The sequence below is a fragment of the Myxine glutinosa genome, chromosome 13 (assembly GCF_964187855.1).
Source record: "Myxine glutinosa chromosome 13, kmMyxGlut1.1, whole genome shotgun sequence".
In the NCBI taxonomy this organism is placed as follows: domain Eukaryota; kingdom Metazoa; phylum Chordata; class Myxini; order Myxiniformes; family Myxinidae; genus Myxine; species Myxine glutinosa.
Window position 1 is genome coordinate 39,331,032 of NC_136273.1, and position 60,948 is coordinate 39,391,979.

At 49.3% G+C, this 60,948-nt stretch overlaps 1 protein-coding gene across 4 annotated transcripts; it reads left to right on the forward strand.

Annotated features, from left to right (window-relative positions):
* Window positions 1-14,057: 14,057 nt before the first annotated feature.
* Window positions 14,058-60,709, forward strand: SELENON (selenoprotein N). 4 transcript variants are annotated; one of them, XM_068134284.2, is made up of 12 exons: window positions 14,058-14,303; window positions 14,909-15,026; window positions 18,032-18,159; window positions 27,418-27,630; window positions 29,405-29,529; window positions 29,695-29,832; window positions 31,720-31,801; window positions 32,284-32,466; window positions 32,662-32,767; window positions 32,916-33,028; window positions 51,281-51,379; window positions 58,888-60,709. In XM_068134284.2, the coding sequence occupies exons 1-12, from the start codon at window positions 14,124-14,126 to the stop codon at window positions 59,059-59,061; spliced, it is 1,659 nt and encodes a 552-aa protein (XP_067990385.2). In that variant the 5' UTR covers window positions 14,058-14,123; the 3' UTR covers window positions 59,062-60,709. The 4 variants fall into 4 exon arrangements, with proteins under 4 accessions (XP_067990385.2, XP_067990386.2, XP_067990387.2 ...); XM_068134285.2 differs by lacking the exons at window positions 51,281-51,379; window positions 58,888-60,709 and adding an exon at window positions 35,327-36,024; XM_068134286.2 differs by lacking the exons at window positions 51,281-51,379; window positions 58,888-60,709 and adding an exon at window positions 34,625-34,900.
* Window positions 60,710-60,948: the final 239 nt, after the last annotated feature.

Genomic DNA, 60,948 nt, shown 5'->3' on the forward strand with positions numbered 1-60,948 from the left:
ATTTCATGTCTAATCCCTTAAAATTATTGTCTAATCCCTTAAAATTATTGTCTAATCCCTCACTGGTACCCCTCGCTTCGTCCCTCATTACCCCCATTTGGCCCTCCAATCGCTCACCCTGAGCATCCATCCGGTTCCCCATTACCCCCAATTGCTCACTCTGAGCATCCATCCGGTTCCCCATTACCCCCAATTGCTCACTCTGCTGGGCCATAAGGGCCTTCATTTGTATAAAAAAAGGTTCAAATCCATTGGCATCTCCGGTTCGACTACCGCGACCATGGGCGTGGCTAAATGTGGCGCTGCTGTAATCACTTGCGCTAGAGCGCCATTTTGTGCACCCGCTACTTCGTGCGTGACGGCGCTATTTTGCGAACCTGCTGCCCTCACTGCTTCGCTCTCCTCTTGTCCCTCAATTTGGTCCTGGATCGACCCTACCTCACTCTCCTTTACCGGACCCCAGCTGTCTTGATCCGCCATAGCGCGACTTTCAAAATTCGGTTTTTTATTTTATTTTCGTAAAACAAATTCAAATTTCGCCGTTATAATTTCGCGCGGGAAACGCGCTCCGAATCGATTCTACTTGTTACAAATTTGGGCCTAATAACGCGCGGGAAACGCGCTCCGAATCGATTCTACTTGTTACAAATTTGGGCCTAATAAATTTAGTCCCGGGTTCGAATTCCACTCCTCGACACCAATTGTTACAGACGTGGCTTGGATGTTATTCACCGAGCGGTTTTGGGATGACCACGGCTGCACAAGATTATACTCGATATTATACCCGAACGTTGACTAGTCGCGCGATGCTAGGTCAATGAAGGAACAGACACACGGCTGGGATTAAAATGACGACACCAGGGATACGGTTCTCAAGACCTCCGGAGGAGATTATATTCGTTACGGAAGGTCAGATTACAGGGACGAGAGGGACAGCAAAGGAAGATAGGCACTTAGACACAATCTTATACTATTCCCAACAGACGACAGATAAACGGGACAAAGCTGACTCACACGGGGATTGATGGAAAGGACAGCGGGTATCGATGGCTCAAGGTGCACTCTTGGCTCAAGGACAGGGTCGACCCGGTCCGCTCCAGAGATGCGGAAGGTTGCACAGCGCTCGAGGTCGCGTCTTTTCGTCTCAAGCTGGGGGCGCATCTCACGTCACATCCGGCGCGGGGCCACGTATATCCGGCGGGGAGTGACACGCCCTCGGCTCGTTAGCTCCGCCTCGTGGAATCGGCACGTTGCTTCTCATTGGGTGCGTGCGGGGGGGTTACCGGCTCCGCCCTTGACGAGGAGCTGACAAGGAGCCCCTTTGTGGTAACCCCGTGGAGCGCATGGTCTGGAGCGCGTTGTCTGGAGCGCATTGTCGATGGCGGCTAACCGAGCCGGTGGGAGGACGCACACTCCCCCCCGCGCAGCGCCGTGCCCCTCTGTTGTTGTAGACGGGGAAGAAGATGGGAGGAGGTATGGGAAAGGTCCTAAACTCACTACTGGTGCCATATAATCACATTCTGGTGCAACGAAGAGTCATAATTAATGGAAACGAGGCCTTAACTGACATAGACTAAGAATAACTAGCAAGATGTCCGAAAGTGGTCTACGTGTGGTGCGGTGGACCTGGGCACGACATTTAATGGGGGAAAAAGGGGAAGGTCGGCTCTACTGATTGTTGTTTACAGACAATGGGACTAGGGAATGGGGGATTGGGGATAGTTGGGGAGTATTGGGGAAAATAGGGGAATATTTACAAGCGGATATGGAGGCCAAATTCCATATTCGCAACAATACGTTTAAGGACGCTGGATGGAGGATGGAGTGCAGGAGAGTTTAGGGAATGTAGAAAAAAGGCACTATAGGAGATGGATATTTTTTTTGGGATGAATTGATTTGGTGAGCAAGTCGAAAGCAGCCTTTTAAAGAAGAAGAAGAAAAAGGTGTTATAAAATATGATGGAATACATAACTTGAGGGGAAAGTGTAAACATTGAAGGTTAATAACAGTGAAAACTATCTGGGGAAATGGGGGAGAAACACGTGGTCGAAGAACGAACGAACGAATAAGAATTAATAAACGAATGAGAACAGAGAAGGAAATGTTTTTTTTTTTTGTTTGTTTTTTTTGAGTTGCGATTTACACAAGGAAGTAGGCTATGGGTGAAAAGACTGGGAATACAGAGAACGAAAGTTATTGGATCACAAACGACGGACCGCTGAGAGAAAAACAAAGCCTCAAGGTTGTACAGTGCACACTGTACAAGGCCTCAAGACACGACACGAATTAACACGATTTTCAATACAGGTATGAAAGATTTGCACCGAAAAATCTTCGTCGGGACACAATATACGTACAACACCATAAATAAATACAGTTTTAACGAAAATACAAATGGGAACAATCACTTAACTTCGATTTCAAATCGTTCGCGACGCGGCAAAGGCCTTGCTCGCGACACGGCAAACAGACGATCAATTTATGAAAGATAAACACCGAGAAACGACCAAAGTTGCACACAATAACTTCACACACCGAAAGATAAATACAGTTTCGACAAAATACAATTGTGAACAGACTTAACTTCGAAAAACGTGGAGACCGTGTGGAGCTTCGAAAATCCCTCCCACCGTCTCCGAGATCTCGCGAGACCTCGAACCTTGCCTGTGGAGACACCTTGGACTCTGTATCCACTGGTACACCGCGACCCAAAGGGATCACCTCGGACTCTGTATCCACTGGTACACCGCCACCCAAAGGGATCACCTCGAACTCTGTATCCACTGGTACACCGCCACCCAAAGGGATCACCTCGGACTCTGTATCCACTGGTACACCGCCTCCCAAAGGGATCACCTCGAACTCTGTATCCACTGGTACACCGCCACCCAAAGGGATCACCTCGGACTCTGTATCCACTGGTACACAGCCACCCAAAGGGATCACCTCGGACTCTGTATCCACTGGTACACCGCGATGCTCAATGCGTGAGAGAAAAGCACCCGACCGGTTGAATCTTTGAAGATGTTTTTTTTCACGTTGACACATGTTCTATTTTCACGATGACACACGTTCTATTTTCACGTTGACACGTTCTATTTTCACGTTGACACATGTTCTATTTTCACGTTGACACACGTTCTATTTTCATGGTGACACGTGTTCTATTTTCACGTTGACACATGTTCTATTTTCACGTTGACACACGTTCTATTTTCACGGTGACACATGTTCTATTTTCACGTTGACACATGTTCTATTTTCACGTTGACACACGTTCTATTTTCACGTTGACACATGTTCTATTTTCACGTTGACACACGTTCTATTTTCACGGTGACACACGTTCTATTTTCACGTTGACACACGTTCTATTTTCACGGTGACACACGTTCTATTTTCACGGTGACACATGTTCTATTTTCACGGTGACACATGTTCTATTTTCACGTTGACACATGTTCTATTTTCATGGTGACACATGTTCTATTTTCACGGTGACACACGTTCTATTTTCACGGTGACACGTGTTCTATTTTCACGTTGACACATGTTCTATTTTCACGTTGACACACGTTCTATTTTCACGGTGACACATGTTCTATTTTCACGTTGACACACGTTCTATTTTCACGGTGACACATGTTCTATTTTCACGTTGACACATGTTCTATTTTCACGTTGACACATGTTCTATTTTCACGTTGACACACGTTCTATTTTCACGGTGACACATGTTCTATTTTCACGTTGACACACGTTCTATTTTCACGGTGACACATGTTCTATTTTCACGTTGACACATGTTCTATTTTCACGTTGACACACGTTCTATTTTCACGTTGACACACGTTCTATTTTCACGGTGACACATGTTCTATTTTCACGTTGACACATGTTCTATTTTCACGGTGACACATGTTCTATTTTCACGTTGACACACGTTCTATTTTCACGGTGACACATGTTCTATTTCCACGTTGACACATGTTCTATTTTCACGTTGACACATGTTCTATTTTCACTTATTTTCATTATTTTCATAATCGTTTGCACACATATTTTCACATGTTTTGGAAATGTTGCTTTTGAAATGTCAATTTTGGAAATCTAGCACGTATTGCTCTTGGTAATTTTGGACTTAAAGGGGAGGATGTCATGTATGAAACTGCAAATATTCACCGTTGTATCCCTACACCATGACCGCGTTGTATCCCTACGCCCCAGCTCGGATGGCGCTACAGTAAATCGGACCTGTATCGGGAGAGTCAATAAACGTGTGCTACAATCGATCGTAGTTTGTCGAGATACCTTACAGTACCCATGCTGCAATTGGTTCCTGCTATGGATAGGTACCAAGCGAGCCGGACCCGGACATATGGGTAGAGCTAGCAATACTGCAGACCGTTGATTGGTCAATCACAATCGTCACAGAATCGTCACGCTATGTTCAGACCCAACTGTCCCAGTAGTAAGGGAAACATATGAAAATCTGTTAACTAAATTGTTACCAAAAAATTTCTTCACCAATATGTTTGTAAAGGTGTGTAATAACATGTGTTAAAATGTTGAAAGTCAACTCCGGTGGGAAACCCAGAAAAAAAGCTGTTGAATTCGGGTACCGAAACATTATTTTCGAGAATTTTTATTTTTTTAAATCGGCCCTTAAGTAACTTATGAGGGGTCAAATAAGGGTTTTTCATGATTCTGTGTTGATTGTTAACATTTATATTTCACCACAGACACTCCTTTGTGGAAAAATAATTTCTAAATATATCTCATTTTCTACTTTGCAGGACATGGAGTCTAGCAATATGGATGAAGACGTTACTCCACCTGTGCTCAATTGCTTCATCTGTGCACGCTCGGATACACCAGCTGAAAGGCTCATACAGGCAACTCCAAAGGGATACTCAACTTTATTGAAACAAGCAGAAACTGTCGAAAATGTTACTGTTGTGGAACGTATGAAGGAGGCTCAAAAGGAAGGAAAACTGAGGTACCACCAGAAGTGTAAAAATGATCTGTACAACAACTTTGTTGCAACCACCAAGAAGTCAGCTCAAGCATCAAAGGCAGAGAAAGAGTCATCAAAGTTGAAGAGAAGACGCACTACTTGTGAGTTCAGTTCATCAACTGGCTGCAGTTCTAGAAGATCACAGTCAGTTGACCTCCTGTATAAGGATGTATGTATGCATTCTTTGCAACCAACCAGCCCAGCTCTACAAAAATAATCCAGCACAAGCTAGAAAGAAATACAGAGTGCCAGATAATTTGACTGCAGATACACTGAAGGCAAGCTTGCTGAAGACAGCACGGAGTCGCGGGGATGACTGGGGCACTGAAGTCACTGGACGCCTGGAAGGGATCAACGACTTGGTAGCAGAAGAAACACTGTACCATTTGCGATGCAAACTTATGTTTGCGAGAGGTGACAGTTTGTCCAAGACTGATGAGGAAGGAAAAAGGAAGAGAGGACAGAGGAGTATTGATGAGGAGCGAGAGGCAGTTTTTATTGAATTCTGCGAATGGTTAGACTCAGAATTAGAGCATGGGGTAATGAACATGGACCAAGTCCATGAAAAGCTGCACGAGTTTGATCAGTCACCAGAGAAGAGCCTTTCTTATTCAAAGCATTGGCTAAAGATAAAACATCTAGAGAAATACGAAGACACCTTGTATTTCACAACACAGGAAAGAAGGGCAGATGTACTCTGTCTCAAAGATGGCACCGACAATATTCTGCGAGGGCATCATGCTAATCTTGACCATGGAGATGAGAAGACTCAGATCATAAAGACGGCACTCAAGTTCATATCCAATGATATTGCCTTGATTGATTTAGGTCCAAAGTCATACCCCACCACACACAGTATGACTGACATCGATAGTCAGCTGACACTTGTTCCTGCAAGGCTGGTACTGCGATTTTCAAGTACATTTACCATGGACGAGATACTACATTGGGTGAAATTCGGTACAACATGTTCTCAAGGAAGGCAGCGGCAGGAGTGATCAAACCAGAGACTCTACCTCCAACAGAGGGTGCAGCCGCACAACATTCACTCCGTGCCTACCTGCAGACCCGGGACTGGATCCTTCTACAGAGCATGTCTCTGAACCCCAGTGACTATGGATGGACAATAGGTGTGCATGGGTATGAGCCAGTTCCAACACTGGACCCCACGGCTCCTGAGGAGCTATTGCAGTTCACGAGCTGTAATTGTCATGGAGATTGCAGCAACCGGCGATGCAGCTGCAAGAAGAATGGGGTCACGTGCATCTCGGCCTGTGGAGTCTGTAATGGCATTACATGCAGAAACTGCAGTCATGATGTTGTTGAGTCTGAAGAAGACATAGACAATGACTGTTGAAACTTCTGACATTGTGAATGAGAAATAACTCTTGAGTATTATATATGTATGTGAAATAAAAGCTACTTTGTGTGTAAATGTAAAAGTGAAAATATAAATGTTAACAATCAACTCAGAATCATGAAAAACCCTTATTTGACCGCTCATAAGTTACTTAAGGGCCGATTAAAAAAAATAAAAATTCTCGAAAATAATTTTTCGGTACCCGAATTCAACAGCTTTTTTTCTGGGTTTCCCACAGGAGTTGAACTTCAACATTTTAACACATGTTATTACACACCTTTACAAACATATTGGTGAAGAAATTTTTTGGTAACAATTTAGTTAACAGATTTGTGAAATATCTCATAAAATGCCCTTACTACAGTGTCCCATGCTTTTAGCTGTTTTTAGCCTCGTTCTAGCGTCTTTCAGCTTCTTCTCAAACACGTCCTTCTCAAACACGTCATCTCTCTCTTTTTGCATGTCGCTAAAAAAAAACTCATGTTCAGATAAAACCAAAACCCGACGAAGAAGTAAAACACAGCTTCAAGTTCCTCCATAGTTGCGGAGCTGTTTACAGTTTAGTGTCGCATTAGAAATGACGTCACCACTGCGGTCGCGTTTCTTTTTCGTCATTTCAGGTAAAACCCCCCTCACACCGGCCTTACGGGGTCGTTACGACGTTTACGGCGGCGTTGCGGCGAAAAAATCGTGCACAACCGGGAGCATTCCTTGTGGCACCTGAGACATCCTCAACGCTTCCTGGAGCATTCGTATGGATCCTTAAGCGTCCAGGAGGGGCCGTAATTTCTTACGAGAGTTTTGGTCCAGACCAAAACTCTCGTAAGAAAATTACGGCAGTGCTACGGAAATCTAGACCGCAACTCTTCCTCAACGCCTCCTCAACGCTTTCGCAACTGCCGTAACACCACCGTAAGACTCCGTAAGGCCATCTTAACCATCCGCAAGGATTCTCCCTCTCCCGGTACACTACGGCTGCGTCACGATTCCTTAAGGAAGCCCAAGGTCCCTTACGTTTCCTTACGTTTCCTTACGATTCCTTACGGCGCCGTTAGGGTGGCGTTGTGGTGCTTTGCGGACCTATAAAAACCCTGCGATTCCGACATTCCGATCGCTGCTTTTGACGAGTCAACATCTCTGTATCTACATTTATTTAAATTTGTGTTTGCATTTTCATGCAGTAAATATGGCACTGTGGCGGACACAAAAGCCCACTGGCGTGGTGACATCATTCCGCGCACCAAGTGGGTGAGGGCCACGCCCGAGGGGTAGGCGTGGCCTGAGGATATACACGGGGTGCGCAGCCCAGAGCGGGCTAGTGTTACAGTGAGCTCCTGAAATAAAGACGCTTATAAGTTACCGCTTGTCCGCTTCCTCCTTGCTCGCAAGCAGCGCGCGTAACGCCGCGCTTTACTGGTGACCCCCTCGACGTTGGATCTGCCGGAGCGATCCTTCCACACGCGACGCCATTGCCATGGCCAACTTCATCAAACTTCCCGAATTTTGGGAGGCTCAGGCCGAAGTCTGGTTCGTCCAGGCCGAAGCCCAATTTCAGCTTCGGCGCCTCACCGGCGATGACACGCGCTATTGCCACGTCGTCGCCTCCCTCGGGCGCGGCACGGCCGCTCGAGTTGTGTCCGTCCTTCGCCACCCACCGGACGGCCACAAGTACGAGGCACTCAAGCGGCTACTCCTAGCCACGTTCGGCCTCACGGACGACGCACGGGCCGACCGCCTCCTGGATCTCCCCGAGCTCGGTGACATGCGCCCGTCGGTCCGAATGGACCATATGCTGTCACTGTTGGGCGACGAAGCCCCCGGTTCTCTATTCCGGGCGCTTTTCCGTCGCCAACTTCCAGCGCAGGTTCGCCTCGCGTTGGCCGGGACCGGGCTAACGGAACCCCGAGCATTGGCAGCCGAGGCGGACAAGTACTTCGCCGCTTCGGACACGCGGGCGAGAGTCGGCGTGGCCGTCACGGCCCTCGTGGCTGATGCTGCTGATGCTGCTGATGCTGCTGATCCACAGCATCAGCTTATACAGCATACGCAGCATGCTGATACGCACCTCGTGACCGCCGCCACGCCCCGCCCACCGCCGCGGCGAAAACCGCCACCGCGGGGAAACCCGCCAACTCCACCGGCCTGGCGGAGCCAGCCGCGCTCCTCCAGCTCCACCACCTGGTGCTGGTTCCACGCCAAGTTCGGCCACAAAGCTCGGCAGTGTCATCCGCCATGCTCCTTCAACAGGTCGGGAAACGCCCGGGCCGGCGCTCAATAGTGGCGATGAGCACCGGCCGTTCGAGCAGCCTGCTGTTCATAACGGACACCTTCTCCGGGCGCCGTTACCTGTGCGACACGGGAGCGCAGGTGAGTGTCGTTCCTGCCGGCACGTCAGACAAGCATGCCGCGGGTGGGGGCCCCGCGCTGCTTGCCGTGAACGGGATGCCCATCCGTACGTACGGAAAACGCTGCCTCTCTCTGCGGTTCGGAGGGCAGGTTTTCCGATGGACGTTCGTCACCGCCGACGTGCCCATGGCACTGCTTGGCGCAGACTTCCTGTGCGCTAATGGGCTCCTGGTCGACGTCAAGCGCAGACGTCTTGTCCAGGCCGAGATGTTCAGCTCGCTCGCTTGTGCGTTGCCCAGCTCGTCGAGCAGCTCAATGAGCGGCTTGCCAAGCGGCTTGCCGAACGGTTCGGTTCCGGCCACGTTGGTCTGTACGCTTCCGGCAGCGGAAGCATTCACCCGCCTCCTCGCCGGCTTCCCAGCCCTCACGCGGCCCACCTTCTCGGCGGGGGCCGTCAAGCATGGGGTGGCCCATCACATCCCCACCGTCGGGCCACCGGTCTACGCCCGGGCACGCCGCCTCAAGCCGACGAAGCTGGCGGTGGCAAAAGCGGATATGCTACCCTGGAGCGACTCGGCATCGTTCGGCGCTCAGAGAGCGCTTGGGCGTCGCCGCTGCACATCGTGCCGAAGCCCGGCGGGGGATGGCGACCGTGCGGGGACTATCGCCGTCTCAATGACGCCACGACTCCCGACCGCTACCCCGTCCCCCACATTCAGGACTTTTCCGCCCGTTTGGCAGGCATGTCCTTCTTCTCGAAGGTGGACCTCATACGCGGCTACCATCAGGTCCCCGTCAGGCCAGAGGACGTCCCGAAGACGGCGGTCATCACGCCATTCGGACTCTTCGAGTTCCTGCGCATGCCCTTCGGTCTGAAGATTGCGGCTCAGGCGTTCCAGCGACTGATGGACAGCGTCCTGCGCGACTTGGATTTTGTCTATGTCTACCTGGACGATATCCTCGTCGCCAGCGCGTCCCGCGAAGAGCACCTACGCCACCTCCGCACGCTCTTCGAACGCCTGGGCCAGCATGGCCTGATTGTGAACCCCGCAAAGTGCCGGTTCGGCGCCGCCATTATCGATTTTCTGGGGCACCGTGTCACCAGGCACGGAGCCGTCCCCCTGCCGGCCAAGGTGGAGGCGTCGAAGGGGTGTCCGCGCCCCCGCACGATCAGAGGGCTGCAGGAGTTCCTGGGCATGGTGAACTTTTACCATCGGTTCCTGCCCCGTATCGCCCAGCTCCTGCGCCCCCTGCACGAAGCTCTCCGAGGTAAGCCGGGCAAAGGTGACGTTACCTGGACCGAGCAGATGGACACGGCGTTCACGGGCGCGAAGCTCGCCTTGGCTAACGCCACCATGCTCACGCACCCGGCGCCCGATGCACCGATCGCCCTCACCACCGATGCCTCGGACTACGCGGTGGGCGCGGTGCACGAGCAATGGGTGCGTGGAGCTTGGCAACCGCTGGCGTTCTTTAGCCGGCAGCTTTGCCCGCCCGAACGCCGTTACAGTACCTTCGACCGCGAGTTGCTCGGGCTTCACTTGGCGGTCAGGCACTTCCGCCATCTGCTCGAAGGCCATGCGTTCACGGCCTTCGTCGACCACAAGCCGCTGATCTTCGCGATGGGCAAGGTCACCGAGCCGTGGTCGGCCCGGCAGCAGCGTCACCTCTCGGCCGTGTCTGAGTACACGACGGACATCCAGCACGTCGCAGGGAAGGACAACCCGGTGGCGGATTGCCTTTCCCGGGCCGTCGCCCACGCAGTCCACCTCGGCATCGACTATGCCCGGATGGCAGCGGACCAGGCCGCTGACCCCGACGTCCAGGCCTTGCGGACCGCCGTCACGGGCCTCCGCGCCACCGAGGTGCCGTTCGTCGGCGCGGGCGCGGCCCTCTTGTGCGACGTCTCCCTCGGGCGTCCTCGCCCCCATCGTGCCCGCGGGCTGGCAGCGCCAGGTGTTTGACGCCATCCACGGCCTGTCCCACCCGGGCGCGAGGGCCTCCCAAAGGCTGATCGCCGACAAGTTAGTCTGGCATGGCCCCCAGAAGGCCGTCCGCGGCTGGGCCAGGACGTGCCTCGCGTGCCAGCGCGCCAAGGTGCACCGGCACACCCAGGCCCCGGTGGCCCCGTTCATGGTGCCGGAACGCCGGTTTGACCACGTCCACGTGGACCTGGTGGGACCTCTGCCCCCCTCGTGGGGTTTCACCCACGTCCTCACCATGGTGGACCGCACCACCCGGTGGCCGGAGGCCGTGCCCTTGGCGTCGACAACGGCGGCCAATGTCGCGCAGGCTTTCATCGCCACCTGGGTCGCCCGGTTCGGTGCCCCCTCAGACATCTCGTCCGACCGCGGCCCCCAGTTCACCTCGGAGCTCTGGGGGGCGGTCGCGCAGGGGCTCGGGGTCCGGCTGCACCGAACCACGGCCTACCACCCCCAGGCTAACGGCCTGTGTGAGCGATTTCACCGCTCATTGAAGGCCGCGCTCCGGGCCACCCTCCGCGACGGTGGCTGGGTCGACAGGCTCCCCTGGGTCCTGCTGGGCCTCCGGACGGCACCCAAGGAGGACCTGCGCGCATCCGCGGCGGAGTTGGTCTTCGGGCAACCGCTGCGGGTGCCGGGCGAGTTCCTCCCCGACTCCACGGCACCATGGTCCGCGGCACAGCAGCGCTCCGCTCTGCAAGAGACCGCCCAGAGGTTCGCCCCGGTGCCAACGGCATGCCACGGGCACCCACCGACGCACGTCGCCCCGGAGCTTCGCACGGCGGAGTACGTCTTCGTCCGCCACGATGCCCACCGGACACCACTGCGGCCCCCGTACGACGGGCCTTTCCGCGTGCTGGAGACCGGGTCGAAGCACTTCACCCTGGACATCGGCGGTACTCCCGACTGCGTTTCGGTAGACCACCTCAAGCCGGCCCACCTCGACGTGGACCATCCACCGCCAGTGGCCCGACCCCCACGTCAGGGCCGCCCCCCTGCGGGCGGACCCCCGGCACCGCCCAGCCCCGCCGCCACGCCGCCCCCCGGTCCTGCACCCATCCCAGGGGCAGCCAGGGGCATCCCACCCGACATCCTTGCACCCCGGACGCCGCCGATCGCCAGGGGGCGCTTCGGCCGGGTCATTTGTCTGCCCCGCAAACTGGCCCTCCAGGTGCGCGGGAATTCTGGGGGGGCGCGTGTGGCGGACACAAAAGCCCACTGGCGTGGTGACATCATTCCGCGCACCAAGTGGGCGAGGGCCACGCCCGAGGGGTAGGCGTGGCCTGAGGATATACACGGGGCGCGCAGCCCAGAGCGGGCTAGTGTTACAGTGAGCTCCTGAAATAAAGACGCTTATAAGTTTCCGCTTGTCCGCTTCCTCCTTGCTCGCAAGCAGCGCGCGTAACGCCGCGCTTTAGCACCAATGAAATCTCAGAAGGCCAAGGTGAAGGGGTCAGGCAAGGGCCAGCGTGGAAGGAAGGGCCAGGCACCCCCCCCCCCCCCCAAAGAGGAGTCAGAGCACTCCGACACACAGGAGACCCCTGCGACCCAGCCAGAGGGGACTGACACCCCAGCCCAGGATGCCCCAGCCCAGGAGGCCCAAGCAGAGGAGGCCGAAGCAGAGGAGCCAAAGGGAGGCAAGAGGTCAAAGAAGGCTGCCCTGGTACTGAGAGAGGAGCAGGAAGAAGACCTGATCGATTGGGTCAAGGCCCACCCACTCATGTACAACAAGGGTTTGTCAGACTACAAACTAAAGGTCAAGAAAGCTGCTCTGTGGAAGGAGAAGGCAGCTGAACTTGACACTGAAGGTGAGTGCATATTTTTTTTTCTTGTTCTTCCTCTTTCCTTTCCAACCACCAACAGTAGCAGAAGCAGCAGCAGCAGCAGCAGCAGTGAATCATCATTTCATTATATTTATACAATTACTTTCAGGGACAGTACAGTATAGTACTGAAACATGTGTGTAATCTTTCACTTTCTTCTGTAATGTTTTTTTTGCATATTTTTTGAATAAAATGTTAATATTTTCAATTGTTCTTTTTTCAGTTGGCCTGCTCATGACATGGTATTCATCCATCCCGGACGCTTAAGGATCCATACGAATGCCCCCAGGAAGCGTTGATGATGTCCCAGGTGCCACAAGGAATGCTCCCGGTTGTGCACGATTTTTTCGCCGCAAAGCCGCCGTAAACGTCGTAACGACCCCGTAAGGCCGGTGTGAGGGGGGTTTAAATCCTCTCCCGGGTGTTCAGGATTTTGCTCAAAAAATCGCAACGCTGCCGTAGAAAGAACATCCGTGGACGTCCGTAAAAACCATTTTTTGGTGTGAGGTACCCTTTACTCCGCCTGTTTTCACGGTTCTGTTGTGCGATGGAAAAACGACACAGGGATTACCGTACAGTGCAATGGAAAAGCGCCATTAGTATTTATTATTGATTCAGAAAACGGGGCCATGTCTTCACAAACAAAATCAGTGCTATATAGGAGTTCCATTTATGATGCTTGTTTGTGGTGATGGTGGAAATTTGTGAAGGAGGATGTGAGTGGCTTGTGTGTGGTGGTGGTGTTGGAAATTTGTGGAGTAGGATGTGAGTGGCTTGTGTGTGGTGGTGACTGGTGGAAATTTGTGGAGGAGGTGTTTGTGGTGGTGATGGTGGAAATTTGTGGAGGAAGATGTGAGTGGATTGTGTGTGGTGGTGGTGTTGGAAATTTGTGGAGTAGGATGTGAGTGGCTTGTGTGTGGTGGTGACTGGTGATGGTGGAAATGTGTGGGGGAGGGTGTGAGTGGCTTGTATGTGGTGGTGATGGTGGAAATTTGTGGAGGAGGTGTTTGTGGTGGTGATGGTGGAAATTTGTGGAGGAGGATGTGAGTGGATTGTGTGTGGTGGTGGTGTTGGAAATTTGTGGAGGAGGATGTGATAGGAGATATCCTGCTCGCAGACAAACAGGGATGAAAACAACATCCATCCACCTTTGGTGGTGGATGTAATAATAATTCATTACTTACTCATTCAAAAAATACCTCACAAAAAGGAAATAAATATCAGGATATAATAAAACCAATATGATGTAAATTCATCTTTAAAATGATGATTGGGATTCTCACAAACGTGAACCCTGAAGTCTGAACCCAAATCCTGATGCCTGTTCGTTGACGGTCAGTCCACGTTCGCTCTAGCCACGCCCATCGTGATGACGCGTGGCGAGGCATCCTCCTCCAGACGATCCAGGCACGCACTGGCCACGCCCATCGCGGGAACGTGAGGCTCCGGCAGACATTCCACGTGCCCCGCCACGCCCATCGTGATGACGCATGTCCCATTGGTCATCAATTCTCTCAGCGTTCGCCACTCCCAGCGAGAAAACGCGGTATTCGCGAGGGTCGCGCCGAGATTCGCGTTGTCTCGTCTGCCCCGCCATGTGTTCCTCAGCACGCGGGGACTCGGAGACCGACGAACTCGCACGGGCCGGTCACGATGGAGACGAGAGGGCGGCGATGCGGTGCTGTTCGTCGCGCTTCGTGTTGTGCTCCGTGCTGTGCGCCATGCTCGCTATCACTGCGTCTGTGGTCCACCGCTCATGGCTGGCTTCCCGGCAGGTGAGTCCCGTCCCCCTACGTTACCTTCTTTTTGTTCCTATTGAGTTTGGAACATGCTCTTTGATTCCGATCCGGCATTTTTCGTGAGCCGTTATTTTAACCACAAACTACCCTCCTGTCGGGACATGCTGATCTACAGATTGGGGAGGAATGGTGAGGTATTAGACAAAGTAGGCCATTGTGTGCTGGTAGGGTACACTAAACAAATTCCCTACCTGGGGTTATTCACCTGAGTCCTGAGCACCATCTGTATGAAGGTGGAGTTTGCTAGGGTAGGGATATGGAACAGGCATGATGGGTCAGATGGCCATCATCTGTATCTTCAAAGCCTTGTGACCTGACCATATTAAATCCAGAATACCATGAGGGGAGGGCGAGGATGAGAAGGTTGGAATAGGGGCCCGTCTACATATTACATACAAGGCTGTTGCTAATTTGTTTTGATTTAATTATTTATTGCCATTCTGTATCATACTCGAAACCATTTTTCAAACCGTCCAATTATTTGTTTCTCATGTGGTAAAAAATTTTTTTAAATGATTTGCATTGTGCTCGGACATTGTCCACAGTATGTGTTTAACCCATTTAGACTTTTCTGTATGCAGGAAGCAGCCCTGTACGCCTTGGGAAATGACGGCCTATACCTCTTCATGTCGCTGGACAAGAACAACGACATGGTCTTGAGTCCCGAAGAGTTCCTACCAGTCGTCGATAGGGTTATTGGTAAGGTAATCCTGCCGATCTTGTATATATCCTATCATACAACACATCCCACCAATGAATGGTTTGGGAATCGCATGTAGGGTAAACGACTGACTCATACCCAGACGAGGTGGTGGAACGGTTACATTGTCAGCTCTGAGTCTGGGAGGTCGATGATTCAAACACTGTCCGAGTCATAGCAAACACTTTAAAAATGGTACGTGCTGCTTCTTTGCTAGACGCTCAGCAGTTAACAATGTAGAGCATGGACAAACAACCATAGGTTGGCAATCACAGCACAGGCTTTCTCCTAATGGGCTCCTGCATTGAAGTTCCTTATAAGGGAACTGCTGACACTGCACGTGAAAAGGCTGAATGCCTCAACTATGTGTTTGCCTCTAAATCTTGTATCCCAAACCCATCCCTCTCTGTACCCAACGTACCCAGTCGAACCCAGCTGCTCCTGGACTCTGTGTCCTTCTCTCCTGACAAGGTGGAGAAGTTTCTGTCAAACCTCGACTCTGATTCTGCAACTGGACCAGACAGCATCAGCCCACGAGTCCTAAAATCCTGCTCTACCGCTCTATCTCACCCTCTCTCTGTTCTCTTCACCCTCTCTTTTGTTCAAGGTCATCTGCCATCAGCCTGGAAATCAGCCAACATTACCGGTTTGCAAAAAAAAGGTGCAAAAACAGATCCTTGCAACTACAGACCAATCAGCCTCCTCCCAATAATCAGCAAGGTCATGGAATCCATCATCGCTTCTGATATTATGCCTAAGTCACACATAGGCGGATATTTTGGCGACTGCCGGCGATCAAGATTTTTCGGCGACTACTGGCGATTTCGGGCGGTCAAATATGGTCAGGCGGCAGTATGGCGACTGCAGGCGGCCACATTGAGACTGCATTGCGACGACGCCCCGAGTGGGATGGCGACTGTTGAAGATCGACGACGACTGCATTGCGGATGCACGGCGGCAGCGTGGCGACAGTCTGGCGGCTAGATTATGACCGATGGCGGATCGCGGCGACTGCATTGGGGCCGGGTGGCGGTTTACTCCGACGTCCGCAAGACTGCAATAAGACCGCCGGCGATTGGAGACGATTCACACAACTTTTTTTATCTTTATTTCTCTATTTTACATTTCACTTTATTCATTTCAATGATGTATGACATGAAGCATAAAGATGTTTGATGTACAATAAGAAAGTTAATAAAGATGTATCATTGTAATGTAATCATCAAACTTTTCTGCAGGGAGAGAGAATGGAAATAAAGTCCAACAAATTATTTCCACTGGTCCCAAGTCCCATAAATAAAGTTTCCAAAGGACCAAAGTCCCAAAAATAAAGTTCCCAAAAGTCCCAAGTCCAAACAATAAAGCCATATCCTTGTCGGCACCACAGGACCTCACTCCACGGAGACCCTCACACCATCCTGTCTTGCCATGGAATCGTGGTATGTCGTAATGCAGTCGCCAGGCAGTCGTATCTCTGTCGCCAGTGGCCGTAACTCGGCCGCCACTAGTCCTACTGCTGTCGTCGTCAGTCTCCCATAGCCGCAGGGGAGACGTGGCAGTTCTTCTGTAGTCGATATGCAGCCGCAACAGTGTCGGCCCGTAGTCGGGAAGATGCCGCAGGAAGGCCGTATGGCATTCGCATCTCTGCCGTGCTAGCTGGTGGGGCGATTGCGGAAGACTATGAGCGACTGGGTTGCGGCCGCTTTACGCTCTTATTACGGGTACCGACGACAGCATGGCGGTTCCATCACGACAGCATGGCGGATTTTTTTCGAGTGCGACTGAGCGCGCCGTTTTTAAACATTTAAAAAAATATTTGGCCCCTTTGCGGCTCTTGCCGACTGCAGCCGACCTGGGGAGGATAACCACGACTACAGGCGACCGTCCATTACGGTTTCATTACGATTGTCGGCGGGTGGTGGCGATTTTTCCAGTCGCCAGTAGTCGCCGACAAATCCACCTATGTGTGACTTAGGCATTAAATTCTTACTCTTCTCCAATGGCTTGATCTCTGATCATCAATTTGGATTCAGACCAGGTCACTCTACTCTGGACATGCTGCATCTACTGTCTCAACAATGGATGGAGGTCCTCAATGCCAAACAGGAAATCAGCCATCGCCCTTGACATAATTATCTCATGTCTTCGATATGGTCTGGCACCCCGCCCTGCTCACGAAACTCTCCTCTTACTCTGGGAAATCCTCTCTATCTCTTTGCTGATGACTCCACTCTCTACAACAAACAACAACAGGCTATTTTAAGGCTATTTTCCCTGCTAGATTGGGGGTTAGCCTTGCGGACCCCATGACAATCTTCTCCATTTTTCCCTATATTCTGCATCTCCCCTTGTTAACCCCTTTGCCCTTTGCCCGCATCTTTAGCCAACTCTTCCTCGGTCTTCCCCGTCCTCTACTTCCTTCTACATTCATTTCCATCACTCTTCTCAACCAGTCACTTTCATCCTTCCTCAACACATGACCAAACCATCTCAAACTGTTTCTCTTCACAGCATCCATCACAGACTCCACGCTCTGCCGCTCCATAATCTCATCCCTCAGATCGACAGTCTGCAGACCTGGATAAAATTACAAACTGGTCAAACAAGTGGAACATGTCTTTCAATCCTGACAAATCTCACACTCTCACTTTGTCTCTCCGAAAAGACCGTCTGGACAACCCTCCCATCTACTTTCTCAACAATCCTCTTGAAGACGTTCTGTCACTCAAACTTTTGGGTCCCTAACCCAAAATAACAACCCTAATTCCCACTCCCAATTTTTTTTTTTTATATATATGTAGTATACCAAAAAACTCTTCCCTTTTATAATTGTTATTATTATTATTATAAATCTTTTTTTTTTTTTTTAACTGATACAAATTGTGTTTTTCATGGAATGGATTACGTGAAACAAATGTTCTTTTTGCACACTTGGCTACATACGTTTTGCACAAGCCAATCACATACAAACACCAACTCATCCCTTGTCTCCCTGTCCTTGCAGGCTCCCCTCCATCGGGATACGAAGAGATCAATGAAGGCGGTCTGTCTGGTGAAAACGTCACGCTGCTCGCCAGGTTTCAGCCCTTACGACTCGATAGCATGAGCAAGAGTAAAGATGGATTCCTTGGAGTGAGTTGTTTGTTATTGTCCCCCATCGCACCGCGGAGGGAAGGGGGGACTATGGGTTTCCCCTCCGTGCGTGCGTGCGTGCGAACGTGCGTGCGTAAGCGAAGGACCGAATTCTAATTTGGTGTGTGGGTGCAACTACGCATAAGGAAGAACGCTATTGAAAATTAGGTCGCCACGTCAAAATCCAAGATGGCCGCCGCCATGTATGTCTGAACCTTGTGAGCGGAATATCTTGAAAAATAGATGAACTACTAACTTCTAATCTGATGTGTGGGTGTATCTAGGCATAAGGAAGAACGCTATTGAAAATTGGGTCGCCACGTCAAAATCCAAGATGGCCGCCACCATATATATGTCTGAACCTTGTGAGCGAAATGTCCATCTGTGTGTGCGTGCGGACGTGCGTCCGTGCGTAAGCGAAGGACCGAATTCTAATTTGGTGTGTGGGTGCAACTAGGCATATGGAAGAACGCTATTGAAAATTAGGTCGCCACGTCAAAATCCAAGATGGCCGCCGCCATGTATGTCTGAACCTTGTGAGCGGAATATCTTGAAAAATAGATGAACTATTAACTTCTAATCTGGTGTGTGGGTGTATCTAGGCACAAGGAAGAACGCTATTGAAAATTGGGTCGCCACGTCAAAATCCAAGATGGCCGCCGCCATGTATGTCTGAACCTTGTGAGCGGAATATCTTGAAAAATAAGCGAAGTACCAACTTCTAATCTGGTGTGTGGGTGTATCTAGGCATAAGGAAGAACGCTATTGAAAATTGGGTCGCCACGTCAAAATCCAAGATGGCCGCCACCATATATATGTCTGAACCTTGTGAGCACAATACCTTGAAAAATAAACGAACTACTAACTTCTAATCTGGTGTGTGGGTGTGTCTACACATAAGGAAGAACGCTATTGAAAATTGTGTCGACACGTCAAAATCCAAGATGGCCGCCTTGCGTCTTCCACTTTGTCAACTCACTTCACCGACAGGGGACCTAGGCGTAACGCTTGTTGAGTTTAAAATAACTTATTCTGTGTTTGAATATCTGTTTTTGTTAACCTGGTGATGCTCGATTAGAAGCATTGATGAAGTGATAGTGATAGTTGAAATGTGATTGTCAGTGAGTCATACACAAAAGACCATGACTCTGAACCCTGCCATGTAATATACAGTTGTGGCCAAAAATATTGGCACCCTTGCACTTTTTTCAAATAATGTACCGTTTCTTCCAGAAAATTGTTGAAATAAAAATATATTTTGGCATCCACATATGTATTTCTTTGGTTTTCAGTGGAACAAAACAAAAAAGCTGAAAAAATTACGAAATTTTATCTTATTCCACACAGAAATCCTAAAATGGCCCGGACAATATTATTGGCACCTTTAAAAGTTGTTGGAAATAATTAGATTTCAAGCAGGTGATTCTCCATTACTTTGGAATTAAACTCACTTGTGATGAGTTGCAGGTGCCTGCAATATAAAAATCACTCATTCAACCAGTTTGAATAGAGAAAAGGAGTCATTCTGCTGTTTTGTGTCACTGTGTGTTCCACAATGGGCATGGAGAAACGGAAGCAAACCAGAGAATTGTCTGAGGAGGTCAGACACAAGATTGTAGCCAAGCATGGACAATCTAAAGTCTACAAGTCCATCTGCAGAGACCTTGATGTTCCTGTGTCCATCGTATGCAATTTTATCAGGAAGTTTAAGGCCCATGGCACTGTAGCCAACCTCTCTGGACGTGGCCACAAGAGAAAACTTAATTGAAGATTGCAGCGAAGGATTGTTCGAATGGTGGAGAAAGCACCTCGATCAACTGCCGAACAGATTCAAGCTGACCTTCAGACACAAGGTACGACAGTTTCAACTCGCACCGTCCGTCACCAGCTCAATTCAAGGGGGTTCTATTTTTTATTTTTTATTTTTTTTTGTATACTGAATCGAGGCTCGTGAAAGAGCTAACATTTATTTCACAAACAAATCAACCAGTCAAACAAAATATATAAAAAGAGGGAGCGGAAGACAAGATGGGGAGAGAAGGGGAAGCACACAAACATAACATTTGAGAGCAGGGAGATGTGTGGGAGGGAGAGGGCTTGGGGGGAGGAGGCGTGGGAAGGGGGGGGGGGTGGGAGAAGTATAAAACACAAGGACACCAAGGACTTCCAGGACAGAAGTTGGTATTTCAAAAAAGTGGATTTGGGGTGAAATTAGCGGGGGTAGAAAAGATCAAGGTTTTGGATGGGGGAAGATAAGAGATGGTGGTGAACAGCTGTTTTAAAGACCTGGAGGGTGGAGTGGGATTGAAGACAGTGAGGGAGTTTGTTCCAGAGGCGGGAGAAAAGAGGAATGAAGGAGTGAAGGTGAGCAGAGAGTCGTGATTTTGGCAGTTTAACCATAAAAGGGTTGCAGGCAGATCTCGTGCGACCTGTAGGAATATTCTATGGTAGGAGACCTATGAGGACCCCACTGCTGAGAGAGAGAGAGAGAGAGAGAGAGAGAGAGAGAGACGTAAGAGAGAGAGAGAGAGAGACGTAAGAGAGAGAGAGAGAGACGTAAGAGAGAGAGAGAGAGAGACGTAAGAGAGAGAGAGAGACGTAAGAGAGAGAGAGAGAGACGTAAGAGAGAGAGAGACGTAAGAGAGAGAGAGACGTAAGAGAGAGAGAGACGTAAGAGAGAGAGAGACGTAAGAGAGAGAGAGAGACGTAAGAGAGAGAGACGTAAGAGAGAGAGACGTAAGAGAGAGAGACATAAGAGAGAGAGACGTAAGAGAGAGAGACGTAAGAGAGAGAGAGAGAGAGAGAGACAGACAGACATAAGAGAGAGAGACGTAAGAGAGAGAGAGAGACGTAAGAGAGAGAGACGGAGAGAGAGAGAGAGAGAGAGAGAGAGAGAGAGAGAGAGAGAGAGAGAGAGACGTAAGAGAGACGTAAGAGAGACGTAAGAGAGAGAGAGACGTAAGAGAGACGTAAGAAAGCCCGACTAAGTTTGCGGGCACCTGCAAACTGCACCTGAATGAGCCAAAATCCTTCTGGGAGAATGTCCTGTGGACAGATGAGACCAAATTAGAGCTTTTTGGTAAAGCACATCATCTCTATGTTTACATAAAACAAAATGAAACCTTCAAAGAAAAGAACACCTTCACTACAGTCAAATATGAAGGAGGTTCAGTGATGTTTTGGGGTTGCTGTGCTGCCTCTGTTACTTGGGTGCCTTGAATGTGTGCATGGCATCATTAAATGAGGAGATTATCAAGGCATTTTGGAGCGCAATGTTCAACCTAGTGTCAGAAAGCTGGGTCTCCGTCAAAGGTCATGGGTCTACAGCAGGACAATGACCCCAAGCACACTTCAAAAAGCACCGAGGAATGGTTCACGACAAAATGCTGGACTGTTCTGAAGTGGCCAGAAATGAGTCCAGATCTAAATCCCATTGAACACCTGTGGGGAGATCTGAAAACAGCAGTTGGGAGAAGGCACCCTTCAAATATGGGAGAACTGGAGCAGTTTGCACTTGTAAGAAGAGTGGGCCAAACTGCCAGTAGAGAGGTGTAGGAAGCTCATTAATGGCTATAGGAAGCACTTGACTGCAGTTATTTTGTCTAAAGGCTGTGCTACCAAATATTAAGTCTCGGGTGTCAATAATTTTATCAATGCCATTTCTTTTTCTTTTTTGATTTAATAGGATATATTCAGTTCTGAATGAAAAACAAATGTTCTGTAATATTTAAAGTAAAATATAGAATTGTGAAGACCAAATACTTTTGTCAATTTCAACTTCTTTTTCGAGAAAATTGTGAGTTATTTGAAAAAAGTGCAAGGGTGCCAATATTTAGGGCTACGACTGTTGGGTATTCTGACTATTTTCTGTCATCTCCTGCGCAGAAGACTGGTCATCCTGATGGATCCTTCATGCGGGCAGCTTTCTTTGTTGAAGGCACCGATGTATCTTTGATTTGGACAGTGTCATGTGAGATGTCAGTGAAGGTTTTTTTCAATTTTTTCAAAACGAAAAACATGGCGGGTACATTAAGAGCATCTGATGCAGCAATTTCAGGAGTAAAGACATGTCCACCATTTTGTCCATCTTCCCAGATGTTTTAAATGCATCCCTGGTGTTGGGCTAGCGGCTAGGGTGCCGGTTTAGGATCCAAGGATCCTGGGTTCGAATCCCGGTCGATCGCTGAATTAACGCCAGGGGGGTTGACTCAGCCTGTCATACCTTCCGAGGTCGGCTAATTGAGTACCAGTTCACTGGTAATTCCCTGTTTGTCGTCAAAGGCGGCAAAAAGGGTTGGCGTCAGGAAGGGCATCTGGCCGTAAAACATTGCTTCAAATAGGGGACCGAAAAACAACAACAACCACGGTTCCCGAAAAAGGCCAACCCCCGCTTTGCGGGGAAAAATGGCCTCTAAAGGTGGTTATTATTATTTTTTTATGTAAGCTAGATCGGAACTCGGTAGATCCCTCTGATAGGCCGGATCTGGATCGCTTGTTCTTGTCATTCAGATCTGGATCTGAACCAAAATGTTATCGCTTGTTCTTGTCGCCAAACCAAATCATCCATATCGTTTTGTCATAATACATCCACAATGTTTTTTTTTGGGGGGGGAGATATCGTTTTTGGCCCGATCTCTCAATGGTGAAGAAAACTGTAAAATTCTCTTATCTGGATCTGGATTTGTATTTTCACCAAAATCAAATCAATTTATCCTCGTCACACACCCAACCTGTCCACCAAGTTTTGTCCGACTCCGTCGATAACCTTTTGAGAAATCCTGCTCACAGACAAACAGGGGAGAAAACATAACCTCCGTCCACCTTCAGTGGCGGAGGTAATTATAACTTTAACTAGAACTGCTTTATAGCTTTTGGCAGTGATGACCGGTTTCTTCCGCCTTCCCGCTTTGATGCAACCCCACTTTGATGCAACCCCGCTTTGATGCAACCCCGCTTTGATGCAACCCCGCTTTGATGCAACCCTGCTTCCTGGTTTCCCTCTCGGATCGCAGTCCCTGGTTTCCCTCTCGGATCGCAGTCCCTGGTTTCCCTCTCGGATCGCAGTCCCTGGTTTCCCTCTCGGATCGCAGTGCCTGGTTTCCCTCTCGGATCGCAGTCCCTGGTTTCCCTCTCGGATCGCAGTCCCTGGTTTCCCTCTCGGATCGCAGTGCCTGGTTTCCCTCTCGGATCGCAGTGCCTGGTTTCCCTCTCGGATCGCAGTGCCTGGTTTCCCTCTCGGATCGCAGTGCCTGGTTTCCCTCTCGGATCGCAGTGCCTGGTTTCCCTCTCGGATCGCAGTGCCTGGTTTCCCTCTCGGATCGCAGTGCCTGGTTTCCCTCTCGGATCGCAGTCCCTGGTTTCCCTCTCGGATCGCAGTCCCTGGTTTCCCTCTCGGATCGCAGTCCCTGGTTTCCCTCTCGGATCGCAGTCCCTGGTTTCCCTCTCGGATCGCAGTCCCTGGTTTCCCTCTCGGATCGCAGTCCCTGGTTTCCCTCTCGGATCGCAGTCCCTGGTTTCCCTCTCGGATCGCAGTCCCTGGTTTCCCTCTCGGATCGCAGTCCCTGGTTTCCCTCTCGGATCGCAGTCCCTGGTTTCCCTCTCGGATCGCAGTCCCTGGTTTCCCTCTCGGATCGCAGTCCCTGGTTTCCCTCTCGGATCGCAGTCCCTGGTTTCCCTCTCGGATCGCAGTCCCTGGTTTCCCTCTCGGATCGCAGTCCCTGGTTTCCCTCTCGGATCGCAGTCCCTGGTTTCCCTCTCGGATCGCAGTCCCTGGTTTCCCTCTCGGATCGCAGTCCCTGGTTTCCCTCTCGGATCGCAGTCCCTGGTTTCCCTCTCGGATCGCAGTCCCTGGTTTCCCTCTCGGATCGCAGTCCCTGGTTTCCCTCTCGGATCGCAGTCCCTGGTTTCCCTCTCGGATCGCAGTCCCTGGTTTCCCTCTCGGATCGCAGTCCCTGGTTTCCCTCTCGGATCGCAGTCCCTGGTTTCCCTCTCGGATCGCAGTCCCTGGTTTCCCTCTCGGATCGCAGTCCCTGGTTTCCCTCTCGGATCGCAGTGCCTGGTTTCCCTCTCGGATCGCAGTGCCTGGTTTCCCTCTCGGATCGCAGTGCCTGGTTTCCCTCTCGGATCGCAGTGCCTGGTTTCCCTCTCGGATCGCAGTGCCTGGTTTCCCTCTCGGATCGCAGTCCCTGGTTTCCCTCTAGGATCGCAGTCCCTGGTTTCCCCCTCGGATCGCAGTCCCTCGTTTCCCCCTCGGATCGCAGTCCCTGGTTTCCCCCTCGGATCGCAGTCCCTGGTTTCCCCCTCGGATCGCAGTCCCTGGTTTCCCCCTCGGATCGCAGTCCCTGGTTTCCCCCTCGGATCGCAGTCCCTGGTTTCCCTCTCGGATCGCAGTCCCTGGTTTCCCTCTCGGATCGCAGTCCCTGGTTTCCCTCTCGGATCGCAGTGCCTGGTTTCCCTCTCGGATCGCAGTGCCTGGTTTCCCTCTCGGATCGCAGTGCCTGGTTTCCCTCTCGGATCGCAGTGCCTGGTTTCCCTCTCGGATCGCAGTGCCTGGTTTACCTCTCGGATCGCAGTGCCTGGTTTACCTCTCGGATCGCAGTCCCTGGTTTCCCTCTCGGATCGCAGTCCCTGGTTTCCCTCTCGGATCGCAGTCCCTGGTTTCCCTCTCGGATCGCAGTCCCTGGTTTCCCTCTCGGATCGCAGTCCCTGGTTTCCCTCTCGGATCGCAGTCCCTGGTTTCCCTCTCGGATCGCAGTCCCTGGTTTCCCTCTCGGATCGCAGTCCCTGGTTTCCCTCTCGGATCGCAGTCCCTGGTTTCCCTCTCGGATCGCAGTCCCTGGTTTCCCTCTCGGATCGCAGTCCCTGGTTTCCCTCTCGGATCGCAGTCCCTGGTTTCCCTCTCGGATCGCAGTCCCTGGTTTCCCTCTCGGATCGCAGTCCCTGGTTTCCCTCTCGGATCGCAGTCCCTGGTTTCCCTCTCGGATCGCAGTCCCTGGTTTCCCTCTCGGATCGCAGTCCCTGGTTTCCCTCTCGGATCGCAGTCCCTGGTTTCCCTCTCGGATCGCAGTCCCTGGTTTCCCTCTCGGATCGCAGTCCCTGGTTTCCCTCTCGGATCGCAGTCCCTGGTTTCCCTCTCGGATCGCAGTCCCTGGTTTCCCTCTCGGATCGCAGTCCCTGGTTTCCCTCTCGGATCGCAGTCCCTGGTTTCCCTCTCGGATCGCAGTCCCTGGTTTCCCTCTCGGATCGCAGTCCCTGGTTTCCCACTCGGATCGCAGTCCCTGGTTTCCCTCTCGGATCGCAGTCCCTGGTTTCCCTCTCGGATCGCAGTCCCTGGTTTCCCTCTCGGATCGCAGTCCCTGGTTTCCCGCTCGGATCGCAGTCCCTGGTTTCCCTCTCGGATCGCAGTCCCTGGTTTCCCTCTCGGATCGCAGTCCCTGGTTTCCCTCTCGGATCGCAGTCCCTGGTTTCCCTCTCGGATCGCAGTCCCTGGTTTCCCTCTCGGATCGCAGTCCCTGGTTTCCCTCTCGGATCGCAGTCCCTGGTTTCCCTCTCGGATCGCAGTCCCTGGTTTCCCTCTCGGATCGCAGTCCCTGGTTTCCCTCTCGGATCGCAGTCCCTGGTTTCCCTCTCGGATCGCAGTCCCTGGTTTCCCTCTCGGATCGCAGTCCCTGGTTTCCCTCTCGGATCGCAGTCCCTGGTTTCCCTCTCGGATCGCAGTCCCTGGTTTCCCTCTCGGATCGCAGTCCCTGGTTTCCCTCTCGGATCGCAGTCCCTGGTTTCCATCTCGGATCGCAGTCCCTGGTTTCCCTCTCGGATCGCAGTCCCTGGTTTCCCTCTCGGATCGCAGTCCCTGGTTTCCCTCTCGGATCGCAGTCCCTGGTTTCCCTCTCGGATCGCAGTCCCTGGTTTCCCTCTCGGATCGCAGGCCCTGGTTTCCCTCTCGGATCTCAGTCCCTGGTTTCCCTCTCGGATCTCAGTCCCTGGTTTCCCTCTCGGATCGCAGTCCCTTGTTTCCCTCTCGGATCGCAGTCCCTTGTTTCCCTCTCGGATCGCAGTCCCTGGTTTCCCTCTCGGATCGCAGTCCCTGGTTTCCCTCCCGGATCGCAGTCCCTGGTTTCCCTCTCGGATCGCAGTCCCTGGTTTCCCTCTCGGATCGCAGTCCCTGGTTTCCCTCTCGGATCGCAGTCCCTGGTTTCCCTCTCGGATCGCAGTCCCTGGTTTCCCTCTCGGATCGCAGTCCCTGGTTTCCCTCTCGGATCGCAGTCCTTGGTTTACCTCTCGGATCGCAGTCCCTGGTTTCCCTCTCGGATCGCAGTCCCTGGTTTCCCTCTCGGATCGCAGTCCCTGGTTTCCCTCTCGGATCGCAGTCCCTGGTTTCCCTCTCGGATCGCAGTCCCTGGTTTCCCTCTCGGATCGCAGTCCCTGGTTTCCCTCTCGGATCGCAGTCCCTGGTTTCCCTCTCGGATCGCAGTCCCTGGTTTCCCTCTCGGATCGCAGTCCCTGGTTTCCCTCTCGGATCGCAGTCCCTGGTTTCCCTCTCGGATCGCAGTCCCTGGTTTCCCTCTCGGATCGCAGTGCCCGGTTTCCCTCTCGGATCGCAGTGCCCGGTTTCCCTCTCGGATCGCAGTGCCCGGTTTCCCTCTCGGATCGCAGTGCCCGGTTTCCCTCTCGGATCGCAGTGCCCGGTTTCCCTCTCGGATCGCAGTGCCCGGTTTCCCTCTCGGATCGCAGTGCCCGGTTTCCCTCTCGGATCGCAGTCCCGGTTTCCCTCTCGGATCGCAGTCCCGGTTTCCCTCTCGGATCGCAGTCCCGGTTTCCCTCTCGGATCGCAGTCCCTGGTTTCTTTCCTTCAAGTTGCCAAACCGAGGTCCTCTCCCTCCCCATTATCACTCTCTTCTCCAATGAGGACAAACCTGGCCCATTTCATAACATATACCAATTGTTGACATGTCCCTAAATCCCATCCCACAGTCATATCAACTATGCTAATCAAAGGAACAGAATTCATGTTATTTCCCCACTTTTCGTTCTTTCTCGTCAGTTAAGTCAATGTCTGACATTTCCCTCACTCACTTGGAATTTTCTTTATAGAGCCTTTGATGCATTTTGAGTCTAAGAAAGACCACAAAGTGTCATAAGCAGTTATAAGTTTGAATGACATCGTTACTTTGTGGTAGTTCTGGGTTCAGGGTGTAGATCTCACCATAATGAACGTGCTCCCGTTGATGGCAACGCCCAGCCCGTACCGTTTGCTTTCAGGTCAGCCGCCAATGCCTCACAGGCCTCCGGGCTTGGCAACACGTCACGGTGCCAAGGCAGAGTTTTGGGACCGAGCGCTTCAAAGTGTTTTTGCCTCCACACTCGACTAGCGGTTTGGGAGAAGTCTGGTGGATCATCCCCAACGAGATCGACCTTTTCACGGGCTACCTGTCCAATGACAGGCACTACCCACCAGCACCCAAAGGGAAAGAGGTGCGTGTACAGTTGCTCCTGTATGCTAAGGCAGGTACTTTGTCTTTCTTTATCACTTGTTTCAAGAAAAGCTGGGCCCAGAGCACACCCTGTAGAGCACTTGAGGAGCCAGGTGTTTGTTTTATGAAAACTGGAATATGAAACCCGTCGCTTCGCTGGCAGGAATACCAATCTTTGTGTAATTGCTAAAAAGCAACAGTTGTTGATGCTAAATTTTTTATCTAGGTGGTGTGTAGATGTACACTTGGGGAGCATATATATATATATATATTTAATAAACAGGAAGTAAATTCCTGCATGGGGCTTGTGTGAAAAAATTCTGGCTCAACCCGGGACTTGAACCCACGAGCCTCATCACTTGCGCGGTGACAGCCCACTGAGCTATTGAGTCTCTGGGATATCCTCAGAGATTTCTCACACTAACACTGCGAGCTTTATAATGGCCGATGTCTTACGTGCCTGCTCGGCATACCCCGGATGCAAGTGTTTATATATATATATATATCCACACTCTCAGGGAGTGAGGAGGAGGAGATTATTAATGGGATATTCATCGCAGCCTTGTTAGATGCTGAATAACACACGAAGAGGAAGATCAAAAAAATAATTTCTTGCCCTCCCACTCTCTTCTTTCTTTTGATCAAACTGTCTGGGGTACGTATTAGGCATGAGCCATGCCAGGAAACAAGCTCTGAGGCCACCTCGTCTCTGCCTTTGCCCAATTGCTTTAAAAACATGGCTTTCCATTTGCTTGGCATAGTTGTGATGGCTAACCTGTGGAGAAAGAAGAAAAAAGGATTCCTGGGATATCCTATGCTCCGTGCTTCCTCCTTTTTTTTGTGTCACACCTTCCTGGGAGTTTCCTGAATCCACTGTCGTTGGTTTCATTCAAATCTGTTAATTTTTTTTCTCAAGTTATACCACGATAAACAAAGAAACAGACAAACAGACACGGCTCCTTTTATAATGTAGATGTGATTTTTCTCTCTCATTGTGCCTGATAATAATCCTGGTGTTGGGCTAGCGGCTAGGGTGCCAGCTTAGGATAACCAAGGATCCTGGGTTCGAATCCCGGTTGATTGCTGAATTAACGCCAGGGGGGTTGACTCAGCCTGTCATAGCCAGCTTAGGATAACCAAGGATCCTGGGTTCGAATCCCGGTTGATTGCTGAATTAACGCCAGGGGGGTTGACTCAGCCTGTCATAGCCAGCTTAGGATAACCAAGGATCCTGGGTTCGAATCCCGGTTGATTGCTGAATTAACGCCAGGGGGGTTGACTCAGCCTGTCATACCTTCCGAGGTTGGCTAATTGAGTACCAGTTCACTGGTAATTCCCTGTTTGTCGTCATCGGCGACAAACAGGGTTGGCGGCAGGAAGGGCATCTGGCCATAAAACATTGCTTCAAAAAGGGGACCAACAAAAAGAACACACAACCACGGTGCCCGAAAAAGAACAACAACCACGGTGCCCAAAAAAGGCCAACCCCTGCTTTGCGGGGGAAAATGGCCTCTAAATGTGGTTTAAAAAAAATTTTTTTGTGCCTGATAATGATAATGATCAATAAGCAATAATTGCAGCCATTTCCTTCATAATTATATTATTTCTCAAAGTAATTTAATCTAATGAGGTTCGGCCTAATTCACAACAGGATGGTCTTCACCTTCATGAATCAGAATTGAATGTAAACACAAATGATGCTTTGTCCATTGTTCTGATCTTCCACAATCTGAATAGCCCGTTGCGATGGTCCCCTGCTCCCCAAATCGCCCCAGGTGTTCCTTCACAAGTTGTTGTCCATGTTCCATCCACGACCATTTGTGAAGAGCAGGTTTTCCCCTCAAGGAGCCATCGCCAGTATACGTGCAAAGAACGATCAATTTTTTGAAATTTTCTTCAGGTAAGATAATTACACAGCATTTATAGGACTATTTGACAAGTGGTGGCATGATGAGTCAACAACAATGACTGTTTCTGTTGTCTTGATTTTCCCCACTTTGCTCATCACCTCAACCCAATACCACATCTGCGTTTCCTCATTCCCATTCGCGGTGCATTGAGCCAGAATTCATGCGGAGTTTCAGCTGAACGAACCACCAGGTCTCCCATTCTGGTTCACCCCGGCCCAGTTCACAGGGCACATTACAATTGCACGGGATGCCTCACACTTACGGGACTTCCAACTATACGTTCCCAGTAATCGGTGAGCCATTGGGGAGTGGGGCTGATGCTTACTGGTTTGTGGACATTAAAAAAGGAAGAACACATGTGATGAAAAAAGGAAACGGAACTAAAGGGTCACGCTAGCGCCTCCTAAACAGTTGTGCAGAAATTCACCAAACTTGGTCGTTATGTTCACCACATGGCACAAAGGTGCAATTGCACTGTCATTTTGGGGAGGGGTCAAAAGGTCAAACACCAAAAAATGCAATTAAGGCCACATTTTTAAATGCAACTTTGTATATGCAATCAACATTGGGGAACACATGAAATGGGTAATGATTTTTTGGGATTTGACCTGACCCCCAGTTAATACTCTGGTTTGATTCCCGTTAAAATGTGATCCGACTGCAAACTGTTACCTGCCAGCTGTTTAGAGGCAAGGTGTAGCATTGCACGACTGCAGCTTCCTTCAACCCATAAAGTGCTTGATTTACTCGTTAGTAGGTCAGAAACCCTTTTTTTGTCATCGGCTTTTCTCCACCAATTAGAAGCAAGCTTTTATAAGGTACCCCGGGTATTATACATTGTAAGAAAGGTCATGATTCGTTCTTTGGGTTGACGTCAATTTAATGTGGTTTAAATTTGTATACAAATAGTGGCTACAACACTCCCATATAATGACCATATTTGGTAGGGCCACGATCGTGGCTGGTTGACCTGTGCGTGTCGGCCCCAATTGTGGCCCGACGCACTTTATGGGTTAAGAGGGGGGTTGTTAAACTGATTGCTTCATCTGCTAGTATTCATTTATTGATGCGAAGGATCCCACGGTGACGTTTGAAAGTAGTCAATTGTGTGTCCATGAATGAAATGAATGAATGATCGTTTTAAGGCCATTTTTCCCCGCTAGAGCGGGGGTTAGCCTTGCGGGCCCCATGACAATCATGGTTCCCTGTTTGAGGCAATGTTTTTATGGCCGGATGCCCTTCCTGACGCCAACCCTTGGTCACGCTCTTACGATGCGCAGGGAGGGATACGGTGTGCCTATTCTGAATCGGGGTACACACCGTGATCATTCATTCCAGCAAGCTGGTACTCAATTTGCCTACCTCGGAAGGATGACAGGCTGAGTCAACCCCCCTGGCGTTAATTCAGCGATCGACTGGGATTCGATCCTAGGATCCCAAGCCGGCACCCTAACCGCTAAGCCAACGCCAGGCTTGGTCCATGCCTTGGCAAAATCCCAAAACCTTGCCTCTTGTACTGTGGATTTACTCGCTCTCCTCGTTGGTCTGCCTGTGCCATTGGTGTTCTGTGGCTGGAACTACTTTTATGCTTTCACAGCAGCGTCGAGCGTCTTCCTTCCAGACAGGTACTCGCTGGGCTGGCAGGATTTCCTTGACTAGAGGTACGCACACTTGCCTTTAAGCTGGCTAGAATGGGTTTGAATTCCGACCCATCTATAAACTCATCCCAGTGTTTCACAGACAGAGTGATTCCTCAATGCGTGTGCCGTCCCTCGGATGGACGCTAAACAGCGTCCCGTCTGCCAGCATTAATTGGTGGATGTTAAAGAAGCCATAGTGTCCTAGTGTCCTTCGTGAAGAGTAGGCAACCTATCGCCGGCACCTTGGCCAAATTCCAAATTCCTGCCCTAACCAGCAGAGTGCATGCATCAATGGCACAGCCAGGCAGACCCTCAGCCAATAATGCTACCCCGCATCATTGTGCTGCATACAAACAAAGGTACTCTTTCTTTATCGTTTGGATGGAGTAAACACAACATTGTACTTCTTTTTAAACAGTTTTGCACTGGCATTTCACGAAATGACAGTAAGCTATACTTGTGGTTTTTCCACATGTACAACAGCTGACTAAGCAACCAGTGTTCTGTTGGTAGTAACACAATGTGCGGCCATTCCCATAGGTCTTTGAACGTGGACATGGAATGGCTCTTTGGTTCCAAAGAGCATGGAAACATGGAGGTTGACATAGGCCATGTACCACAGGTGAGTTCCACGTGTCACCGAGTCATGACTAATAATAATAATAATAATACATTTATTTTATATAGCGCTTTTCAAGAAGCCCAAAGGCGCTTTGACAGAGTACAAAAAACAAGTGCAAAAAGACAAAAATCAATAGGTAAATAATCAAAGCAAAAGGAAGGAGAAGGAGAAAAGATAGTCAGGGGTTAAATGCTGTGGGTTAAATGTTGAATGCAGTGTTGAATGTATCGGCTTTGACCTTTGCAAATTGGTCTCAATTCCAGCATCAAATAAGGAAATTATTCAATGACCGTTTGTGTGCTGGAAGTGCACGAGGCCTTTTTGAGCGACCGAAACGATAACAATAAGTCTGAACTTTGTTGCTGAAGCTAACCTTGATAATGTTTGTTTAACTCCGCTATGTTGTAACTTTTACCCGACAGGATAAGTGTCTGCATAAGATGGGTCAAACTGTTTAAGAGCCCTCCGTTGTGGCCACACAGATGGAGCTCATCTCGGAAGGACCTTCAATACCGCTGGAGATTTACGATGAGAATGGAAATGACCTGGAACTGAACTCGTCCGACCCCATCCAGTTCATCTTTGATGACATCAAGTGGGAATCGGAGATTTCTGTGCAGAAAGTGCTCAGCAGCTTGGAGCTTGCCATGTACCCGTTTACGAAGGTACTTGATTCTTTTCACCTTAACGATGATACAAATCTAGTTTAGATCAGGGTAGTTTGATTGATCGGTATTGGTGGGGTCAAAATATATCCCTTGTTGTACGAACTCAGCTGGGAGAGCTAGTTTACATGCACGTGATATCCTTTACTTTGTTTCTCTGTTGTGTTTCTTTTGAAGTGACACGTTTATCGACAGGTGCACTATTTCCCCTTCGTGGAGGCGTTTCCACGAGCCCAGGCCGAAGCCAAGCTGGTTCACTCGATCCTCCTTTGGGGAGCTCTGGATGACCAATCTTGTTGAGGTGGGATTTTTCTGAGAACGTTTTCCCATAAGCTGATTTTACTGCCCTTGAGCGAGATATTTTGCTTCCATTTTTCTCTTTTCTTACCGTTTTATTTATTTATTTGTTTGTTTTTTTTTGACCAATTGGTTCACCGTGCGGTCTACAGGCTCAGGACGGACACTCCGGGAGACGGCCCTGGAGAGTGAACCCGTCCTTTCCCTGCTCGCCAAGCGCTTTGTTAACAGCTGGGCCCTCGTCGCTGAGCTGAAGATTCTCAAGGTGACACGAATGAAGCACACCTAACTCTCCGACATTGTGTGACTCATTATTACTAGGGCATGCCCGTACTATATATAAGCTAGGACGTGCCCGTACGTGGGTGCCCGTTCCTTGCCAAAAAAAAAAAAAAAAAAAATTTGTGTAGGGGTGTGTGTGTGTAAACATCCTAGGGCGTGCCCGTACGTGGGTGCAAAAAAACATGCGTGCAAACAACAACAACAAAAAAAAACTTTGAAACCACGTGGCAGTAACGACCACAGAACCCCCCCCCCCCCCCTCTATTTACATGAATGGTTTGGTCCATTCGCAACGACCACAGAACCCCCCCCTCTATTTACATGCAATGGTTTGGTCCATTCGCAACGCCAAAGCGAACGGCGAACGGCTAAATCGCCATAGCTCGGTAAGTACTTGTCCGATTAATTTCAAACCTTGAAAAGGCACATCCTCGGGTCCCCAGCAATATACCTGGCAAGTTTCAAGTATATCGGACCCGTGGTTGTCGAGAAACAGCGGTCACAGACAAACGTACAAACGTACAAACAAACACACAGAGATTACTGGAATTATAGATAGATACCTGGCATGTAAAGATGAGTACTACACCGTGAATAAAAAGACAATTTTACACGGACTTAATATGTAGTTTCATCTTGTATTTATATTTTCACAATCCCTAAGCTATATAATCTGTGCAGTATTAATTAAACTTTTAATCCAATTCATTTAGCTCTTTCACGAGCCTCGATCTTGTATGCAAAAAAAAAAAAAACAATTTGAATTGATCCATTTTCCTCTTAAAGTTTTGTATAATCTTTATCACTGCCGATACACTATTTATTTGGCTTTGTGAAATTGAAAGGAAGTCTCATCATGAAGTGTGTAGTGACTCATTAATATTTCTTTACACCCACTAATAGTGGGAAGCACGTCAAGGTCACCAATATGGGACTTTCAAAATGACGTAGTTCTGTCCCTATTGCACAGCACGCATGCGCAGAAACCCCAAGTAATGAAGTAAATCGGGGCGACCTGGACATATGTGCCTCTGCACAACAAAACAGTTGGAGAACTTCCTGATCAACTCATCCAAAAAGTTGACGTGTTACAGTCCGTATTTACAAAAAGCCCCTGCGATGTGCGTCCATGAAAGGCTAAATATTGTGTGTTCTAATTTAAGATTGATGCTCATTTTGCTTTTTTAACATAGATGGGAAGGTCATACCCAAGGCTTGTGAATGCACAGGGTAAATTTAAACTGATATTTACTATTACTCATGTTTGGGTGGAGGCAGGGGGGGGGGGGGGAGGGTGCTGCAAATGAGGGAGGGAGCTGTATGTGCTGCAAATGCCGTTGTAAATATATATTTTTCGGTTGATTCCGGGGCCACGAGAAATTGTACTAGATTTTTGCATATGTTGGTGAAAGTAAAAGGTGTGTGTGTGTGTGTGTGTGTGTGTGTGTGTGTGTGTGTGTGTGTGTGTGTGTGTGTGTGTGTGTGTGTGTGTGCATGCTATTTATGTTATAGTTATTTATATATATATATATATATAGATATTGTACCCACCTCCACCGCCAGCTAATTGCATTTACAGGAAATGTTATGAACCCAACTCCTCTCATCCACTGATATTTCTCATATTCCGTGAGTCCAATTTGCATCCAGGAACAGAACAATCATCTTTAACCATTTTTAAATTGATGCTCTTTCATTTAAATGCTGAAAAAAATTATGTTTAAAAGATTATTTGCAGGATAAAAGTGCCTGGCGTGCAGAATAGAGTCAGTGTAGACACACACACACACACACACACACACACACACACACACACACACACACACACACACACACACACACACACGCACGCACGCACGCACACACACACACACACACACACACATAATACTAGCTCGCGAGCCTCACCAAGCGTCTTTACTGAGGAACGGGCTTGTTTCAGCTGAGGATAATGAATGTACCTGAGTTGCTGTGTTGTCATGATTTACACCAATCATATTACAAACAATTATTTTGCACAAATTTATTTGTAGTGTGTAGTGAAATTATACTGAAGGTGAACCCGGGAGTGCTCGCTCATCCCACTAAAGGGGCGTCTATAAGACCCGGGACAACCGCGGCGCAAGGACACTCCAGCGACACTTACTGTGACATATAGTCCTGTAGTTTGAATGGTATGTACGCACCTATATGCCGGACTTGCTTGCTTTGCCTATTGATATCGGTCATTCCCCATGTAATACTCCGATTCTGATGTCTATTGCATGAATGTATTTTACAGGATGTTACCACAGATCTAAATGATATTAAACCTACCCAAGGTACAAGTCGTGTCTGTGGTTGATTTTCACGACATTTAATATCATTTAAATCTACGAAATGGCTGAACCCGAGATGATCATGGTACCGATTCTCGATGCCGACGCACAAGCCGAGGAGTCGGGGTCGGAGTTCACCCACTGGCTCAAAACGCTGGAGAATTACTTCGCCGCACATGAACCAGAGCCCACCGCGGCGGCTAAGCTGTCTGTGTTACAGTCGAAGGTCCATCACCGCGTTTACCGGTGCATTGCTCGATTTGAGACGTACGCCACGGCTCTGGCCGAGCTAAAGCGACTATACATAAAGAAACGGAGCGCCGTGCACGGCCGGCATCAGCTCTCTCAGCGGCGACAACAACCATCGGAATCGATCGATCGCTACGCGCAGGAGCTGCGACACCTTCTTGCGGACTGCGTTCAGGAGGTACGGACCCAGGAGCAAGTTCAGGATGACCTTCTCCGAGATTCTTTCGTCTCTGGAATTAGCTCTGGAGCCTTGAGGCTCCGACTCTTGGAGACCGCGGAGCTGACATTTACGGAGGCACTACGGCTGGCTCACGTCTTTACAGATGCCCATGAACAATCTACCGCTTATGACCACTCACGAGTCGTGGCGGGGACTTCTCAACTCGCGTGACCGGAGAGGGTTACCGCCGAGGATATGGGGGAGGACTCGACCACGGCCAAGTCTCTGGGTGCTCCTGAAGCGGACACGGCATCCGGCCTGACTGCTGCTACCGCTGCCCGGCCACGGCCTGAACGGTACGCGAAGTGTTATTTTTGTGGGAATCGGCAGCACCCCCGAATAGAATGCCCGGCTCGGGAGGCCATATGCCATCTGTGCTCCACCAAGGGTCATTTCGCGAAGGTCTACAAAAAGTCCGTGCGAGGTACGCGAGCCCGCGCGGCCTTGAATGGGCTTATCGCTGAGCCAACGGACTGCGCACCGAGCGGAGCGCCCCGCCCGGCCTTGATGAGTGTCTCCCCTCCTCGCGGGCCCCTGGCTACACACTCGACCTTGATGGGGGACATCGGGCCGCCTAAACAACCGGCGCGACCACGACCGGCCGCGGCGCGATCGGCCTTGGCTGGCGTCCGGACGCCCACCTCAAACAAGCAACGAAGTACTGCTTTGCCAACTCCTCTGGATTCGCAGCGAACGCTGCACGGGACTCGAGCGACATCTGACGGCGGCTTTTACGAATTACACGCTACCGCACCAGCTCATGGAACGGTGGATGGCAGTGATCCTCTACGCGTGACTCGAGCGCCATCTGACGGTGGCTCTTACGAATTACACGCACCTGCTCCAGCGCGGCCGACTATGCACTTGTCACGAGAATCCTCCACGGGCTGCCCAAACGACCGGAAAACTGCAGCTGGAGTGGGATCCACTCGCGAGGCGCGATCTTCTCGCCCGGACGGCACGATACCTGCTGGGTCTTCCGGCCTTGCGCAGGCCATCATTCCGCTCAAGGTCGAGGGCGTTTTTTCACAAGCCTTAATCGACACGGGGTCTACGGATAGTTTTATCGATCAACGACTAGTGCATCAACATGGGTGGCCGGTTCTCGGGACTACACGATGGATCTTCATGGCCTCCCAAGGACTTCGGCTGAGCACAAAAGGGGCATGTCGATTGAAACTTGTGATAAAGGGACGCACGTTCCCAGACGTGTATCTCATGGTATTACCTGCGTTATGTGCCGACCTACTGTTAGGACACGATTTCCTTAAGCGACATGGACGTTTAGAAATGGACTTCGGTGGGCCGGACACGCTTGCTGTGTGCGCCCTCGCTCAGATGGACGTGGAGCCTCTCTCGCTGTTCCCCAACCTGACCACTGATTGTACCCCTGTAGCCGTAGAATCGCGGCGCTATTCTCGCGCAGACGCGCAATTCATTGCGGAAGAAATGGCCCAGCTCTTAAAGGACGGTATCATAGAACCCAGTCGGTCGCCGTGGCGGGCCCAAGTCTTAGTGGTGCGGAGTGAGGCCCATCGCCGGCGCATGGTAATCGACTACTCACAGACGATTAATCGTTTTACACAGCTGGATGCCTACCCCTTACCGGGGATGGATGCACTGGTACGCCAGGTGGCCCTGTACTCCGTTTACAGCACTCTCGAACTGCGTAGTGCGTATCATCAGGTCCCCATCTCTAGGGCTGATCGCGTCTATACAGCCTTTGAATCGGGTCAACGGTTGTACCAGTTCACTCGACTCCCTTTTGGGGTAACTAACGGGGTCGCTTGTTTTCAGAGGGCTATGGATGACCTCGTTACGAAGGAGAACTTGACCGATGTCTTTGTCTATCTGGACAATCTTACGGTTTGTGGGTATGACCAGGGGCATCACGACGCTAATCTGAAGCGCTTCCTCGAGGTCGCGCAGAAATATCGCCTAACCATGAATGAGGCTAAGTGTCGTTACTCTCTACGCACGGTAGATCTTCTGGGGTACACCGTGACCCATGGCTCTGTCTCTCCGGATAAGGAGCGTCTGCGACCTTTGCTCGATATGGCTCCGCCTAGCGATCGGGCTTCGCTGAAACGCGCTCTTGGGCTGTTCGCCCACTATTCAAAGTGGGTTCAAAATTTCTCCGCGAAGCTCCGCCCCCTCGTGGCCTGCGACACGTTCCCCATGGGCCCGGCCGCCATGGCGGCCTTCGAGGGCCTTAAAGCCGACATCACTGGCGCCGCTGTAGCGACAATTGACGAGAGTGCATCTTTCGTCTTGGAAAGTGATGCCTCGGATCATGCGATAGCGGCGACTCTCTCCCAAGGGGGACGCCCTGTGGCTTTCTTTTCACGGACTCTCACCTCCGCTGAGCGGAGGCATTCGTCTGTCGAAAAGGAAGCGTACGCGATCGTCGAATCGATTCGGCGATGGCGGCCGTACCTGCTCGGGCGGTGTTTCCAAATCGTCACGGACCAACAAAGCGTTGCATTCATGTACGACACCTTACATGCTCAACGCATTAATAATGAGAAAATCACTCGCTGGCGTATCGAACTCGCCGACTTCTGCTACACCATCAAATACCGCCCGGGGAAGGACAACCTGGTCGCCGACGCCTTATCGAGGCCGGCCACTTGCGCCGGGGTTGTAACTTTGGAAGGACTGCGCGCTTTGCACGGGACTATGTGTCATCCCGGGGTAGCGCGTTTCACGCATTTTGTGCGCAGTGGTAATCTGCCGTACTCGATTGAGGACATCCGCCAGATCTGCCGTGATTGCACTATCTGTGCGGAGCTCAATCCGCGGTTTTACAACCCTCCTATGGGGACGCTGGTTAGGGCTACTAGACCGTGGGAGCGATTGGCGATGGACTTCAAAGGGCCGCTGCCGGTGTCGAGTAACTCTCGTTATCTGCTCACTATCGTTGATGAGTATTCGCGATTCCCCTTTGCTTATACGTGCGGGGATATGTCGGCTGCCACGGTTATACGGTGCCTGCAGAATTTGTTTTCTATGTTTGGGTATCCGGCCTACGTGCATACCGATCGGGGTGCGGTGTTCCTGTCTCAGGAGGTGAGGGGCTACTTGCTCCAAAATAATGTCGCTTCGAGCTACACCACCCCGTACCGGCCCCAGGCGAATGGGCAGATCGAACGCTTTAATGGGATTATATGGAGGGCCGTCATGCTAAGCCTCAGGACCCTCGGCCGGGGCCTCGATAAATGGGCGTGGTCACTACCTGCGGCTCTAAACTCGATCCGGGCTCTCCTATGTACAGCCACCAACCAGACTCCTCACGAAAGACTGTTCCACCACCCTAGAAGCTCGGGTAGTATCCAATCTTTACCCAGCTGGCTCGCTGAGCCGGGGCCGGCCTATCTCAAACGAGCGGTTCGCGCTAGCAAGTACGACCCCCTTGTTGATAAGGTGCGGGTGCTCCAGGCTAATCCCGAGCATGCTCGTGTGATAACGGCAGACGGACGCGAGTCTACTGTCTCAGTACGCCATCTCGCCCCTTGTGGGGTCGACGACAGGGATATCGACGAACCAATCTACGAGTCTATGGACTCTACCGAAGCTTCCTCTATGGAACTACTGCCGTCACTTCCGTCGTCGCCTACTCCCTTGCCTGATGGCTCTGGGGTGCCCCCTCCGACACCCACCTCCGGCAGCTATTCCGACGCGGGGGACTCCGGGCTTGGGGACGCCGTTCCCGGTAGTCTCCGGACACGAACTGGCAGGGTAGTTCGCCGCCCCGACCGCTACGGATGGACCGACTGACGTGGATTGACGTACCCCCATTCGATTATTGCTGACGCTTGCTTGCGACCTGCCTAGCGGCAGTATAGTTTTAACGGCAGGGAGAATGTAGTGAAATTATACTGAAGGTGAACCCGGGAGTGCTCGCTCATCCCACTAAAGGGGCGTCTATAAGACCCGGGACAACCGCGGCGCAAGGACACTCCAGCGACACTTACTGTGACATATAGTCCTGTAGTTTGAATGGTATGTACGCACCTATATGCCGGACTTGCTTGCTTTGCCTATTGATATCGGTCATTCCCCATGTAATACTCCGATTCTGATGTCTATTGCATGAATGTATTTTACAGGATGTTACCACAGATCTAAATGATATTAAACCTACCCAAGGTACAAGTCGTGTCTGTGCTTGATTTTCACGACATAGTGTTTGTGATTTTACATTTTTATAAACAATTTAGGTTGAAAAAATATATAAAATTCAAAAAAGAACCCCTCGGCACATACATACGGGAGGGTTAGGTGCAGACTGGAAGTGTGGGACGATTATAAACAATTTAGGTTGAAAAAATATATAAAATTCAAGAAAGAACCCCTCAGCACATACATAGGGGAGGGGTAGGTGCAGACTGAAAGTTTGGGACGATTACACCTCACCACCACGTAATTCAAAACACCTCACTACCAAGTAATTCAAAACACCTCACCACCAAGTAATTTAAAACACCTCACAGCCATAAAACACGTAATAAAAACACCTCACAGCCATAAAACACGGAATAAATACACCTCACCACCACGAAATTAAAAACACCTCGCAGCCATAAAACACGTAATAATAACACCTCACAGCCACGAAATTAAAAACACCTCACAGCCATAAAACATGGAATAAAAACACCTCACAGCCATAAAACACCTAATAAAAACACCTGACCACCACAAAATTAAAAACACCTCACAGCCATAAAACACGTAATAAAAACACCTCACCACCACAAAATTAAAAACACCTCACAGCCATAAAACACGTAATAAAAACACCTCACAGCCATAAAACACGTAATAAAAACACCTCACAGCCATAAAACACGTAATAAAAACACCTCACCACCACAAAATTAAAAACACCTCACAGCCATAAAACACGTAATAAAAACACCTCACCACCATGTAGTCATTCAAAACACCTCACCACCACATAATTAAAAACACCTCACCACCATGTGATTTAAAAACACCTCACCACCATGTGATTTAAAAACACCTCACCACCACGTCATTTAAAAACACGTCACCACCACATAATTCAAAATACCTCCAAATGTATTTGTATTATACATGATATCACATTTTATAAACAATTGAAGTTGAAAACTTAAGTTGAAAAAAAAAAAAAAATCCCAAAAAAATTCCAAAAAATAAAAAATTGGAATGTTTTTCTTCAAAAATACCCTTAGGACATACCGACGGGAGAGATATGTGCATACCAGAAGTTTGGTACGGTTTCACAAAAGTTTGAGAAAATAGTTCAGTGACAAGACAACACAACACAACACAGGACAGGACAGACACTGCACATATCTATATACAGACTTGGCATTTAATATGGAATTTTTTTTTTTCTTGACTTGGGTTTCCTTTCTGAACTCAGAATATCAATCTGGTGAGTTTCTTTTACGCTTTGGTGATTTCTTTGTTAAAAGAACCATGTCACTGATTGTCTTTCGCAGCAAGAAGTCAATAACAGGATTATATCACAGGTGGCGTGACAAAATGTACGGACAGCTACATTTGACGATTGGCTTCACAATCGGGTATATAAGGGTTGTTGCATTCTGTATTAGTGGAAAACAACTGCTGCACGTCTACAAAAGTTATTGCCGCTTCCTCTGGAGATGGTCCGTCAACTTGACAATGCTGTTTGTCATGGAGTGGTGGCTTTACGAAATTCCGACATGAAACAGTGTGCTATTGCTCGGCAGTATGGCATCACTCAAGGTCAGGTGTCAAAGATCCCGAAACGAAATGCTCAGAGGGGTGTCCCTCCTCCAATATCAAGGCCAGGACGTCCCCGCAGAACCACAAGGAGGGCTGATCGCCAGCTGCACCGGTTAGTCCGCAATGGCCATACCAAGTCAGCTAATCGGCTTAGGGCTGAGTGGCAGCAACTGACAAATGTGCCTGTATCCAGAAGGCTAGTCAACCAACGACTGGTTCAAGCAGGCTATCGTGCCAGGCGTCCGCTGAGAATGCCACACCTGACAAGACAACACCGCCAGCGCCGATGGCAGTGGGCCAGAGAGCACCATCAATGGCAGCCAGGACACTCGAATCACGTGATCTTCAGTGACGAGTCTTGATTTCTGGTCTATCGTCAAGATGGCCATGTCTGAGTGCGCAGACAAGTGCATGAAGCCTACAACGAAGATTGTATAGTGCCAAGAGTCCAAGCTGGAGGTGGTGGGGTGACCGTTTGGGCTGCTTTTCATGCAGGGGGCAAAACTGACCTGGTTGTTCTGAATGGAAACCTGAACCAGTTCAAGTACAGGGCCATTCTGCAAGAAACATTGCTTCCATTTGCTCGTGTAGCCTTTGGAGGAAACTTTGTCTTCCAAGATGACAATGCATGGCCTCATCGTGCTCGCATGATCCAACACTTTCTTGCTGACCGTGGTGTAGAGCATATGGAGTGGCCTGCCATGTCCCCGGATATGAATCCGATAGAGAACTTGTGGGCAGAATTATCGCGTCAAATCGACAACTTGGACCAGCAGCCGACCTCTGTGCGTGAATTGCAGCAGGCTATTGTAACTGCATGGCAAGCGATTCCTGTCCAAACCTTGGCAAATCTCATGAACAGCATGCCTCAACGTGTACGTACTCTCCTGAATGCTCGTGGGGGTTACACGACGTACTGAACTGTAATTTTACTGTCCGTAATCCCAGTTGTAATTTAACTTTTGTTTTTGTTAAAAAAAAAATTGGCTAATGTGCAAAATAAAGAAATACTTCTGGAAAACGTACAGAAGTTTAACACAGTACTGTCCATGAATTGAGTTCAATATCAGTTTACATCACTTTCAAGGATCAATTTATTTGCTTAGAAATGTCAAATGTGGTTTTTGTTTCTTTTAAAGGTCACATTAACAAAATCTAGAATAATTTCAACATAATTCCAATGAACTTTTGGTTCTAAGTCAACTTGAAAAGTAAGTTCACCCACACAAAAAAGAATTCCATATTAAATGCCAAGTCTGTATATAAAACACAGTTTGTGTGTGTGTGTGTGTGTGTGTGTGTGTGTGTGTGTGTGTGTGTGTGTGTGTGTGTGTGTAACGTTACCGATAGACTCCTAAACGGAGAGGCTCACGTGCTTGATATTTGGCAGAGACATGGCCATTGAGCCTGGGAAGAACATGGCCTACCTCAAAATATTTGACGAGATCCATATTTTTTATTCATATTTACCTCAGCGCATTTCAGCGAGGAATATTAAACACGGAATCTGAGCCGGTGGCAGAGCAGCGCACTGATTCGCTCAGAGCGATCACGTGATGTTCCATCCCCGCCGCCAGACCATCTATACATATAAAACACAGTTTGTGTGTATGTGTGTGTGTGTGTGTGTGTGTGTGTGTGTGTGTGTGTGTGTGTGTGTGTGTGTGTGTGTGTGTAATGTTACCGATAGACTCCTAAACGGAGAGGCTCACGTACTTGATATTTGGCACAGACATGGCCATTGAGCCTGGTAAGAACATGGCCGACCTAAAAATGTATTTCATAATATTTTTTAACCATATTTTTACCTCAGCGCATTTCAGCGAGGAATATTATGCACGGAATCTGACCGGTCGCAGAGCAGCGCGCTGATTCGCTCAGAGCGATCACGTGATGTTCCTTGCCGCCATTAACTCAGTTATGCGTTCGCACGTATTTCAGAGCGAAAAGCGATTGCGTTTTTTCACATTTCAGCGACGAACATTGCCATTCACACCACATAGGTTTTTTTCCCTTTCATCTTTAGATCCATATTTTTTGCCATAACGTAGCGCATTATGGCTCTCTCAAGCTCGAGTTAGCCAATCACCTGGGAGCATGAGGCCACGTTGGCCACGCCCATGACAGGACGCAGAGTTGCAATCGATCGCTCAGAGCGATCACGTGATGTTCCTTGCCGCGCGATTGCGTTTTTTCACATTTGAGTGAGGAACATTGCCATTCACACCACATAGGTTTTTTTTTCTTTCATCTTCAGATCCATATTTTTTGCCATAACGTAGCGCATTATGGCTCTCTCGAGCTCGAGTTAGCCAATCACCTGGGAGCATGAGGCCAAGTTGGCCACGCCCACGACACGACGCAGAGTTGCAATCGTGCGTTTGCGTCGTTTCTTACCACGTGTAAACGTGGTATTTTGTCTACGAGTATTTTGAATTTGGTATTTTGAATTTGTCTACGAGTGAGTGACTGGAAGACTGACTGTGATAAAGGCAATGGCACCGAAGAAAAGAAATTTGTCACGTTCAACCTCCCGAGCAAGGAAAATCGCTGATCGGAGACTCCATGAAGCCGATGAAGGTACTTTTCACCATCGACAAGCCAATCAAGAACGTGTCTCTAGATTCAGACAGCGAGAGACAGAAGATGAGACAGAGGCACGTCTAAACGCCAATCAACAATGTCTGGCGAGGGCCAGACAGCGAGAGACAGAAGATGAGACAGAGGCACGTCTAAACGCCAACCAACAATGTCTGGCGAGGGCCAGACAGCGAGAGACAGAAGATGAGACAGAGGCACGTCTGAATGCCAATCAACAAGGTGTAGCGAGGGCCAGACAGCGAGAGACAGAAGATGAGACAGAGGCACGTATAAACGCCAATCAACAACGTGTAGCGAGGGCCAGACAGCATGAGACAGAAGAACAGCACCAAAAACGACTCAAACGGCACAGAAAACGCTGAAGCAACCGCGTAATGTTGCGGTGCTGTTTAACTCTGAGTGAGAATAGTTCTAAATTTTTAAAACTTTCATCTGATATTTGTGATGTATTTCAAACAAACTGTATTTCCCATCTACACGGCCATGTATTCCTATTAAACACGGCCCCCTCCCCCCTCCCCCCTCCCACCCCTCCCACCCCCTCATCCTCCCATCCCTCACCCCCTCACCCCTCCCCCTCCCACCCCTCCCCCTCCCCCCTCCCCCTCCCACCCCTCACCCTCCCATCCCTCACCCTCCCCTCCTCCCCCTCACCCTCCCATCCTTCACCCTCCCCTCCTCCCCCTCACCCTCCCATCCTTCACCCTCCCCTCCTCCCCCTCCCCCCCCCCCCATGCCTCACCCTCCCCACCCCTCCCCCCTCCCCCTCCCTCCTCCCATCCCTCCCACCCCCCTCCCTCTCCCATCCCTCACCCTCCCCCTCCCCACCCCCCCTCTTCTCCACCTCTCCCCCTGCCCCTCGTCTCCCCCCCCCCCCTCTTCTCCCCTCCCCCCCGTTCCCCTCCCCTCCCCCGCCCGGCAATGCTGGGTACTTCTGCTAGTTGAACATAAAACACAGTTTGTGTGTGTGTAATGTTACCGATAGACTCCTAAACGGAGAGGCTCACGTACTTGATATTTGGCACAGACATGGCCATTGAGCCTGGGAAGGACATGGCCTACCTCAAAATATTTGACGAGATCCATATTTTTTATTCATATTTACCTCAGCGCATTTCAGCGAGGAATATTATACACGGAATCTGAGCCAGTGGCAGAGCAGCGCGCTGATTCGCTCAGAGCGATCACGTGATGTTCCATCACCGCCGCCAGACCATCTATATATATAAAACACAGTGTGTGTGTGTGTGTGTGTGTGTGTGTGTGTGTGTGTGTGTGTGTGTGTGTGTGTGTAATACCGATAGACTCCTAAACGGAGAGGCTCACGTGCTTGATATTTGGCAGAGACATGGCCATTGAGCCTGGGAAGAACATGGCCTACCTCAAAATATTTGACGAGATCCATATTTTTTATTCATATTTACCTCAGCGCATTTCAGCGAGGAATATTATACACGGAATCTGAGCCGGTGGCAGAGCAGCGCGCTGATTCGCTCAGAGCGATCACGTGATGTTCCATCCCCGCCGCCAGACCATTGAACATAAAACACAGTTTGTGTGTGTGTAATGTTTCCGATAGACTCCTAAACGGAGAGGCTCACGTACTTGATATTTGGCCCCCTCCCCCTCCTCTCCCCTCCCCCCTCTTCCTCCCCCTCCCCTCCTCCTCCCCTTCCCCCACCTCCCCCCTCCCCTCCCTCCCCTCCCCCTCCTCTCCCCTCCCCCTCCCCTCCGTCCCCTCCCCCTCCTCTCCTCTCCCCTCCCCTTGCCCTCCTCTCCCCTCCCCTCCCCCTCCCCCTCCCCCTCCCTCCCCTTCCTCCTCCCCCCTCTCCCTCCCCTCCCCTCCCCTTCCCCCTCCCCCGCCTGGCAATGCCGGGAACTTCTGCTAGTATATATATATATATATATATATATATATATATATATATATATATATATAGATACATACACACACACACCTCTTGTGCGAAAGGCCATATTTAGCATTGTAATACATCATTTTGACAGTCCTGTGTTGTGATGATGGTCCCTTTTTGTGTGCTGGCTATGAAATGGTGTATAAACAAGGACAAAAAGGAAACATCACCACAGTAGGATGAGTTTGATCAGAAAACATTCAAGGTTTCAATGGGTCGCGTTACTTTGCCATCAAACACGTTAAACACGGCAACGGGAGTTTGAGAGGAAGAGCCCAAAGGAGTGATGAATAAGATTAAGAGGAATGAGGGAGGATGAGAGTTGGTGCGAAGGATTGGTTTTGTTACAAATCGAGGAAATTATGATGTTCCATGCATCGGGGAATTCTTCAGGTCCGTCATCTCCATAAATATCAATCATCGATGCAAGGTTATATGTATTTATTTTTAAAACTTTTTTTTCTACACTAACTGCTGACAAACTTTTGAAATTGTTTACTCGTTTTGAGTCTCCTTTTCATTTAACACTTTTAACGGGGAATCGATTGGCAAACAGCTAAAAGGTTGAATTTTCAGTTAATTTTCTGAGTTTCCAGCCGTTGTTATCCTTGGCCATTCACCAATCCACTTCTTATTCGGATTTGTTCAAATTCCAGGTGTGTCGGTGCTTCCACAGGTTCCCGGAGCGCTGGCTCGAGGCTTGCACTGGCCTGCGCGGATCCTCTAGGCCTGGCGTCTCACCGTTTAACCTTCAAAATATTTGGATGTAGTTTGACCTACACTGCGTATGCCTCGAATGAGTAAGGGTAGCAAAGCAGGAAGTGTTTGCTCAGTCTTGTTTAACCACCGCCCTGTATCCTGACTGTTGTGCATTGTTTTGGAGGCTCGAGGCGCAGTTATTTACACGTTCCCAACAAAGTTGCCAACGCGAATGAGATCGCGTAATGTGAGAAATGTGTGGGTGCACATGTCGTATGTTTGTGCTGCCATTTAGGACGCCATTCCGTAATCAACATGGAACCTTTACAAAAGGAACTGATTTTATCTACCGGCACTGATGAGGGTTTATTGCTAATTGGCATCTTTATCATCTTCAAATTGTTGTCTTCTTTATCCTATTCAGATTTTAATCACCTAACTCTGCCACATCTCTCTGACTTGTTCCTTCTTCTTGACAACTGTCATTCTTTGTTGCCCCATTCGCGTGTTTATATGCCACGTTATCTCCGTTCGCCCAAACCTTCGCTTGCCTTCAGCAATTCCCTGCAATAGGCATCAGAATATTCTGCTTTTCCTTCATTCTCCAAATCCAATCCTCATACTTTCCCATTTTGCTCTGCTTCTCCTGCTCTCACGCCTGATGCTATTATTCACTGACTATTTTCTCTCTCATACACACATTTGTTGTTTTCTCAATCCAAATCACTTTTAACATCCTTCAAGAGCAGCAGCCTTTGAATGCAGTGATTTATATCCCATCACTTTTTTGTCCAAGTGTCCATGCTTCACAGTCCCATAATACCATGTTCCAGACAAGACATCTACAGGACATTTCAAAACGAGTACCCCCAAGGAAGTTTTCTAGCTTCCGCCTTACCCTCCCCCCCAGGTTTCTGCAAGATACACATGGTTCACCTGCAGCCCCCTCTGGTGAAACTACAAAAATCCAGGAACACTGCTCAGCTCCACTCATTTGTTCCTCATTTTTTTTTCTGCCAGTGGAACCACCTTTTCTTGCTCTCTTCAATATCATTTTTTCCTCCAGGTTTTCAGCACAGCTGTTCACTACCATCTCAGATCATTCCCAATCGAAAACAATGATCTTTTCTACCCCAATTAAACCACTGCCCCCAAATTTCCAGTTTTTATTTCCTGAGTTTTCTCCTGGATCCATATTGTCCACCCCCTGTACCCACTACCTCCTCACAAGTCTACCTCTATTTTGTCCCTTGGCCCTGCTGTTGGCGTTCCACCCTACTTTCTGCTGTTCATTTTGTTCTGTTGCATCCTGATCCATTCTGTATTCTAGTTCTTCCATGAGCCTCAACTTTGTATCCAAAGAAAATGCAGGTTGAACAACCAAGAGTGCTACACATTCATTTGTCCTCATCACTGTGGTAGACTCTCTGCAGCAACTTGTGGCGGAACCACCACTTGTCCCTGGGGAGCCTGATTTTGTTGCAAGCTCTCGGGGCAGCTTGCGGATTGGAGGTGGGGGGAAGGCTTAGGTGTTCTTTCTGCCTTGCGTGTTGCGTTCCCGGTACTGCAGTGCCAATTAGAGGGTACTGCTGGAGTGTGTTCCCACAGGCTTGCCACCAGAAAACGAGAAGCCCAACCCCGGGTGTAGTGCACTAGGTGGCTGCCTCATCCATTGGCGCATTATATTGGGTCCCCTTTGCCACTTCGCGACTGGAGTCTCACTGAGCACACGATTCCGGGGAGGCTCTTCCTCGGCCACTAGTTTATCCGCAGTTCCTCTCCCGTCTTAGAAACCTGCTTTTCACCAATCTCCCTGACCTACTCACTTGATCCGAACTGAGAACTTCCTGCCATGATAAAAGTCACATGGAATGGAAATTTCCGAAAACATGGATTGGACAAAGTCAAAAGTGAATAAAGTCTTATAGCATTAGTATTGCTTCATCCTTCTGCAAGGAATCCATTCATGATCATAACGTTGTGATCTTGATCTCGGTAATTTTGCATAACCTGGATACATTTACGAGCAGCTTGGTGGTGAGTGGGGCAAAGCCTTGTTCCGTTGGATCGATGTGGATTTGATTCCCATGTCCGCTCAGGAAGGCGTTTTTTTTCTTAGTCTAACCCCAACCAGCCAGTTCGTGAACGGAGCTGCACCAAACCTGCAGTTCTGTGAGTTGCTGGCCCCTATTAATGGGATCTGGGCATAAGGTGATGATTATGATAATGATCTCACATGGATGTATAATGTTAACATTTTCAAGTACTAAGTACAGTGTGGTGTGTGATGGTATGAGGAAGGCAAGTAGAGTGTGGTGTGTGATGGTATGAGGAAGGCAAGTAGAGTGTGGTGTGTGACGGGATGAGGAAGCCAAGTACCGTGTGGTGTGACTTATCAAGAAGCCAAGTACTATGTCGTGTCCATGTGTGACGTGTTGAGGAAGCAAAGTTCCGTGTGGTGTGTGACTCGTTGAGGAAGTCAAGTACCGTGTGGTATGTGACGTGTTGAGGAAGCAAAGTACCGTGTGGTGTGTGATGGGATGATAAAGCCAAGTACCGTGTGGTGTGTGACAGGACAAGGAAGCCAAGTACCATGTGGTGTGTGAAAGGATGAGGAAGCCAAGTACTGTGTGGTGTGTGACGGGATGATGAAGCCAAACGCGGTGTGGTGTGAGACGAGATGAGGAAGCCAAGTACCGTGTGGTGTATGACGGGATGAGGAAGCCAAGTACTGTGTGATGGGATGAGGAAGCCAAGAACTGTGTGATGGGATGAGGAAGCCAAGTACCGTGTGGTGTGAGACGGGATGATGAAGCTAAGTACCGTGTGGTGTGTGATGGGATGAGGAAGCCAAGTACCATGTGGTGTGTGACGAGATGAGGAAGCCAAGTACCGTGTGGTGTATGACGGGATGAGGAAGCCAAGTACTGTGTGATGTGTGCTGGGACGAAGAGGCCAAACAATGGATCTTATTGCTGCGTGACTCCCCCTCGGTTAAGACCGGGGAAATCACGAATGGCAGTCGAGCGTTAATGAGGCGACGATCAATGGCGGACTTCACTCTATATGCGCGGGAGGAAGAAAGGAAAGAAGAAGAAGCGGGATTTACCTGACGGTCCACGCGGTCTTCAACCTGTGAAAAGTAACTCACAAAAACCCGATTTATAGTACAAAAATAAACGATTTATTATACGGAACCCAAGAACAATGGACGCGCCGGTAAATAAATATAATCCTAAATTGGGACGTCCCCACACCAGACTTCTAAAACAACACAAAGGAGAATTTACAAAAGGAACCGCGTCGTGTGGTGTGACTTTATCTCTGTCTGGCTGGATGTCAGGGATCGTCGGCTCCAAACGCACAAGCCCGCCGCGGCTCCGATGTTGGCGGGAAGCAAGGCCGTGATGTGCCCCCGTTCGCGCGCTGCCAGGCCAACGTACGCCGCTGCGCGGCCCGCCTTGTTTGCATCCTCGGTCCCATACGCGAATGCAGGTAAGGAGGATCGTCGACGCTCCACCATCCGTCGTCGCCCAACAAGCCAAGGTCCAAACGGGAAGAGGTCCAACGCTTGAAAAGCAGGGAAGAGGAGGAGTATGTCCAGGGCAAACAGGAGCTCCAAGCACAAGAGACAGTTCTAACGAGAGGGCGGAGGGAGCGAGCAAAATGCCGGCGAGCGAGTGGTTTTGCCGGCCGTCTCATGACGTCAGCTCTCTTCCCCCATCCAACCAGTGCGTCGCTTCTTGCACGTCTTTTGCGCCCTCCTCTCTGATTGGCCGAGCGCTTCGCGCCTTTGGTGTTATGCCTTCTGCCGGTGGCCAATCAGTGTGTCGCTCCTTCCACCAATCACGGGGAAGCTTCCTGCCCCTCCCCTGACCAATCACAGTCCTTCTGGGCGTGGCTATTTCCTGCCTGTTCAATGTCTGCTTGCCATGCCGCCGTAGTGCGTGGTCGCTTCCTGTCTGTTTTCCTGTGGTGTCATTGTGGCGAGTGGGGATTTAATTAATGTGGTGTGCTATTGGGCCTAACTAATGTAAATGAGTGCATTGCCATACGGGACACCGGTATAATCACAGGTTTGACATACGGGGGGAATAGCATAATCCCTACTCTACCTATCACACGATCATCCTTGTATGATCACAGATATACACTTAATTCAGACAAACCGCCTAAACAAACTTATTACAGGTGCATAATATTACATCACGACAGCCGGAGCATAATACCTACGCAGATCTACCTGGATCTATATATCCCCCAACCCAAAATTCATAACATTATTTTATGTATTTTGACTGAATCCAGCCACGAAAGAAATTGACAAGATGGTGTAGAATTGCTCATGAAGTTCTAAATATTTTAATGAATGGAACAAATGGTAGGTAGACATTGTGCATTTGTAAATCTGTACATTACAGGACATTTTACTTCAAGTATTCTTGTAATAACCCAATAAAATAACTCTGCAGGAAAACAAAGATGACTTCATGTCCAAGATTGCGTCCATACATTTGGAGAAATACACCTTTCCTGTGGAAATGATGATTTCACTACCAAATGGAACTGTGGTAAGTTATGAGCGGGTTATGTTAGCAATAGATTTGTGTTGTAAGTGAGTCATTTGCATTATGCGTGAATTGCTACCCTCGTGGGAGGAGAGGATATTGCATTTGGATCTGTTTGTTACTTGCAAAATCGAAGATTCGCCATTATATTGGTTGGTCTGGAATTTCTCCACGTGGTCGAGGTAGTCACAAGCTGGAGCATATTGTTTTCTTTCGGTCATATGTCAATGTCACAAATCATAAATTTTCATCCAATTGACTTGAAATTTAAACGGCGTTTGCATATTGGGTCGCTGAAGCCTATTATTTTTGAGGTCAAAAGGTCAAGGTCTCAATTTTAATTCGATTGACTTGCAATTTGAATATTGGGTCACTGAATTGGTTCACCAATCAATATCTAGAAGCCTATTGTTTTTTTTGTGGTCCAAAGGGCATAGTCGCAGTGACTGATTTTGCAAGTTTTGCAATATGACAATGTTTATCTCTGCCAAAAATACAGTATTCACGTTGGAATGTGTGTACGTCTATTAATTACGTACCATTTGAAAGTGAGTATGGATTAAATATGTACTATTTGAAGGTGACGTTTTCCATTGATTTTGTACTACTAGCAGGGGTACCCAGTGCTGTTCTAATCCTGTATGGAATTTTGAAGAAATCGAATTTTGTTTTTAGTTTGCAACTTAGTTTGCATTTTGGGTGAGTAGGTTTTGCTCCGAGTGAGTTGAGTTGCGCTTGAGCGAGTTGGGTTGCCCTGCTAGGTTGTGTTGCACTGCAGACAATTTGGGTTTTGCTGCAGGTGTGTTATGTTGCGCTGCGGGTAAGTTGGATAACCAGCGAATTGATTTTACTTATGAGCAAGTTATGCTCCGGGCGAGTCAGGTTCCGAGTGAATTTGGCTGCTACTTAAGTTGTGCTTTAAGCGAATGAAGTTGCGCTCTGTGATTTTACACCTACACGATTTTAGCTTTGAGCGAGTTCCTTAAGGTCTCAGCATTTTTTGCAATCATAAGGTTGTTTTGTGAATGGCTCAATAGCCATGAATGCATTTTGAACAGGCCTAGAAGGATGGAGTTTCTCCTATGTTTAAAGTTTCGCGTCGATCAGACAAATTAGATCTCATTTCAGATCTCATTTCAGATCCAGATCCATTTCATTTCCATTTCATTTCCATCCATTTCATTTCCATCCATTTCATTTTTCAGATCCAGATGATCCATTTCAGACAACCCAGATCAGATCTCATTTCCTTTCACAAAGCCCGAAACAAGTGTGTGTCCACCCTCAGGAGAGCCAGGAAACAATATCTCTCCGTTCTCAAGACCGAACTCTCTTATCTGTCTCCCTCTTCCAAATCCTGGTGGCGTCTGGTCAAATCTGTTTCCCCCTCCATCCCCTCCCTTACCTCAAACGGCTACACAGCTGACTCCGCACGTGAAAATGCTGAATGCCCCAACTCTGTGTTTGCCTCTAAATCTTGTGTCCCAAACCCATCCCTCTCTGTACCCACCGTACCCAGTCATACCCAGCTGCTCCTGGACTCTGTGTCCTTTCCTCCTGATAAGGTGGAAATGTTTCTGTCAACCCTCGACTCTGATTCTGCCACTGGACCTGATGGCATCAGCCCACGGATCCTAAAATCCTGTTCTTCCACTCTTTCACTCCCTCTCTCTGTTCTCTTCACCCTCTCTTTTGCTCAAGGTCATCTGCCATCTGCTTGGAAATCAACCAACATCACCGCTTTACACAAAAAAGGTGCAAAAAACAGATCCTAGCAACTACAGACCAATCAGCCTTCTCCCAACTATCAGCAAAGTCATGGAATCCATCATTGATTCGGATATGAAATCTTTCCTCTTCTCCAATGGCTTGATCTCTGATCATCAATTTGGTTTCAGACCAGGTCACTCTACTCTGACCATGCTGCTTCTGCTGTCTCAAAAATGGATGGAGGTCCTCAATGCGAAACAGGAAATTAGAGCTGTCTCCCTCGACATATCACGTGCCATCGATACGGTCTGCCACCCCGCTCTGCTCACCAAACCCTCCTCCTTTGGTATCCATGGAAATCTCCACGCATGGCTGGCGGACTTCCTCTCTAGTCGTAGTCAACGTGTGCCCCTGAATGGGTTTCTCTCATCTCCTCTTCCTGTTCAGGCTGGAGTTCCCCAAGGCAGTGTTCTGGGCCCTGTGCTTTTTCTGGTCTTCATCGATGATCTCTCCGACTCTCTTGAAAATCCTCTCTATCTCTTTGCTGATGACTCCACTCTCTGCCACTCCATTCCTCATCCCTCAGATCGGCAGTCTGCAGCCTCCTCACTCTCTGCAGACCTGGACAAAATCACAGACTGGGCAAACAAGTGGAACATGTCTTTCAATCCTGACAAATCTCACACTGTTACGATGTCTCTCTGAAAAGACTGAGTGGACAACCCTCCCATCCACTTTCTGAATCATCCTCTCCAAGAAGTTCTGTCACTCAAGCTTTTGGGTCTCACTATCTGCCATGATCTTTCCTGGGAAAACCACATTTCAAATATGGCCTCCAAAGCCAGTCGCCGACTGGGTATCCTCCGTCGTGCGAAGTCCTTCCTTGGCACACCTGAGCTCCTCACCACATACAAGGCTTTCATCCGCAGCTCAATGGAATACTGCTCTCCCCCTGGGCTGGTGCTCCTGCCTCACACCTAGCTCGTCTTCACGCTGTTGAAACCAAAGCGTTCAGAATCATTGGAATCTCCCGTGATGAAGCTACCTCCGAGGGCCTTTCATTTACTCTCCGCAGGCAGGTTGGTGGTCTTTCTGTCTTCTACTAATAATAATAATAATAATTCATTTATTTTGTATAGCGCTTTTCCAGAAGCCCAAAGGCGCTTTGACAGAGTGGAAAACATAATGCATAACAATACATGAAAACAACAATTGCAAAAAGACAAGAATCAAGAAAACAAACAGCAGCGATATACGGCATATATATAAGAAAAGAATCAAAAAGACAAGACAAGAATCAATAGGGAAATATCCAAAGCAAAAGGAGGGAGAAGGAGAAGAGATAGTCAGGGGTTAAATGCTGTGGGTTGAATGTTGAATGCAGCGTTGAACAGGTGGGTCTTTAGTGATGTTTTGAATGTGGTGAGTGAGGAGGAGTCTCTGATGGTGTGAGGTAGTGAGTTCCAGAGGGTGGGAGCAGCGATGGAGAAGGCCCTGTCCCCCCAGGATCTGAATTTGGTCCGGATGGAGGGGGTCAGGAGGTTGGTACCAGCAGAGCGGAGGTTGCGGGTGGGAGTGTGTCTGGAGAGGAGGTCAGCCAGGTAGGATGGGGCCAGGTTATGGAGGGCTTTGTATGTCAAGAGGAGGATTTTGTACTGGATTCTCTGGGGGATGGGGAGCCAGTGAAGCTTGTAAAGGACGGGGGTGATGTGGTCACGGGTCCGGGAATGAGTGAGTAGACGGGCAGCGGAGTTCTGAATGTATTGGAGTTTATTGGTGATTTTTGAGGGTGAACCATAGAGGAGGCTATTGCAGTAGTCCAGACGGGAGGTGATGAAGGCGTGGATGAGGGTTTCTGCAGCCGTGGAGGAGAGGGATGAGCGGAGACGGGCAATGTTTTTCAGGTGAAAGAAGGCTGACTTTGTGATCTGTTTAGTGTATTTGTCGAAGGAAAGGGTTTGGTCAAAGATGACGCCAAGATTCCGGATGTGAGGGGAGGTGGATACTGGGATACCGTCGATGTTGAGGGCAAAGTTATGGGTGGATTTTGTGAGCGTTTTTGGGCCAATGATGATTATTTCAGATTTATTACAGTTAAGCTTGAGGAAGTTGATTTGAAGCCAGGATTTTATTTCAGTGATGCAGTTTGTCAGGATAGAGTGGGTGTCGGTGGAGACGGACTTGGTGGAGATGAAAAGCTGGATGTCATCAGCGAAGCAGTGGAATTGGAGACCATGACGGCGGATTAAGTGACCGAGCGGGGACAGGTAAAGGATGAAGAGGAGGGGGCCAAGAACTGAACCTTGGGGGACACCTTGGGGGAGGGGAGCAGTGGGGGATTTGCAGTTATTGATGGAGATGAACTGGCATCTGTCAGAGAGGTATGATTTAATCCAAGAGAGGGCAGTGCCGGTGACGTTAAAGGTGGATTCAAGTCGGGTGAGGAGGATAGTGTGATCGATGGTGTCAAAGGCAGCGCTGAGGTCGAGGAGGACGAGAATGTTGAGGTTGCCAGCGTCAGAGGAGAGGAGAAGGTCGTTGGTGATTTTGAGGAGAGCAGTTTCAGTACTGTGGTTGGAGCGGAATCCGGATTGGAATGTTTCATACAAGTTATTGGCAGAGAGATGATGTTTGAGTTGAGTGGCTACAGCGCGTTCCAAAACTTTTGACAGAAAGGGTAGGTTGGAGATGGGTCTGAAGTTGTTTAGGGTGTCAGGGTTTAGACCAGGTTTTTTTAGAATGGGGGTAACAGCAGCAATTTTGAGGGAAGGTGGGACGATGCCTGTAGACAGGGAGGAGTTTATTGTTGCAATGATAAGTGGAGAGAGAGCAGGGAGGGAGGCTTTGACAAAGCTGGAGGGGATGGGGTCAAGAGTGCAGGTGGCAGTTTTCATTCCTATGAGGAGTTCAGAGAGGTCAGTAGGAGAGATTGGGGAGAACCGAGACAGGGGATGGCAGGACAAGGGGGGGCAGGTGGTTGGAGGGGGAGCGGGTGCGGCGGTGGTCAAGCTGTTGTAGATGTTGTCAATTTTGCGTTGGAAGAAAGAGAGGAAGGAGATGCAGTTGTCTACTGTGAATGACTGGGTGGTGGTGTTCAGGGGGCGGAGGAGTTTGTTTATTGTCGAGAAGAGTGCTTTTGGGTTTCCGGAGCCAGAGTGGATAATTTGAGAGTAGTAGGCAGAGCGGGCGCGGGAGAGGGCATCTTTGTAGTGTTGTATGTGGTCCTTGTAGGCTTGGGAGTGAACTGTGAGACCCGTTTTATTGCGGAGTCTTTCAAGTTGGCGAGCACGAGTTTTCATCAGGTGGAGTTCAGGGGTAAACCAGGGAGCAGAATGGGTGAAAGAAACTGTTTTGGTTTTTACAGGCGCAAGCTGGTCAAGGCAGGAGGAGAGAGTGTGGTTGTAGTAGTCAGTGAGGTCGGAAGGGGTGTGGAGGTCAATGAAGGGAGAAGTGGACATTTTTTCAGAGAGGGTGGATGAGAATGAGGTAGGTGAAAGAGCGTTTAGCTTACGGAAGTTGATTGTGCGATAATGCCTTGGTGTTGGGGCGGGGATGTTGATGGTCAGAGTGATGGCTAAGTGGTCAGAGAGGGTGAGGTCGGAGCCATAGAGATGGTGCAAATTTAATCCAGTGGAGCAGACAAGGTCCAAAATGTGACCACGGATATGGGTAGGAAAGTCGACATGTTGAGTGAGGTTAAAGCAGGTGAGTAAATCAGTGAAGTCAGTGGTTATTGTGGAGTCAGTGGAGTCCATGTGGATATTGAAATCACCAAGGAGGAGGATTGAGGGGGAGAGGGAACATAGCTGGGTCAGAAAGTAGGAGAAGTCAGACAGGAATGATGGGTGTGGTTTGGGAGGGCGGTAGACGACAGCCATGACTGACTGCGTGTGACCAGAGAGTTTTAAAGCCAGGTGTTCAAATGATGGAGCAGATGAGATGGAGATGAGGTTGGTCTTGATGTCTTGACGGTGGATAACGGCAATTCCACCACCTCGGCCCTCCGAGCGTGGTTTATTGACGTAGGAATATCCACTGGGTGTGGTGAGGTTGAGTGTGTAGTAGTCCAGAGGTTGTTGCCAGGTTTCGGTGAGACAGAGAAAGTCCAGTTTGTTATCCAGGATGTATTCGTTCAGGATGAGGCATTTATTGTTGAGGGACCGGGTGTTGAACAGGGTGAGCTTGATGTTGTTTTGAACAGCAGGGATGAATTCAGGTGATTTAGCCAGGGTTCGTAGGCAAGAGGTGCGATCGTGTGGGTTGCTGTGACCAGGTGCGCTGGGACGAAGAGTGAGAGTGCGCTGAGCCGACCAGAGGACGGGGATGGAGTGACCTGATTGCGAATAAACAAACTTGCGACCGGAGCCACGGTGAATGTACCTGGGTCGTCGGAGGAGTCCATTTGATTTGATGGCAGAGATGCATGATGGGGTGGAGCGGGTATTGAGCAGAAGAAGCCTTGCGGCGGAGTACTTCAGAGCCATGCCAGGCAGGAGCGAAGGGACGAGTACGAGGCCAAGGTCGAGGAGGCAAAGCGGCAAACGCAGCGGCAAACGCAGCGGCAAACGACTGCAGCCGCTAATCAAGACCACAGCGGCAAACAAGGCCACAAGGCCACCGGCAAACAAGGCCACGGCCACAAACAACGGGAGCGGGCCTTTCGAATTCCGTATTCCGTACCATCAAAAGCAGATTCCGTTATCCAGCCGGAGAACACGCGGCACGTGCGGGTGTGAAAAGGCAGGACAGGTGTGAGATGTCAGGTCAGAAAGGTAGAAGCGGACCCTGTACATCCATCCAGTCGGAGAAGCGGCGAATATGCAACGCCAGCGTCCTCTCGCAACCGAACCCGGAAGCATCAACCCGGAACCCTACTGACTCCTCTCCGACCTTGCTCCTCCAGCTCTCTCTGGGCTCTGTCCCCCAAATATTCCTACAGGTCGCACAAGATCTGCCTGCAACCCTCATGGTTAAACTGCCAAAATCAAGACTCTCTGCTCACCTTCACTCCTCCATTCCTCTTTTCTCCCACCTCTGGAACAAACTCCCTCACTCTCTTCAATCCCACTCCTCCCTCCAGGTCTTTAAAACAGCTGTTCACCAACATCTCCTTTCTTCCCCCATCCAAAACCTCGATCTTTTCTACCCCTGCTAATTTCACCCCAAATCCACTTTTTTGAAATACCAACTTCTTTCCTGGAAGTCCTTGGTATCCTTGTGTTTATACTTCTCCCACCCCCCCCCCCCCCCACCCCTTCCCACGCCGCCTCCCCCCAAGCCCTCTCCCTCCCACACATTCCCGATGTCCCTGCTCTCAAATGTTGTGATTATGTGCTTCCCCTTCTCTCCCCATCTTGTCGACCGCTCCCCTTTTTATATACTTTGTTTGTCTGTTTGATTTGTTTGTGTGATAAATGTTAGCTCTTTCACGAGCCTCGATTATGTATACAACAAAAAAAAAAAAAACAACCGTTGCAGAAAACAATTTTAAAGCCAAAATATATAGACGCGGTCAACACTCAGACAGGGGCATTGCAATAATCTCGCATCCCCTTTGGGGTGAGACAAAATCGACTCCTTCCCATAGAGTGCATTGGTAAGCTTTATTATATAACACAAGTTGTTGTTTTTTTATGTTGTTGAACCTCCCCACCCTCGGCTCACAAGGGTGTTGTGGTGTACTACATCGTCGGTGGTGATTTCAAAAACATTTTGCTTTTTCGGGTAGCATTCTCTAACAAAAATGCAATTGATGTGAATACCAACAGCAGCCATTGATTCTGATTCTATCATCTTTGTAGGTCCACTCTATCAATGCCAATGACTTCTTGGATGCAACATCTTCAGGGGATCCAGTCATGGAAGCAAATACTCTGTTGACCGACATTAATGACCCAACCACTGCTACCTATTTGAAGTTTCTCCTTCAAGGTGTCAAGAATGCTGAGGCTTACTCAGTGAAGCCATCACGCTGATTTGCGTAAATCTTTCCAAACTTTTGTGAACAATGGTCTCCGAACCGGTTATCATGGCCATCTTTTTTCAACGTTAGGTCACCCTAATGGAGAACATGAACTATTGCTTAATGCCAACTTGGACCCTAAACCTGTTATTTTCTCAGTGTTATTTGTAGATGCTTTTTTTATTTTCTACACAGAAGGAATTTGGAAATACTTATGTCGCTTGACCGTCTCTTTTGTTATAAAAACTTGTTTATTGAATCATAATGTGCACACAGCAAGCATCTTGTGGTTGCCAATCGTAACATTCAATGAGAGTACATGGACGTAAGAAGCTCTTCCTGGCTGTTTGAAAAGGGCAGATCATGAAAGCCTGTGATCACATTTCTTGCCAAGTTATGTTTAAAGGAGCTATCTGGCACATCATGCTTTTACACACTCCTTGCTCCATTTCCCATTCCGAGATTTATCTGGCGAGGGTTCAGACTCGACAGAAATCTGCAATCTCTCACGCCTGGTGCATTTGGGCCAAACACAGATTTCTGCTCCTTTGGGGGATTTTGCCAGATCGTTATTTCTCTAAACGGAGGCCATAAATACAAGCGGTGTCATTCCCCAAAGAACGAGGCTGTAAGTTTTCTAACCTTGATCCGGGTCCAAAGCACAAAAATCGACACTCAATCCTTCCATCCTTGGCATGTTCGCCGAGCTTGAAAAACTAGTAATGTGAAGTGGGAATCGAAATGTTAAATTTAACTTGGAATTGGACATGGAGTCATTTATCCTATTTAAGCACCCATTCCTTTCCCTTCCTTTAGTTGTTTTAACCTTTTACGAGTAAAAGTTACAAAACTTCATCTGGTTAATATAACCTTGGAAATGCAGATTTTTTTTTATTTTCCCAATTCAGCAGAGGAATATGCACTCCTTTGCTTGAGTTTAAGATGCTACCTCCTCTTGTATGCCTTCCTCACCAACCTGCACCTTGTCCTCTTGCCGTCTGCATAGGCCTCGGCTGTACCCAGGGACTCGCATTCATGAAGATCCCACCTATAAACCCTCAAAAGGGGCCGGCGGGGTCGGACGTTGTCCGGCAAGTCTTGTAAGGGCCGCGGTGGCTTGTGTAATGAGAACAGGCCAGGATCGACGGGGGAGGCATGCCATACTGCTTCTCAAACGTTGATTGTTCGGTTGCTTTTACCGTCTGTGAAAACACCGTTTGAGGTGTGGGCGAGTTTGGGGTCGCTCTGTGTTCAAGCTTTCAAAATTCCATCGCATGAGTGGATGAGCTTTTTTGGACAGATGCTAAAGTTGACTTTTATTTGGGAAAAACCTCTGAGTTGCCGTCACAAAAGTACCCGACTTTCCAACTGTGCTTTCTCATGGAGGCATTTCCAAACTCCCGACACACTGTCTGGTCTTTCTTGGCAGTTTGCCTCCAGACCTTCATTGCTTTTCCCCATTGAAAACGGAATACCGAACTGGGCACCATCAGCATTTGTTGGATTTTGAAATGTTTGGGCCTTCCTCGTTATTTCCCGACATTCGGTAACTTCATTGATGCCATTGCAAAACTATTTTCGTTCCAAGGTCCATAACTGTTAACTGTGAAAGTTACCTTTATAAGATAAATTACACTTGTTATAAAATTTTCCATAACATGGTTGTTTTGGTTATGATTTTATTTATTTTCAATGCAAGGTCGAGGCTCATGGAAGAGCTTAGAGGGGACACCCATCAGCATGGTTGAGGAACAAAATAGAGTGAGACGAACGGATATTGAATGAGGGGTCAGGGAAGACGCACAAGGTTGGATAAGTTGACTACAGAAGGAAGAAAAAACTGGAAGTTTGGAAAGAGGTGGGCTTGGGGTTTGAAGAGGTTCGTGGTGGTAGAAAAGGT

What these genes read in the sequence shown, in the direction of transcription:
- SELENON (XM_078767345.1), top strand. Translation starts at nt 36,028, where the DNA reads ATGGGGGAGGACTCGACCACGGCCAAGTCTCTGGGTGCTCCTGAAGCG.